This window comes from Plecotus auritus (assembly GCF_963455305.1).
Source record: "Plecotus auritus genome assembly, chromosome: 1".
Taxonomy (NCBI): domain Eukaryota; kingdom Metazoa; phylum Chordata; class Mammalia; order Chiroptera; family Vespertilionidae; genus Plecotus; species Plecotus auritus.
The window spans coordinates 45,057,880-45,129,968 of NC_137770.1; the positions used below are offsets into that span (position 1 = coordinate 45,057,880).

The following is a 72,089-nucleotide window of genomic DNA, read 5'->3' on the forward strand; positions in this document are numbered from 1 at the left end:
ATATCATTTTGAGTAGTCTTAAACAGTATTTGCTGGTCATTTCTAAATCATATTTTGTCACTTCCCTGATTAAAATCCTCTAATAGTTTCCTGCGGCACTTAGAATAAAACTCAAACTCCTTACAAGCCAACAAGGTCTTAGCAAACACCAGCTTGTAAGGAGTTGGAGTTTTATTCTAAGTGCTATAGGAAGCCATTAGAGGATTTTAGTCAGCACAGGAACCATGTCTCTGTTATGCATCTTGCCAAACTCATTCCAACCTCAGAGACTTTGCACCAGCTGCTCCCTGTGCCAGATCTTTTCATGTCTACCTCTGTTCATTCAGGTCTCTGTTCAGAAGCCTCTCACCTCCCCCCATTCATTCTCTAACACAATCCCCTGCTTTAGTTCATCATGACGCGTGTTTTCACCTGATCCATTCTTGTTTGTATATAGTCTGTCTCCCGAGTCAAAATGTCAGTACGATGAGGGCAGGGACCTCCACAGCTTGTGTTGTTCAAGCTACCTCTCCCACGCACATAACAGTGCACAACAAATAAAAACATGCAATAAGTATTTACTGAATGATGAATCCGTTAATCTAAAAATCCCTGAAAATATGGTTTAAAGAAAACACTATGAAACCAAGCTGTTATTGGTAGCAATTGGTATGCCAATGTGTAACTAAACTTAAAAACTTTTTTTTTAACCAGAACAGGAGGAAAAAATCACTAGATGCATTAAAATTAAACTACATAAACACAGAATATCTCTTCAGAGTTCCCTCCTAAATTGCATCTTCCTGTTTTCCAGAGATAGTTATATTATACCTATTTCTGTTCTTCCAATTCTCATATTTTGTAGGATTTTTTGTGGTATTCCTAAGGTTTGCTATTCCCAGTGATTCTCAATGATCAAAGATGGGGCTACAGATACCACTCTGGCTTCCTGGTAAATGCAGGGCATGGGAACACCTACACCTTTTGCCAGCCTGCTCTGCTGCAGTCCAAGCTTAGGTCTAGAAACATGAATTGAGGAGCCTCTTCGCTGACCCCGGAGGGAGGATGTGGCCTTCAGCCAAACTTGGGTGTGGGCTGCTGCAGGCTCCATGGCACCAAGTGAAGGGAGTTGGCTCCAGAAAGAAGGCCTGCATCCTGCCCATGTGCCATGACATAAGCCCCAAATGGCAGTCAGCAAATAGCTCTAGGGAACATCTGGGATGGAGCCCAAAGTAGGTAAAGCCAGATAATTCTACAAGAGGCAGCATCTCTTTATGTCATGGAAAGCACCATTCAATCCAGATTGTCATCCTTTGTTAGACATGTGGGTGTTTTGTGTGTGTGTGTGTGTGTGTGTGTGTGTGTGTGTGTGTGTGTGTGTGTGTGTGTTCTGTACTGAAATGCTCCCTATTCTCTGGTCTCTAAAACTTCCAACTCCTTTGAAAAATGGCGAGTGCTGAGGTTCCCATCACCATATTGTTTGCCTTCTGGTACACACAGGGGAAAGTGCAATTATAAGTCATGATTTAAACAAACAAAATAAAACATAATGCAAATTAGGGCCAGTTCCTGGCAAAATAAAAGGGCCTTTCCTGCATATGTCCTCATCTCTGTTACTGATTTATTGGCTGAATGGCCCACTCCAGAAAGCATTTGGAGGAGCCCACATGCCAGAAAGCACTCAATGCTTCCAGTTTTTAGTCAAGTGACTGGGCATTTTCCTTTGACAGCACCCACTTATGGTAAGCTGGCCACTTCACAGGACCTAGGACATAACTTGCCTGCAATGTAAGAGCTATAATTAAAGCCAACTTGAGCAATCACAAAACATGATCTAAGCGAGCTCAACCTGGAATCCAAAAATGATATTAACAATGATATGAATGAGGTGTCTGCTTATATTTTTACAAGCAGTAGGCACCTAGTATTTTCACTCTTAACTTTCAAGTGCTGAATCTATAAGAATGCCATGTGCACAGCATTGCCTTAATTAAATGATCATTGCATAAAGATGAACCAAGGTTCATGAAACCTAATAGATACCTTCCCAGATAACTTTACTTTTAGTATTTGTACTTTTGGTTGCATAGGAATTGCCTTTGGCAACTATGCTTTCAACAGATTGGTTTGAGAGCCATTTTCTGAGCAATGGATCACAATGTTTACATTCACTAAGGTAAAGTGATCTACTACCCTCACCACTATACCATGACCCACTACCATTAACTATTACAACTCTCCCTATAAGATCGGGCACTCACCAAGCACTGCTCTGAGCACATAGCATGTATTACTTTTCCTAATCCTCACCATATCATTGTGAGGTAGATACTATTATTATTCCACTTTAGTCATGTGGGAGCTAAAGCATAAAGAGATTCAACAACTCACTCAGGGGCATCCAGCTAGGCTGGTGGTGTCAGGATCTAAACCTGGCACAACCACAAACAATACACATAAACATGATGCAATCTTACCCTCAAGCACCACATTAGACCAGTGGTGGATAACACATGTGCAAATAGATTGTTACAGTCCTGGATTTTAAACCCAATGTTTGCTTCCTAGATCTTACTTTTCTACACAGACACATAATAGTATGGATAAGCTCAAAGAACATTGAGAGGATACCAGATTTTTCCCCAATTTATTATTAGTCTTTGTTCTTTGCCTGCCCATGCTCTTATGGTCTTCACAGTCTCATTTTCAGCGACCTCCTCAATTATTAGGCCTCAATCCTAATATATAAAAAGCCAGAGGCTGTCACAACCTAAACAACCAGATGGATGACCAAGCTGGCAGGGGGGTTAGTGAGAGATGACCAAATGACTGAACAGCAGGCTGCGTGGGGCAACCAGGCCGGCAGGGGAGTTAGTGAGGGATGACCAAACGACTGAACAGCAGTCTGCATGGGGCGACCAGGCCGGCAGAGGGGGGGCAGTGAGGGGTGACCAGGCTGGTGGGAGGGGCAGTTAGGGGTGACCAGACTGGCAGAGGGGGATAGTTGGGGGTGACCAGGCTGGCGGGGGGGGGCAGTTGGGGGCAAGCAGGCTGGCAGGGGGGGCAGTTGGGGGTGACCAGACCAGCAGGGAGGGAAGTTAGGGGTGATCAGGCCGGCGGGGGGGGGGGGACAGTTGGGGGCGATCAGACCAGCAAGGGGGGAAGTTAGGGGCGATCAGGCTGGCAGGCAGAGGCAGTTAGGGGTGATCAGGCAGGCAGACAGGAGAGCAGTTAGGAGCCAGCGGTCCCAGATTGTGAGAGGGATGTCCCAGATTGGAGAGGGTGCAGGCTGGGCTGAGGGGACCCCCTCACCCCATGCACGAATTTTGTGCACCAGGCCTCTAGTTGTTCTATAAACACATGTATGTGTCAAGCTCCTGGTGCTGGACTCAGAAAATGTAGCACCAGATTTCAAAACACAGCCCTATCTTTCATTGCTCTGCTATTTCTCCCCACGTGTCACTTCTTTCACAGCTCCTTGGCTCTGTCCCAGGCTCTGTTTCACCAGCCAAGCCCTGATTACAGCTCCACTGAGCTGTTGTAACAGCCTTTTCTCTGGCCCCCCTGACTTCAGTGATCTGCTCCTTCCAACCATCCGGCCTCCTGCTACCAAACTGTTTTTGTCATATTACTCCTTTCACCTAAGTATAGACAATTCATTGCTGATCATATCAAAATCCAAACTCCTTTGCCTGACTTGTAAAGTCTTCATAATCTCACCCCACCCTATCTATTGAATTTTCTATCCCACAAAGTGCAACACACACCCACTGAACCAGTTAGGCTGTTATCTTAACTGTAGAGGCAGCAACCCACATGCCTCTACAACTATTCTTTTCCTACCTCCCATGACCTCCCCATTGCTTAGGTCACAAGCTAGCTAAAATGTCACCATCATTCAAAGGCCCAGCTCAGATCTCAAATATTTAATTAACCTTTCTTAATTGCTGCAGGACATATATTGGTCATTTCTTTCTCCTACCTTCTATTACATTTACATAGTAAAATTTTAATTTAAATAACAGTAATGATGGGCTAACCTCTATTGAGCACTTACTATGTACCAGGCCGTATTGGGATGAGCAGTTCTAATATTCCTGGTTTACAGATGAAAAAAACACTGGCACTGGAAGACAACCCAATCAGCTTACCATCATTCCATTTGTGTTGCACTGGTCTCTCTAACTAGCTTTCCACTGCAGAGACCAAGAGTCATAATTATTCTGTGTCTTCAACACCAGCAATGAGGTCTGCATGCACTGGGAGGTTATCAGTTCTACTGGCTGGCTGTTTGTACATGCAGATGTTTACATGTTTTAAAATTCCTACCCTGCAAGAGTGGTGCCATCTTTGTACAATGTGCAAATCAATGCTAAGTAAACCCTTTACAGCACAACGATGAATGGTTTTGGAGAATTCATAGTCTACAAATGGCCCTAAGTGTTCTACATTACCCTCACTGCATCCATCCCTTCCAAACTTAAACATAGCAAAGATGGAAAAACAGGTGAGCTGTCAACAATCAATGACAAACTTAATTAGGGTTTTTGGAGGATTATAGGGCAGGGAGGTTGTTAATTCTTTCCTGGCCAAGAACTGGGTCTTTTCTTTTTATTAAAACTCAAATAGCAGCAAGATTTCCCCAAGTAACCAAATATGTGCACCAAATACAGATTTTTTTTCCAAATCTCTTCCAGTGCTTCTTTTTTCTCTTTTAATAATTATGGTTAGTACAGACATACATTCAGCAAAGATAAATATCACAGGAAGGATGGGGAGAGATTACAATTTAGACTAAAGCTTTAATATTTTTTAAAAGTCACAACTATTTCTTATATTCATCATAGGCATAATTTCCAGTTTCTCATTCCCACACCCATTTTATGAAGAACAAACATCACATGTAAAAATTCATAAGATTCCTCTTCCTTCTCACTTCTATCAAAACTTTAACAAAGGCCAAAACTCTAGAGAAACACATTTATTTCAAAATTCTTACATTGGCTCAACTACAACTTATGAATTCCTAAGAAAACTCTCATAAGCAAAAACAACCAATTTTTTTTTAACAACATATCAAATGAGAAAAACCGAATCTGAGTTTCCACTGACTACTCTCGATGTTAGCATTTTTCTTCACTTGAAAAAAAATTACATGAAAAGAAAGAAAATCATTTATATACCTTGTCTCTTTGTGTAGTTTCTTAAAGCCTCAGCTTATCAGGATTTCCTTCCTTGCCAATGGAAGCCAGATACATGGCCCATCTGATCCTCTAATAATTTCAGTGTTAGAGGTAAGTAAGCTGCCTTGAAAAGCATTCTCTTGAAGAAGTCACTTCTCAAACTAAAACTATTTGGTCAGAGAAAACATTGTTTTATGCTAAATGATAACATTTTATAACTTTCCCCCTAAATATTAAAACACACCAACTCACTGTGGAAAACTTAGAATATGCTCTTCCTTCCTCTTTCATCAGTCTTTGCTCATAGAATTTAAAGTCTGTAGACCTAAGTGAATCTTTTTCAACACAGGCATTAGCTTTGCATACAATTTTGTAATAATATTCAAAACTATTCTTTCTTTTATATTTTTAATAGTCTCCAATGCTCACTGCAAGTCATATGGTACATGTGTGTGTCCCCTCAGGCAATGCACCTGTTAATCAATTAGACTGCAAATTCAGATACTTTCTTTTCAAGAAGGGAACATGTAGGATACATTTTCTGCATCCCTATAAATCTGAAAATGAATTCCTAGAGCCTTTGCACGTAAGCATCACATTAGGTGATTATGGAATTCTTGAGACACAGTTCTTGTCTTCTAGAACAGTCCTCTAGCCTTCGGGGCTGAGCTCAGGCCAGCTTGAAATCTGTTGCGTTAGTAACCTGTTCATTTTCATCTAAATGCCTGAATGATTCTTTAATGTGGAAACTCAAACATCTTTTTAAAATACGTCTCTAAATGAGTCTGGTAATTTTATGCATGCATATAAACATAACCAATGGATGCAAGACACTGGGGAGGGGGGGTGAAGGCATATGCCAGGGGGTGGGGTGGGTAGGGGAGGCCGGGGGAAGGTCAGTGGGGAAAAAAAAGAGACATATGTACTACTATTTGTATTACTTTAAACAATAAAAAAAAAATTTAAAATAAAAAGAGTCTGGTAATTTTAATTTTATGTCAGATCTTCTCCAGCTAAGAAAAAAGTTTTCTTCAGACATATGGTTGACCATTGTTTCCCATGTTTGGTTCCCCTTCCTCATTGGGAATACCATAATTCTGGGATTAGATCTGTGTCCTTTCAAGATATTCGTCTCGGTCCATTTGCTCCTTACTTAGTCTTCTCCTTTACTGCTTTGATTTCTGCAGACTTCTATGTATTTACTCACTTCAGTACCAGTTTTAATTATGCTGTTATATTTTTGGAATACCTGCCCTCATTTTTTGTTTCAGCCTTTGCAAATCTTCCATCATCCTGTTTTTTCTTGATGGCCCCTGACTCCTATCTCACAGTGGCTATGCCTTTTTGCAACTTTTGGAGAATACCAAAAATATGACTCCTAAAATGTTTTTCTCTCTCCTGGAGAGTTTTTTAAAAAGATATACAGTATATATATCTTACATATGAAAAAGCTTCCTTTCTCTCATCTTGCAGCATTCTTTTTTTAGGCCCCCTTTGGCATTGTTCTGTTTATTCATACTGGAAAAGAGAACAATATGTTCAAATCTGGCACTTTCCAACAGAGAGTATTGGTGAAGAGTCTTCATATCTCCTGCTTTCCTCTTGGGCCCAAGCAAAGCAGATCTGAAGGGCAGACTGACTTACACAGTGCCTACCTTAATTCCTAGGCTCTCCCAGATATTTAGCTATCACAGGTTTCTTGGCATTAGGTTTCCTGCTCTAACTGCTGAAATTTCTGACTAGGAGGTGAGAGACTGAGAGGCAATCTACTGCTCTGTTTTAAAGAACAGCAAACAAAAAATCATATGCCCTCCCAACATGCATTACCCGTGCTCCTTCTTGCCTCTCCCCCTATTACAGTATTTTTTATTACACGAGTAGGCATTCCAGGACACAACACTCCTCTGCTTATCGCCATCTACCTTCTGCCTGACTGTGGTGTGGGAGCCACGTTCTCTGAATGGATGTGGAAAGAGAGAAAATGATGAGTTGGATGGGAGGCATGAGTCTGGATTTGACTCTGGCTGCCTCAGTAGACAGTTTCTTTTCAGTTGGGCCATTTGTTTTCCAGCCAGTACAGTTCCAAGGTCCTGGAATAACTGAGGGCAAATGGTGGAGCAGGATACATTTTCTTTCTACTGTCTTTCTGAATCAGCTGGGCTTCTGTGGTTCAGTGTGTGGGGCTTTTAGTTTGTAAGCTTAAGAATATGCTTCTCAATCCATCCCACTGACAAGTGTATTAGTAGACATTCCCGGTGAACCTCAGCATATGGCCTTTCTCTATCCTAAATTTACAGTTAATTGTCGTTCCTTTTTTCACTGTTTCATGTAGTTCCATGGGTATTCTGGTGAAAAGTTTGGAAAGAGACCTCTCAGATATTACCTGTCTCCTCCTATGATGACCTGGGAAGTTTATAAATATGAATGTTAAATATTGATAGCTATAATGATATAGGTAATCCATAATATCACAAATATATCAGGTTTTGAATGCAACAGGGAAAAGCATATATTTTTCTCATGCCACTCACCGATTCAAAGGACAGAGAAATCATGAATTATGCAAAAGCACCATAATGGCTCATGTTTTATGTAGGGAGACAAAGAGAGCTATGATTCAAAGTGGCCACACCCCTCCCATAACTTAGAACATTCTCTGAAGTTGAAAGTATTATCAATTTAGAATGGGAGAAATCAGCCCCCAACAACAATTTCTCCTGAGATTATAGTATTTCCTAACTCTACAGCAAGGGGGACAGCTTGTTCATCCAACTGAATCAAGAAAAACAAAGTGTTTCTAGTATCAAAGGAAGAGGCAGGGTGACCTGTATGCATCCTCAGGATTGCAAGGTTGTTAATATAAATCAACTTATAAATGAATTAATCTGCATGGTCTCCTGACTGGGGAAATAATAAAAAAAAGTCGTCTGCTTAGAATCTAGGAAAATGAGAAGCAGAGAGGAGGAATTTGTCAGTGAGTCTCTCTCGCACTGTCTAAGGGAGACAGCATGTTCTGGCTAGCTGAGATAAGCACTGTCATTCTCTTGGCAGGTGCATGCCTATATTGGAAGTGGGATGATTTTAACAGATGACTCTATTACTATGTCATCTAGCTCCTTTACTCTGAGCGAGTGAGCAAGCTCTCACTTTCTACATAAGGCTTTCCTTCAGTTTAGAGAAAAATTTGGAAAGGAAGAATGTGGCTCTAATATTGAATGGATAACAGAACCTAATTTTGGAGTTCAGGGTTAGCATCTTGACTCTAGCCACAGTCATTTGATATTTGTATGGCGAAATGACTCACACTGTGAAAAAAGTTCTATATGAATTATTATTTTTTTGCCTATCTTTCCTATATCCAAATGCCTTCTTTAATTCCCCATTGCTTTCAGACTTAATTCAAAACTCTTGACTATGACTCTCAAGATCCTTCTCCGATTTATCCTCCACCATTCCCCAACCCGGGCTGCTCTCCAGTCTGGCCCATCTTGATGCCTTCCCAGGTGTCCACACTCATATTCTCCTCCTTGCCTTTAACTGTGCTTTCTCTTACCTGGAATGCCATCCCTCTTCCTTTCCACAAACCAAAATCTCATTGGTTTAAAAACAAGTTCAGTCCCACCACTCTCGATGAAAGCTTCTCCAACTAGACCCACTGATTTCTGCATTTCAGAGGTACTGCCTAGCATTTTGAGGTTTAACTCGTCCCTGCCAGCCCTAAATTGCCACTGTAGATCCTGTTTACTTTGTCACTCCTCCATCCTCTTCTGTTATCTAAACCTAATGAAATTTTATTATGTACTATTTAACGGTTCGTTAAATTTGTAGGAGCAGAGAAATTTCTCGACTCCCCTCTCTGTCTTCACTGTGCTAATCACAGTGATGATGACAAATGAGCACCCACACATTTTCCTGAACTGAAATGAAATTTAAATCAGTCCACACTGTTAACATCCAGAACTGGACGTGGTTTGCTATGGGTCTCGTTGCAGTGAGGTGGCTGGAATTCAATGGTTTAACATGGGCTCCAGGTTCAGAGAGGCCTAGATTCAAATCTCTGCTTAGCTTTTTTCTCCACAAACTTAGGGCATATTTCTGAGATTCTCTAAGCCAGGGATTTCTCATCTGTAAAATGGGGAGTTCATAGGGTTTGGGTGAAGATTAAATGAGATCCGGTTAAGTGACATGATTAGCACAGTGCCTCACACATGTTAGGGGCTGAGTAAATGTTAACTATGATTGCTAAGAAGAGTTCCAAGAGAGGCCTTCACTGAATCACTCCCTTGACAACTCTGGGATAGCTCTGGGACAAGAGAAATCTTATTGCATAAGACCATAGGCTCGCTGGGATTAAAAAAGAAGTTAATGAAAGCATCACAATTAGTTACAAGACCAGGACCATCAGGCCTTAGTAATAAGTGGGAGACAGAGATGCTCCTGCCTCCGATGTGTGTGGTTGGGAGCAAGAGAAAGGGGTAAGGGAAGGAGTACTGCTCTAGGAAGGCAGAAAACTCCCTGAGAGAGAGCCAAAATCTATGCCCTAACCTGGGGCATCAGCCCAAAATCAGCAAGGAAGGTGCTTGATGAAACTCCAGATAGTATCATCAAATGAAATGTGTGCTGGTCCCAGCCTCTTCTGATTTCCTCAGCTGAGGGTGTGTGAGATAGAAAGAACAGACTACCTCTGGAATTGGGAGGAGTTGTGCCCATTTATTGGCCAGAACACCAGGTGGGCAGAAGCTGTGATCAATGGAGAAGCCCTCCATCTTGTTCAGAGTCAGCTGGGAGAGCAGGGGAACAGCAATGGTGGTGGCCATGTGGGGTTAGCATTGGAAACTGCAGCAGAAACTAACCACTAGATGGGTCAAGACATCCCTTTTAAAATGAGCTGGGATATGGATTCAAACCAAAGTAAAACTGGAAGGTGGCTGAGAGCCACAAAAAGCATGATTTAAGGCCAAGTCTTGATGGTCCCTAAGGGTATGGCCCCAGAAAACTGGTTGTAAATAATTATTCTAGAGCTGGGGGGCATAGCAGCAAGAACATAATCCCTGGCCCTCACTTCTTTCCCAGTACCTGGATGATCTCCAAAATAATTGAACTCATTATACCTAATTTGAAAATTATTTCCCAAACTGCTCAAGGGTATCAACTAATAAGTGTTCTAAGTGTAACCATTAGGTCTTATCACATGTAGGGGCAAATATTCTAATGAAGCGTACAGTACATTATTCTTCATTAAATCTGGTAATGGACTTAAAGCACAACCTGGGGATTAACTTGCTAAAGTGTTTAAACAAAGATTCTTGGCGCCTAAGAGTTTCACTACTAAGGACATTTCAAAAATTCACAGGACTCAGGTCAAACCAGAAACCTGGGTGAGGAGGATAGGGCTATCCTGCGTTCTTGGCAGGACTGCTTCAGCTGTGAGCCTAAGTTCAGGCCAGCTGAGGACAAGACTCAGGAAGAAGCAAGAGGAGGGACTCTGTTCTCCTCGCACGAGGATTTCTCTTATGGCTGAAGTAATTGCTTCGGTAGTTGAGCAAAAGAAAGGGGTCCTTAGAACACTCAGGTATTCAGAAATTTCACAGTATACCTTGGTGTAGCATTTCAACCTACACTATGCTGGAGCCTACCTAAATTCTTTGAATTTGGTAAATTGTGTCCTCTGCTTAAGGGGAAACATTATTATATTCTTTGTTGGGTAATTTCCACCTCTACTTTTTTTGCTTTGTTTTTTAAACTTTTACTATTTGAATGCTGGACCTCTTACAGTGATTCTTTCAGTTTCTTTTTTTAAAAATATTTTTTTATCGATTTAAGGGAAGAAGGGAGAGGGGAAGGGAGATAGAAATATCAATGATGAGAGAGAATCATTGATCTGCTGCCTCCTGCACATCCCCTACTGGGTATTGAGTCCGCAACCTGGGCATGTGCCCTGGAACTGTGACCTCCTGGTTCATAAGTCGATGCTCAACCACTGAGGCACACCAGCTGAGCAATTCTCTCAGGTTCTTATTATTTACCTACCAGTTTCCATCGTGGTTGTTTTCTTAATTGTTGTTCCACTTGCGTAAAAATTTCAATTTTATATTCTGAACCTTCTTTTAACATATATACAGGGTGTCCAGAAAATGTATAAGCACCTTGAATAATTATAAAAGCAGTGTTTATTAACAAACAGTTCATTTTCAAAATTTAAAAGAATCTACAGAAATGAATACTTTTTTTTATCAATGCCTGTTTTCAAGTTGATGATCCCTCTGGTCCAGACACTGCTGATAATGCAAAGCAATGGAATCATAAACATCAAGAATCATTTTGTTCGGTATTTGTGTGCCCTCAACCGTAAACTTTATCTTTTATGTATCTCCATATAAAAAAGTCCAGTGGTACTTTAGGATAAAATTTATTTGTTCAAAGCTTAGTCTGGCTTCACCCATTGTTTCAAATCAGTGAAAATTAAGGAGTTATCAGCTATTGAAGTGTGTATACATTTTAGGGGGACATCCCATATTCTAATATTTTGGTTATCATATAACTCTCCAAGAGCTTTGCATGTTTCTTTTTAAAAAGCAATAAGAATATTATAATGATAAAAGGGATAATTCATCAGGAGAAACTGAACAATTATAAATGTGTATGCATTTCATAACAGAGCCTCAAAATACATGAAAAAAATGAACAGAATTAAGGGGAGAAACAGATAGTTTCACAATTATATCAAGAGACTTGAACATCCAACAGTAAGCAATTCAGAGAAAAACTAGATTAGACATCTGCATAGACACAGAAAATGTGGACTATACTATCAATCACCATCTACTGACACTTACGGAACATCTCATCCAACAACTTCAGAATATGTAGTCTCTTCAAGTGCACATAGCACATTCACAAAGACAGGCCATAAGATGGACAATGAAACAGGTCAATACATTTTAGGATTGAAACATACCAATTTATTTCTTGGCCACGATAGAATTAAGTAAAAAAATCAATGATAATATGCTATCTAGGAAACGCCCAAATATCTGGAAATTCAACACTCTCCTAAATAATTCATGAGTCAAAGATAAAATCACTAGGGAAACCAGAAAATATTCTGAGCTGAATGAAAATGAATTCAGCTAAAATCGCTTTAAAATACATCCTATATAATAAAAGCCTAATATGCTAAGTGTCCGGCTGTTAGACAGTTCGACCAGTTGCTGTGATACACACTGACCACCAGGGGACAGACGCTCCAACTGGTAGGTTAGCTCTGCTGCTGAGATCCGGCCAATCAGAACTGGGCGAGGCAGGCCAGACACACCCTGGAGCCCTTTCGTGGTCCCTCCCTGGCTCCGATCATGCACTGCTGGGGTCCCTCAGCCTGGCCTTCACCCTCTCACAATCCAGGACCCCTTGGGGGATGTCAGACTGCTGGTTTCGGCCCAATCCCTGCAGGCCAAGCCAAGGGACCCCACTGGTGCATGAATCCACCAGGCCTCTAGTATGCATGTAAGATCTTTGGTTAATCTCTTCCCACCCTCCCCCCTTCCCTCTGAGATTCATCAGTCTGTTCCATGTTTCCATGCCTGTGTGTTGAGCATCTGCCTCTTGGTGGTCAGTGCGTGTCATAGGTACTGGTCGAATGGTCAAAGGGTCGTTTAGGCTTTTATATATATAGATACCCACCATGTCCCTACCAACCTAGATTCTGTCTGAGGCCCTGGTTTATGAACCCCTTAACTACACTCTTGAAGTGGGATCCCTGCCTTTGGCTATGATGCAGAAGGCCAGTTGCACAGGCAAAAGGAAGGGTTAGTTTTGCTAATTCAGTTCTCCCATTCTCAGTTCTATTCTCACCTCTACCTTCAGAAAAACCGACTCTTCAGTTCTCCAGGGTTTCTGGGGTTCTCTAGCACAAATTAGCTGGCTTTTAGCACACATCCTGCTTTCTCTGTTCCAAGTCAGATTTGACTTCATCTGTTTTCTATCTTCCAAAATTTTATCTTTTTCCTCTGCTGTTGTTCCTTCTCCTGTTCTCATCATGCTGGGTTTATAAATATTTATTCCTTCACTGTCATTAAAGTTGAAGTTTTGTTGGAGCAGATATAAACATGAGTATAATTGTTCTCTATTAAAAACCCAGGGGAAAATAATGACTATTTTAATATTGAAGTACAAAAGGCTATTGTGGGCAATGAATCAATATGCCTTCCATGAATGCCTACGATGTGTCCCATGGAGTGGAAGGTGTTGGAAGCCCCGAAACCTGTCCACATGTGCTGTGCTTTCCAGGACTTCTCACTAATATCTGTTTTAAGGCCATTCTTAAAAGTTTCTGCTATTGACAACATCAGGTCCTATTTTGGTATTCCTCTAGAGCAGCCGTGGGCAAACTACGGCCCGCGGGCCGGATCCGGCTGTTCTATCCAGTTCTCTTGCTCTCCCCTCCGCTCCTTTACTTTGAATTTATATTAGTTCACACAAACACTCTATCCATGCTTTTGTTCCGGCCCTCCAGTCCAGTTTAAGAACCCATTGTGGCCCTCGAGTCAAAAAGTTTGCCCACCCCTGCTCTAGAGCCTCCCAGGACCTTTCCTATGAATTCATGCTGGGCATTTATTTTTAATGTGGAAACAACAAAGCCTTTAGGGGCAGAGAAAACAAGTACTTTCAGTCAATAGGGTAGTTATTTAGTAAACAGTTAACAGAATGGAATTCAGAAAATTCATGGAGAAAAGAGCAAAATATTCTAGTGAATCTGGTCAAAATACAGCAGGAAATGTTGCCCTTTTCATGTTTCCAACTTGCCTTTAACCATCCGGTCCTGGGAGAAGTGTAGAATTGTATATACACATGGCAAATATTACTTTTATTTTTATAACAATCGAGTAAGGTATGTCGGTACTGTCATACCACATTTTATGGATAAGGAAATGAAGCCACCAAGTGATTAAGGTACTTGCCCAATGTCACATAACAAGTCATGGCACAAATGGGATTGGAACTCTGGGACTCTGGGTTTTTAGCTTGTTTCTCTATCTGTGAATCACTATTTTTGCTTTTTTTTTTTTTTTTTAAGAAATTTGACTTAGGGGTCCTCAGAATTCCATTTCCAAAGAAAGTTACTGGTCAACCAAATTCAGAATGACCCAAGACCATTGGCACATTGTTCTGATGAAGCAATTCAGAAAACACACACACTGACAGCCAGCAGCAACCCTCATTCATCCCTCAATCACAGGATCAGGTAGGTGGGACCCACACATTTAGTCTCAATGAACAATTATGCCCAGAAGCCCAGAGGAACGGGAACGCCCCAAACTCAGGAAGGAGCCACCTCTTCAGGAGCTAGTTCAGGCAGGCACACGCTGAAGGAAAGCCACACTAAAGGAAAAGCCAGAATGAGATAACCTATGTTCATACCATTCTTCCCATTTACAAGGCTCTTACCCATACAGTATATAAGCTCCCATGCACTCACAACCCCATGAGGCAGGAATTACTGACATCGTCCCATTTACAGAAGAGAGGAGGACCCTGAGGCTCAGTGATGTTACATGACTTTTTGGCTCACATACTTAGTGACTGGCACAGCCAGGCCCAGAGCCCAAGTCATCGGATCCCATGCCTTCTTCTTCAACATCCCGCGTAAAGAGGTCTGTGAAACAGTTCCACTGCTTTGCAACCCTCTCCTCTTCCCTCCCTTCCTCTCTTCCTAGCAGAGTTTCTTCTGATGAGTATTGTTATAAGGATAAGAACAGCTAACATTTATGGAGTGCCTGTTGTGTTCAGGAACTGTGTCTGTTAGGTACCTAACATGGATTTTTCTCTTTACTATTATCTCTGATACGTAGATGAGAAAACTGGGGCACTGAGAGGGAAGTAACTCAAACCCTTAGGTCACCATATAGTAAAATGTAGAGTCTAGTATTTAAACCCAGGCAGTCCGACTTCAGAGTCAACACTCTTCAACTCATCATTACCTTGCTATCCTTTGATGCAAAATCAGCACACACACACACACACACACACACACACACACAGCTTGATTTTTATATTCACCAGCAAATTGGTGGTAGGCAGAGTTTTTAGGAAAATGAAATTCTCACTTGTTGGGGACCTCACCAAGAGTATGCATGAGTCCTTTCTCTGAGCCAGGTCTGGTTTTAATTTTTAAAGACAAATCAGCCAAAGATCACCTTGTAGTTCCTTTCTTTATCCTCCAGGACAGTGCTAAATGACATGCAGATATTATCCACACTGGTTTCAGCCCTTGACTGGTGAGATTTCCTCATACTATCAAATGTCAGAGCAGTTCTATTCTCTGTTATTGGGGATATGAAAACAAAGGAAGTAGCCTTTATCCCACAGCTAAACTCTGGCTATGCTGGCAAAAAGTTTCAGAGGTGGAAAGTGTTTTTTTTGTTTTTGTTTTTTTTTGAGACCGTGTATTACTTCCTTTGGGAAGAAATAATGGGCACTGCGGCATCTAACCATAATTCATCTAATCATAATTCCATTGTCTCAATACAGGCAGGTTCAATGGTCAAGTATCTTGCTATATTCTAACAGCCAAAATAAAACAGCAAGCAATTGAAATTCCTGAACCAAGAAATTTCTCAGAGAAATTCTTTAAACAATACATGGCCCAATTGTTGCAATAGATGTGCTTTATCTTTCTGGGAAAGGTACACACAGATCTGTGTGGACCTAACAAGTACACAGGTTTGTTGTCAAAATTTGCTAGTCCCATTGGTTTCCCCTGAGAAAGGGGGAAATATCACTACATAGGACTGGGGCTTTCAGTCTAAAAGGAAATTTGACCAAGGGGATTCCACTAGTTTTTACACAAACTATGTGTGGAAAAGGACTTGTTGTGTGTTTTTTCTCTCTCTCTTAATCTATCATGAACAAAAAATTTTATTATAAAAAATAAAATTAATGAAGTAGTAGAAAAAAATAAAGTAACATACAATATACATACCCAAATTTTAACATAAAAATCACTTTATACATTGCCATAGAGGTTTTTTAATGTTTCATTCTCAATTTCTCTACTTATCGCAGACCACTAATCAGCAACTCCAGGACCTGCACCCACTCAGAACCCGTACAGGAAACATACCACTTGCTCTTACTACTAACTATTGACTTCTTGAAATTAGCTTCTTGTTTCCATGAAGGTAGTTGGATATGTGATGGTTCAAGATCCTCCACCAGCTTTAAAACTGCGTTGCATTTTCCAGAAGCTTTTTAATAGTATGTATCAAGAACTATAAATATTCACATGTTTGACCCAGTAATTACACGTCTATGAATCTACCCTAAGGAAATATCAATTCTGCACAGAGGTGTTAACTGTAAGTTTATTGAAAATAGCCAAGGTTGACAATAGCATAAAATCTCCAAATGGAGGAATTGTGGAGCATCTTATGTTCCATGCTGCCCAGAGAAACAGCTCCTACATGCTGGACTAGGTTAAGTCCCCCCGTCTCATGATACACATGTGCTTCCTTTGTGGCACTTACTATTGTGATTAGGTAAACATCTGTGTGATTATTTAGTAACTTCTAACACTAAGCCCTGTTTCTCCATCACATCCCCAACACTTATGGTACTTTCTGGCACATAACAGCTGCTCAATAAATGCTTATTGAATGAATGAGTGAACACAGTACGTATGAATGAATTATGATGACTTGGAGAGTTCTTGATATAGTATCAAATGAAAAAATTGTACTAAGAGAAACACAAGAGTATTTAAGCTATTCCTAACTATTATTTTATGCTGTTTAGCAAGAATTTACTAGAATAGTGTCAAAGAGGCTAAAGATCAGCATTAGCTGAGACTTGTAAAAAATATTAGAGTCAGCAATTGTTTTTTAAAGGTATGTTTGAAACAAGGAGAAAGGCAAAGACCTTTATGGAGTGCCTGCTGTGTTCAGGAACTTGGGAAAGTTGGTATAGTGATAATAATGGGGAAACAGAAAGCAGAGTAAATGCCCAATAACTATTTTTCTCCTCTGCTATTGAACAGGAAGGCCCATGTTCAACATAAAGAGGGCAGAACAAACCATGCAAAAAACTCAGTTCCAGATAAGCAAGGAGCTAGAGCGAGAGTCGGGGGGGGGGGAGGGGTGGCAAATCACTTCAAGTGCACTCAAGAACCCAGGCCTGTAGGAATTTGATTCCAAAGCCTAAAGGGATTTCAGAGTCACTGATAGTCATTTCTGAGAGGTTATAATAAGCAGAAAAATAACAGAAGACTGAACAGGGTGAGGGATAGTCAGAGAAAGTAATGTTTGCTCTTCGGTGCTACAGAGAACCAAAGCAAAACCAATGGATTTCAGTTATAGGTAAAAAGATACACGGATCAATGTAAGGGGGGAAACTACTTAGTTACTAGCACCATCCATACTTCCTTTATGCTGCCTGTGTGCCTTAGATGCTCTGTGAACTGACAGAGATGATGGAGGAGGGTCGGGCTAGAGTGACAATCCAGAATATTTCTCCATCCCTGCTAATTCAAGGAAGCTCTCTTATTCTCTCTGGCAGCCTCAGCCACAGTCACAGCTATGATCTCAGAATCATTGAGCTTGAGTGTTTCAGTAACACATTTCTTCATTTTCATCACCAGCCCTCTGTGCAGCTTAGAACAACTGCAGACACCTCATGAAAAAGACCAAGGGTACATCAAAATCCATACCAGGGATGGTTGCTCTGGGAACAACTAGTCACGATGTGAGTTACCCTGTGCTCACCGCAACACACCAGTCCAACTGGAAAAATCAGCATGCAGACTGGAACACAGTCCAGGTTCCCTTTCAATTCTTTTTTTCACCTTGCTTATCTTCTAGTTCCCTGATGATAAATACCCAATCATCCAATTGGTTGTGGAATTGCATCACTAATGGTCTGGGAAGATAGTATTGTGGTACTGACTGAGTTTTTAAAGACCCAGGACAAACCATCTCCCAAACTTCAAAGGACTGGCCCCTTTAAAACACACCAAAAAACCCTGGAGATAACATGCAGCTTAGACTAAAGACACCAAACACCTTGAAGATAAGATACATAATCTCAGAACCTTCCATGGAAGCGGCAAAAAAACGCTATCAGGATCATCTCCAAAAAAACTGCAATTTACTATGAAAGCCTAATCAGTCATTTGGTAAACATTTCCCTGGACAGATAAGAGATCGGGGTAGGGGGGTGAGAAGAGATGGAAAGGGTCAGTGCCAGAAAAATGGTCAATTAATTATGGGTATTAATCTCATATCATGCCAACATAACTCTCTTCCACGCTTCAAAAATTATCAAAAATCACAACATAGCAAGCAAATATAGGTCAAAAGTAAGCTGCTGAATTTTGGAAACCAAGGATTCCAGTTATTCCTATGGAATGTAAGTCTGCTTTTTACCCACTTTATCTGGCCCACATTCCAAGGCACTTCAGACAGGTTAGTCAACAAACAACCACTTCAGACCCCAAATCTCAGAGCAAGCACAGACTGAGCTCTCAGGGTCCTCCTAGGTTTACTAAATATTCATGACTCCACTCGTTTGTTCCACATTAATAAACATCTGTTCTATGTTAAAGCACTCATGCTTTTTATAAATCAGACATTTTGCCCTATTGAAAGCTCCCATAAGGGATATTCCTTTACCCACTGATTAGGCCCTGCATCCAATGATAGCGAGGGGCCACGGTGTGACCAGCCCAATTCCTACCACCTGGAACTACTGTATGACCAGGATGTCATGAAGCACAACTCAGCTGTGATATGTAAGAATGATGGATGTTCAGGAAGCCCATCTGCAGGGTGGAAAGTGGGGGACATTTCTTTGACTCCTTGCCACATCATTAGCTTCAAATGGAAAATAATAAGGTTCTCAAAGTACTTTAATGCAGTACAAAGCCAGAACCTAAAGTCTCAGGGACGGCTAGCTTCTCCTTCTCAAACCTGTTTTCCATAAAAATCAACTATAGCACCCACCCTTCTGTCATCCACACATGATGATTTACAGCCTTTTTAAAAAATGCATCCATAGATTTTAAATTATGATTATAGCAAAAACTCTTAAACATGGCATCAGCACTTCACTATGTGTGAAGGGTCCAAAGGGGTTTAGTTAGTTCATTTTTGAAGGCAACTGATACTATAAAGTGGAGGAACATTATGCATGGTCTGAGCAAATCTTTTCATTGCAGAGAGAACTGGAGAAATGCCATCCACAGAGGTAACGTGACTTGCCTCAGATCACAAGCTTGTCAGAGGCAGAGTGGGCCCAGGAATCAGCTCTCTGGATCCCTTCTCCAGATTGTTCCCTATTTCTACTGTATTTTTAGTATTTTGTATTCTGTCATTTATTAAATATGAATTATGTTTATATACATAAAGTTTACTTATAATTGAGATGTTTTGATACTTCAGACATTTTTCTCATAAATTGGAATTAGCTAAGCTTTCTGTACATTCATATCTGAATTCATGGGCCCCTGGCAAGTGACTTCCTATGAGAGTCACTGTGCTCCTCTGCAGAGTGGAGCCGAGAGTATGATGGACTCCCCTTCAGCAGACAGTCCCCCTCCCTGCCAGGAGTGAGGCCCAGGCACAAGCCCTAATGCAGCAGGACAGGTGGGATTAGAGAGGCCCAGCTGGGCCAGGGAGAGCAGGATGGGCTGGAGCTCCCCAACTGTTAGCCTGGAGAAAGGCGAGGTGAGAGCAGGCAGGAAGCAGAGGAGAGCCCACGGAGGAGGGAGGGAGGACCCTGGTGGGGAGGAAAAGAAGTAGCAGGTGCCCTAAGGCAGATGATATAGTCAGGAGACAGAAGGAAGGGAGGACAGGACACTGGCTGAATCAAGGTAGATAGGAAGGCCAGAGTCCAGGGGGCTGGGCCACCTGAGACACATCTCAGGATCCCGGGAGCCTGTAGAACCAAGAGTCAGAGTGTCTGTGACTGAAGTCAGGGACTATGTCTGCCCCACTGGCCCTGTGCCCATAGCCCAGCTCACTGCAGGCCTTCAGGTATTCAGGGAAGGATAAAAGGGATGGTTGGGGTTTAGGAGCCCAAACCAGAGAATCTAGTTATTTAAGGGCTAAGATCAATCAAAAAGCCTGGGTGATAACAAAAATAATAGCAAACTGAGTCAAGATCCCTGGGAAACAGCACACACTTATTCCCAGAATTAGAAAAGTAGGAGATGAGTTCATGGCCAAAGATAGAAAGAAGACAACAGGACAGAAAGAGGGATTAGAGGATAGGGAGGGAGAGTAAAGAATAAGTTTTATTTTTACCAACTAGTGGCCCGGTGCACAAAATTCATGCACATTAAAAGGGAATTAATTAGAGGAAATATTTTAATATTGCTATTTGCCCTTTCTCTATAATAGACAGTGTCAGAGATGAAAGAAAATTAGTAAAATGTATATGAAGATCTCCCTCCTGTCAGAGTCTGGGGTGCACCACGGGACCCAGAGTCAAGTCCCCGCCCACCTGTGCGTGCCTCAAAATCGCATGAGGCCTGGCTGGCCCCACTCCTGTCAAGTCCTGCAGGGCAGGGGCGCAGCCTCAGGTCCCCTAGCCCAGCCTCAGGTCCCCCAGCCCTGGCGCGAAGGTGCGAGGGTGTGATGACAATTTGCATATTAGCTCTTTATTATTATATAGGATTATCCACAGAAGCCTTCTTTTCTACCACCTACATCCCAAGACTCTTGATAAAGAAACTTTTGATAAAAACTATATGTTGTTGTTAAGCATGTCACATTAATAGTATTATTATTCCACTCCAGCTGGGCTCAGGCCTTGTCTAAAAATGGCGAATGCAATCTGTAAAGAAATATTCCCATGGGATAATAAGATAGGCAGAAATAAACACCCACCAGAACCCTCTCCAACTCAGTGCTTCCAAAAACTTTTTATCAAGGAACTCTTTTCCCCACCTTGGATCCGTCATCCACATGTCTGCAGGCACAGCCCACCCTCTGCACCTGTCTGTTTCCTGCTATTCTGGAAATTACAGGTAGATCAGGCCCTGAATTTTGATCACCAATCTTCTCCCTAGAGACCAGGCCTCTGCAGATCCTGAACTTTACCTTTCCCCATCTCTGCACTGACCTGGCTGAGAAAGAGGCCCGACCTTGGCAATGGAAAGCTCAGATTCCTGTACCTCTCCCTTTACATCCTCCTCTCCCACCAGGACTCCCAGATCTTTGGTTTTCCTCCAATTCCCCCAAATGTTGTGAATCTTAATGCTGAGCTTGCTAGATCTTGAAACAATTTCTGCCCAGTGTTTCCTGTTCCTGGACCTCACCTCAGTCATCTGACCCTAAAGAAGTTAAATGTCTCATCCAAGACCCGCAGATTAGGAGAGGCAAAATTCAGAGCTAAGGATGCTGGTATAGTATCCGGAACAGGCTAATACTCAGTTGGTAAATATATGCTTGAGAAAATTAAAATGGTCCCTGCAAATGAAATGATTTCTAAAACTTAAAAAATATAGTGTAAAAGGTCAGAAAGTTTATGGGTTTTAGAAACTCAGCTCAGGACATCCCACAATGGCCAAGCAGTCAGGTATAATTATTGGAAGATCCAGAATGGTGCCTTAAAAAGGCACTTCTTTGGGCCCGGCTGGCATAGCTCAGTGGTTGAGCATCAACCTATGAACAGATGATCACGGTTCAATTCCCAGTCAGGGCACATGCCCAGGTTGCAGGCTCGATCCCCAGTGTGGGGCATGCAGGAGGCAGCTGATCAATGATTTTCTCTCATCATTGAGGTTTCTATCTCTCTCTCCCTCTCCCTTCCTCTCTGAAATCAATATTTTTTTTTAAAAAAAAGGGGGCACTTCTTTGGGAACTGGTAGAAGGAGCTAAAACAGTATTGAGCCAATGGAAAAGTAATCTTCCTGGACCGGAATTACTGTGCCTTGATAACGTGGTTCCCTGGTCAGGTCAGCTTCGGATGCATGCTCCACAGTCCCCCTCGGTATTTCAATACACTGAATCCTATATCAAGTTCTAAGAAGTTCTATTGTAAAGAAACCCATTAAATTTGATTTAATTTACTCTTTTCAAAACATACTCGACCACTGCTCTTTTCTTAGAGAATACCTATTTGTTCAGAGAACACAGTTTGGGAAGTTTTGAGCCAGATTTAGTTAATAGGTTTATTTAACTCCGGATTTTTTAATTCATGCAAGCAGGCTACTTGCATGAGTAGATTCTCTGACATATGCCCTACATTAAAATGCATCCTCATTCAATTTTTTAAAAAATTTCCAGGATTTAACAATAAGCTAGGAGAGTAGTCATATCATTAAAAAAGCCGTCCTTTGAAATCTGTCAGTCACAGCTTCACAACACTGGGATTCTGTGAGGGAGCTATAACCTCTCAAGAATTTGTGCCCGAAAGCACATCTTTCTGGGGAGTCAGAACATCACAGGACTATAACATCTGAGAGCTGGAAAAAGCCCTAGACGTTGGCCAATCAATGCCGTCATCTCATAACCAGACAGCAGCCTCAGGAGGGTTGGCAGCTGCCAAGACCACAAGCTACCCAGTGGTGGAGCTGGGATTAGAACCTGGATCTTTTGGTCCCTCAGCCAGGGATTTTTTCCTGTCCTGGAACTACTAGTATCTGCTTTTCTCAGAAAGCAAGAGCTCAGTCCTCTTCATCCTTAAAACCACAGTGGAAAGATGAGAAGGAAATGCGCCCAAATGCTAACACTGCTTGACAGAGAGGTGATATTTGGTCTTAGTTCTGTTTTCCTGCATTGACCAAAATACCTACCAAGGGCATATATTGTTTTTATTCCAGAGAAAAAAAACACATATTCTAAAAATGGAAAACAAACACAGAAGGCAAAGCACATAGTACATACCCCAGAAGGCATCATCTGTGTGGCTCCCAGTTGTTGAACACATAAGCAGAACTAATGAAATGCCGTGGCATTTCCCTGTGCCAGGGGAGGCATTAGACTGTGAGCAGGATGACTCACTGAGGCAGCGCCGAGACCTCCCTGCTGGCTGCTGGCGGGCATGGGCTCTCTGATAAGCTTCATGCTACTGTGGCTGCTCCCACAGACTGGCAAGGAGCAAAGCCCTGCTTCATTGCTTTTGGTAATTTCCTCTTAAAGCCTGTTTCAAGATTGGCTTTGAATGGCTCCTCCATTTCTAAACTCAACCTAATTGAATACACAAGTTTAATTGGGATTTTTTTTTTACTTTGCTTTTCTGTACTTATGTACTGGCCTCCCACCTAGAAAAAACTTCCTCTCAGCCTAACTGTGCTTATAAACAATCCTTTTAGAGAGTATTACTCTTGTTTTGGAGTCTGAGCAAGGCAAATTGTTTATGTACTAGGGGTGTGCATGCCTGCGTGTATGTGCGTGTGCGTATGTCCCAATCTGTTTAGACTGCAATAACAAAACTGGGTGGCTTATAAACAACAGAAATTTATTTCTCACAATTTCTGGAGTCTGAGAAGTCCAAGATCATGGGTCTAGAAGGTTTTGTGTCTTCTGAGGGCCCGCTTCCTAGACAGGTGTCTGTTTCCTATGACCTCACCTGGTGGAAGGGGCAGGGAGCTCCCTGGGGTTTCTTTTATAAGGGCACTAATTCCATTCAAGAGGGCTCCACCCTCATGTCCTAAGAACCTCCCAAAGGCCTCACCTCCTAACACCATCACATTGGGGATTAGGTTTCAACATATGAATTTGGGAGGGAAACAGACATTCAGTCTTTAGCAGTGTGCATGTGTGACAGAGCCAACTGCTTATTCGAATCTGACTCATCCTTAAATCCTAATGGGAATAATTTGGTAATCCTTTTAATTAAATAGTGTACATTCAGTCACTTCTGGAATATCTATGTACTGAAGTTTTCAAAAAGCTATGTCCACTGTTATCTGAAAATACTGAACCTTTAGACTATTATCATTACTCTTAAAAGTAGTGGCTAAGGTATATCTTCAACATGCCCATGATTTTCTTCAGTACTTCTTTATTTTTCACTGTCTTCTCGCTAACATTAACAACAACTCATTGTTTTATGCCTTTCCATTTCTAGGCTGCGGTTGCTCCTTTCCGGTAGCATCACCCGAACCTGCCCTCCCTCCCACAGTCCCAGGGTGTGTCATGTTCCACCCTCCCCTGTTTAAGGCAATGCTTTCTCTGTGGCTTTCAGCCCACCCCATAGTATGTCGTCTCCCCAAGGGCCCTGATCCATGAACTACTTCTCTTGACTGACTGTATCTTTAATTTCCCCCTTTTTACTCAACTTTCCCTCTGAGTTTATGTTTGTTCATTTCCCATCCTTCTTAAAAAAAAATAACTCCCCCTTGACCATACATGATCTTCTAGCTATTGCTTTACCTCTCTTGTTCCCTTGTTCTCAAGTTCGTCGGATGATGAGATTGTACTCACTGTCTCCATTTCCTCAACTCACATCTACTCCTCCCCAGGAGCAACCTGGTTTCTCCCTGTCCAACCACTGAGAGGGTTTCAGCTAAGATCACTAATGATTGTTAGTCTCTTTCATGGGCTCTTCTTTCTCTGTATGCTCCTTAAACATTAGCATTTCCAATGTTTCATCCTCCAGAGTTTCATTCTACATCCACTTCCCTTTTTACTCTACAGTCTCTCCCTGGTGATTTAACCCACTTTCATAGTCTTAAACATCTCCCACTTATGTGAATGGCCTCTAAATCCACTCTCTCCAAGTCAAAAGTCTCCCTAGATCCCTATTCCAAGTACCTGCTGGAATATGGCACTTCTAGCGGTCCACTAGCACTTCAAATTCAATATGCTCCAAATCAAACTCATCATCTCCTCAACCTCCCAAACGTATAGCTACTTCTACTACTCCCTATGTTAGTTGATGAACCATCACTATAGTGACTAATTATCCACATTTGCCTTGGGCTGAGGGCCTTTCCTGCATCTGGGAATCTCAGTCTTAATAGGATATTCCCAGCTAATCAGAGTGAATAACCCTAATGGTCACCACCAAACATTGGGTCTAGATCCTAGGAGTCATCTTGGACTGTCTGCTTCATCTCCTCCCTTCAATATCCTTGTCTTTCCTACTTAACTTCCTAAATAGTTATCAAATTCCTGCTCTCCTCTCTACCCTAGCACATGCCCTTACCATCTTTTATCTGTTTACCATCCTCACTTCCTGAGGGTTCTCCCTGATGCCAGGCTTCTTCCCTTTTAAAGGACACTCGCTCATCATCACCACAGTTCACGCTCAGACTACATCGCTCCTGGACCCTGGAGGAAGCTGTCCCCCGAGGGGCAGGTCCCTCATGTCTGCTCTGCTCTGTGCTCAGAGAGATGTTTGGGGAATTTTTTATTAGACTTCACTTGGGGGAGCTGCCACTGTCCAAAACAGGTGAGTGACTGCTTTTCCTCAAAAAGTGAAGAAATGAGCAGAGACCACCTCAGTGGTCCTAGAACATTTAGTACAATCAAGAACTCCACCCTGGGGTGCTCCAACAGCGGAAAATGCAGCCCCTGACTAGAGAGGAGACCCATGTCATGTTTGAAAAGATAGCAAAATACATCAAGGAGGATCTTCAGCTGTTGGTTGACAGGCCTGACAGCACCTTAACTATTTCAGGTTTCACAGCGACTGGGTGTACTACGTGCGTAAAAAGATCTTGACGTTAGCCACTAACATATCCAGTGACAAGCTGGTGTCGCTGGGGACCTGCTTCAGAAAATTCACTGGGACCCACACATTATGGTTGCACATCACAGCTCTGGATTAGCTTGCACTCTATGCCAAGTACAAAGTGCGGATAAAGCTTAGAGCAGAGCAGTCCTTCCTGTATGGGAACCATGTGTTAAAATCTGGACTGGGTAGAATCACTGAAAATACGTCTCAATGCCAGGGAGTGGTGGTGTGCTCCATGGCAGACATCCCTTTGGGTTTTAGGGTGGCAGCAAAGTCTACACAAGACTGCAGGAAAATAGACCCCATGGCGATTATGGAATTTCACTAAGCAGGCATTGGGGAATATGAGCAACGTGAAGAGACATTGACTTAAAATGAAATCATTGCAAGGACTCATGGCTGAGTGGAAGGCCCTAGCTTTGATTCCTGTGTCTGTATAGGCTCCACCACCACGTTGAATTCTGGCAACCCTGTGATCTCTCCAGGGACTTCTTAGCTTAATATATTCTCTCTTATGAACAAATGCAGGTTGGATTCTTATTAAGCAGTAATAGGTCAAAAATGGTGTTTCAGGTGTTTGCGTTTGTTACTAAATAGAATATTGTGTTTTATATTTCAATCAGAGGGTTTCTCATTTTCAGTAAAAGGTTCTAAATCATTGGATTTGAGGACAAAAGTAGTTTATTGTTATCTGTGGTAACTCTGTTTTCCAAATGTATGGTAAGAACACAGTAGATTTTCTTATTATTTATTAATACTATGAAGATAGATATTGCTGTATGAGAATAGTAGGCCACATCTGAGATTTTACAAAAGAAATTTGGATAAAATACTAAGAATAATTTATTCTGCTACTTTCCCTTATGACAGGTGCTGTGTGGTATGGAAGAAAACTTGGATTCTAAACATATTTCTAAAACCTACCAGCTCTATGATGCTTTAGTTGAGTCATTAAACTTTAATGAACTTCATTTTCTTCTGTTTCAAAAAAACAGCTTTAACTATCTATCTAAGAATGGCTTTTAGAATTAGAAATCATGATTGTAAAGTACCTAGCACAGTGCCTGGCAAATGACAGGTGCTGGATAAACAGTAAGATTTATTTTTATGTTGCATATACTGTTTCTACTACTAAGAGTAGGATCGAACGGGTATAATTTGATTATAATATTTTGGTTTTCACAAGCTTTTTCTGAATCTTTCCTTTCCTGAAATGGTGTGATTTCAGGTTGAATGTTATTTTCATCTCCTTCGTTTCCTAAAACATTTCCCTTGTGAGCCTTTACTCGCCTTACTGGACTGGATAAAAAGCACTAATCAGAGACCCTGAAATCATTGACCAGCTCCTTCCTTCTTCCCCATGCTTCCAGAAATTGTTTTTAGAATTATTAAAATATTTTTAAATAAAAATCATTTCACAGAGAAATATTTTACCTGTATTGTAAAACAATTTTTCTAATGAAAATACTGTTTATCTTAAATTCCAAAGGTGATATCTCTAAAAATAAAACATTTTTTAACTACCAAAAAAAGAAAAATAATAAGAAGAAGAAGTCCACTCTGGCCAATGACTTCTGCTCTGGTTTTCTGTCTTTCTAGATTTTTATCTAAAGTCAAAAATCATTATACTGCAATCCCTAGCTCAATTTTTGAAACTCAAATAACTTTATGTCAAATTCCTTTCCACATCTTTCCCCTAGAGAGGTATAAGAGAAGACTTTGCTGCCACCCTAAAACCCAAAGGGATGTCTGCCATGGAGCACACCACCACTCCCTGGCATTGAGACGTATTTTCAGTGATTCTACCCAGTCCAGATTTTAACACATGGTTCCCATACAGGAAGGACTGCTCTGCTCTAAGCTTTATCCGCACTTTGTACTTGGCATAGAGTGCAAGCTAATCCAGAGCTGTGATGTGCAACTATAATGTGTGGGTCCCAGTGACATTATTGTCTTGAAACGAGCATTTTCACCATTGCTCTCTCATTTAATTCTTACCTCACCTCTGGGACCGTAAGTAACAGGGTTTTGGCATGAGAGATTCAATTTTATAAGTATATTGAATTTTCACCACAGGTATGATTGTTTTCATACAAAACGGCAAAACAATCACACACAAAAAGACATCTCAAGAGCTTTGTACATCTTAACTGTTAACAGCTTTATGAATTTTAATGGTTCGGAAAAAAGTTTATTTTCCCCACAGGTCCAGGTGGAAATCTCTGCCATCAGGAATAGCTGAAATCCCCGGCTGAGATGAAGCTGAAGATTTCCAGGCAGAGGAAATCAGAATGTGATCTCCTGATGGTGCCACCTGATCCTCCATGCTGACCTGAGAGGAGGGGCTCCTGTGGACCCCGGGAATCATCCAGTGGTGGGTTTATGTTTTACTTGGATTGAACTCAGTTGATGTCCCCAACTTTTAGGTTTTGACTGTCCCCCTTTACTGTTCACCTCTCAGATACCTCTGCTATATGATCTTAAATACATATTTATTATTAATAATAATCAAGTGAATTCAACTTAATCTAATTGTGATAACTTGATGGCATTCTTTGGGATCACTGTGATGCCACTGCTTTTGGATCAGAGACTACCGTCTCCTGTTTCAGATGGTCTGCCGTGGAACCGTGGCCAGCTCTTCCTTTGTGACTTCGGAACTGGTCTGTGGCAGCACTGACAGACAGAAGATGCAGCTTAGCCTGATAATCACATAAGCTGTTTGGGGGGGGGGGGCGGGGGGGAGAAAGTCATTGTACTCTGGGATTCCTTTTCCATTGGGTGGAATGACAAAATCAGCAGCAGACATCACATGCCCTTTTGTAGAACTGCCCTGAAGACTGATTTTTGTGCTTCTTCCCAAGAACCTCCCACTGAAGAATGGCCAAATGCCAGACACGGCCCCAGGGAGAAACTCATGCTTCCCACCATCCCTGGCCCAGAAACACTCTGGGGAACTCCCTCTGAAGTCATGCATGTCTTTTCTGGACTGCGACCCTGCCTGTGCATTACTGCGGCCACCAGCAGCTGAGGACAGCATCTGAGGGCCAGACATCTGCTCCACAATGACAGCAAGGACACATATTCATTTTAATGAGACTGAAAAGATCAACTGCCACGATTAACAGCAGCAGCCGGTATTTCCACGGGTGGACTGCACACGCTGTTTGCCTACCCTTGTCCCATTTACCTGGTGCCTGGGATGAGATACCACGGCTAGTCTGAACAGGCCTTCTGAGACTGACTGAACTCCTTTTTCTTGATGGTAACCTTCCTTCATGTTTTTCTAAATGAGAGGGAATGTCGAGATCAGACCTACATCGAACTGGTGCAGTAACCCAGTTCAAAAGTGGCTTTTCCCTAAGTTTGTAGCATGGCATTCTGTCTCATTTCCTGCCCCAATTTTACTACATACGCAGGAGCATACTTGGGAGTTTCGTTTAAAAAAGAGAGCCTGGTTTGGCTATGGTTTTCAAGTCTGCCACATGTTCCTTCCTGGCAGAGCCTGCCCTTTCACTAGAACAATATGGTCCAACCAGTTCTGCATGTCATTGTCATAGCAGTAAGCCCCTATGGTATCACTTTCTTTGTCAACAGATGACCAATTTGTATTCCAGCCTGTATTTATAACTTAGATTGAACAGGAAGATCGGGTCAACAATTGCCTGCCAGACATGCTAATCAATCCACTTCAGCAAACACTTATTGATCACTGGCTATGTCCCAGACACTAAACTAAGATGAAATATATGCAGTTCCTTCAAGGTACTCAAGGAGTTTACAACTTAGTGTGTGGAGTTAGACATATACATACCTCTGTGTAGATTAGTGAACGAGAGTATGGAGGCAAATATTTCAAATGCAATTCAGAGATACAAAGCAATGGAAAGGTTTTTTAAATGGTTATAGACACATAGAGAATAAAGTAAAAATGTCCACCATATATCTATTGGAAATATAGAAGGAGATAATAGAAGGAATGATAAAGGAACAATATACAAAGAGAAACTAGCTGAAGATTTCCCATACATTAGGAATCCCAAAAATTTACAAATAGAATAAATTTTAAAAATCTGCAAATAATCCCATCATAATAAAACCATGAACACTAAAATGGAGAGATAATCTAAAAAGCATCTAATGAGAAAAGACAAAGAATTAGCAATTCAAATGATGCTAGCTTCTCCACAATATTGGAAGCCAGAAGAAATAAGGGAATAATATCTTTAAGAAGTACATAACTTTCAACCTACCATTCTATGCCCTCAAAGCAATAATAAAACATTTGAGGCTGTGGTAAGATTGTAATGGAGTTAAAAATAAGGTGATTCTTAGCTAGGGAAGGAACAATTAATTCTGTATGTTGGTAGTGTTGAGGAGGGGTGAATGGAACAAGAGAAGATTTAACTAGATTGGATCCTGACAGATGAGTGGGATTTAGACAGCTAGGGTGTGAGGAGGCAGGGCTGCAGGTAGCTATAGGATCCATTGTTCAAACGGGGAAAAGGCCCTACCTCGAAGTCAATGCAGCTCCATTCAAGGTATGCAAAGTGTATGCTATAAGCAGACACCAGCCCTCCCTTGATTCTTTGGTTTGGTGCCCTTACACAGAGCACATAATCTGTACACCAGTATCTTGTTGCCCTGGGGAGAGGAGCTCAGAGAAGTGTGAGCAAAGGCCTAGAGGAAGTTCTGGCATCTTCAGGCAATCAGAAACAAGGGAGAGTCTCTAGTACCTGCATCCAGTAAGCATGCCTTCTCCCTGGTGTTGAAGCTTGTGCACGGGACTATGTTGAGAACTCATTTCTGTGGTCAGGCGAGTTAGCAAAATGGGATGGCTAATTAGGAGCTTCCAGGTTGATAATCTCCAAGGACATCAGGAATCTATTAGGATCCCGAACCTAAGGAGGTCCACCACAGTCCCACCAGTCCCTCCACTTCTGCCCAGGCTCCAGAGTGACCCTGCCATTGTTCCCTATTGCCCCTGTGAGTCCATACGTCTCCACTCCACACCATGGGCAACACAACAAGTTAGAAGCTTCAAAGGATTCTTTCCCACCCTCCTTGTGAGTCCTGGATCTCTGACCCCATTTGCCTACTCATATGAGGACAGAGTATTATAAAATAGTGGAAGAACCAACAACCTTCTTCAGTATGTTCTCACAGCCAGTGTGGGATTTCCTGTTCAACTTCAATGACCAGTGCCCATTCCCCATCTACCCAAGCTCTCCCAGGAACCACAGGCTCAGGGTTTATTTCCCAATGCTCCATAATCATCCTAACATTGTCAGGATTTGGCACAGTGTCTGCACTCATCCTAGCCACAGGTCTCACCTGCTGCACTGTAATCCCCATCAGCAGAGCCTCCGTGTGAGCATGAGGACCCTTGTTTGTTGACCACTGACAATACCCTCAGGGTCTGGGGTACCACTGGATATATGGTAGATACTTGTTAGTTATTTCTGAAAGAATAAGTAAAGTTATAACCATATTGCATGGCTTCCAGACCACCCAATTCACTTTTCTTCAGATGTGCTGCAGACTCAGAAAAATAGGAAATCCAGACCCCAATACAAGTAACCCCAACTTCCATATATACATACACAGAGAAGCGCTGTCCCACTCTGTGGTCATAGCAGTTCCATTCTTTGCTTCTTTAGATTCTCCCTTTGGACATCAGCAGCTTCTTGTCAATCTTCAAGCCTCTGAGGATTAAATGCAACAATACAATACAATAAAAATACTTGGCATGCAGCAAATGTAAGAACTGTTGACTGTCCTCATAATCATTATTTAATAAATCTCTATTGAGTTAATTATGGGTGAATGCAAAATCACAGCAATGGGCAATCCTTGGCTAGGTGCATACTTTCCCACATCAATTCAAAGCATTTAGAGAGCTTCTCTCTCTGTAAGGTGCTAAGGGCACAAAGATGAATAACACCTTCAGTGGTGATGATACCTGGGAAGATATTCTCTTCTTTTTCCCTATTATATTTGATGTTTGTAAGGTGTCTCTAATGAGGTGATGGTTAGGAAGTAAGTCCCTTAATCCTTCTGGGTCTCAGTGTCCTCCACTTTAAAGCCAGATGGTTTCGCTCATTGATTTTTAAGGCTCCTTCTAGCTCTAGCAGTGTATGATTTTATTCTCATGGGATACTGGTTGTTTGTAAAATCTCTCACTTCTGTTTCAGTCCCCCTACCCCACCCCTCAGCACTCTTCTTCTCATAGACTAGGAAAGCCCAGGGGGACTCATTTCTGAGGTCACAAAAGAGGGAGAGCCCGGACTCCTCAACCCAGACCCAACAACTGGCAGGGAGAGGCTGGTCCATGACACCCCAGGAGGCTGGTTGACCTGAGGTCTCTGTGGGGGCCCAGCTGCAGCCCCACAGGAATCTGGCTGGCTGTGGGGAGACAAGATCAGATCCGATGTTTTCAGGCTGGATCTAAGAAAGAAACTGTTCAGTCCCTTGCTGTCTTATGCAATAGTCCAGCCTCTCCCTGCAGGAAGCTACTCTATGCAGAGATTCACTGAGGCTTTGATTGTCAGTGGGATGGCCACAGACCCTCACTGTCTTCCCGGGTCCATTAAACAAACAGAAGAATAAACAGTCAATCAGCATCGAGCCATCTCCAGGATCCTAAGGCACTTTCAAGATCATTAATTATCTCTGGAGTTTTCAAGCACAGTGCATTAGGAGGGGGTCAAAAATACTTCAAAGAAACATCTCTAAGGAGACTGCTTCATCTCAGCTTCAATGGGAATGGACTGGGATGGGGGTTCCCTAGAAGCCAACATTGACAACCAAGAGCCCTCAAGCATGCAGATGCACCCACATCCCAACAAGGGTTGCTTGCTAAAGAAACTTAGAAAACCTTTTAGAAATCTGGAGAGCAAGACTGTGAGGCAGAGCAGGGCTCGGTGACTGCTTGCCAGGCCGAGAAAAAGCTGGTTCTCCTCACCTGTGCCGTCACCACCCGAGGCAGAACGGGCCTCTGCTGTGCTTACCAACGGTGGGCTATGAGTCCACATTTCCTTGCTCTCTTCCATCTTTCATCAGCGCCACGAGTGTGGGCTGGCATTTTACGAAATGACTGACTACATCTATTGCTAAAATGGAATTGAGACAGATTGTCCAGGGAAAACAGGAGAGGAAAACTGAAATGAAGCAGAATCCCAGTTTCGTGTTATGACAACCCTGTGCAAATGACTCTTGGTGTGTCAATGTGGGAGCACATTTCTCTCCTTTCCAGTCTCAGGCAGTCTTCTAGAGCAACGGTCGCCAAACTTTCGGACCTCACGGACCACTGGTGGTCCACGGACCACCAGTTGGCGACCACTGCTCCAAAGGTTTCCTTTTAGAGGACCTTTGGGAGGGTCTGACGGCCACCAAATTAGCATTAAGTCTTTGGATCGGGGAGCCGGCACTGACTGTCAAAAAACTCCGAACTTAAAAACACAGCAACTCCTAGCTTGAAGGAGATAATGCATTGCTCACCCCAAACATTCACCCACAACATTTTCTCCATGAAAGCAGCCATCTTTGCTGCTTCTCTGCTAGTGGGAGATAGGAAGGCAGGCTCTGGCATTCCTGGTGAATGCTGTTTATTTTGTAAGGGGGACACGGCTTCAAAGAGACTTGGGGAGACAGAGCTTTTGTTCTGTTTCTCTTAAAAGATGGGGGCAGAGGCTGGAGCAAGGTGGGCTTTTAGAGAAAAGGGTGTGTCATGAAGCCCACATAGGACAACCAGCTACTGCCTGGGAAGGCATTTGGAACTTCAGCCTGATCAGGGCCAGAGGACCAGCGTCACAGTGCCAGCTGGTGGAGGTGCGGCCCCTGGTTTCATGAAGCACAGGGACTTTTTGTGCATACATATTTGGAGGCAAGAGTGCGTCGTTGTTGGCAGCCAGGAACCTTGCCATATGCTGAGAGAGTGCCGTTGAGTTACATGCTGCCTAATCTTGCGGTGTGCTGCAGCTGAGTCACAGCCATCTTGACACTTGGAGAATATAAATAGAAAGATTTGGAGAGAAAAAAAATAAGAAATCTAGATCTTGGACTTCGCAAGTTCTTCTTGCTAATATGTGCTGCTTCCTTAGTCCTGGTTGTGGTAAAACCAAGTCAGAGGACAAAGAGTCCTTGCTGAAACTTTCAAATGTCTCTGACGCATTAGATTGGGAGAGCTAGGTTGGAAGATGAAGTAAACGTGCTTTATTTCTTAAAGCTAAGTGGAATGTGTGTCTCCTAGGTCAGGGCGGGGGAGAAGGGAGAGAAGCTTATGGGCAAAGGGCATCCGATTGAAGACCTATGGGACTAATCCCGATCTGGTGCTTTCATGACCTCATTAAACATGGTGATTCCTGCTCCAGGAATCTGAGCCCAGAAAGCATCAGGGCACAAGGCCAGACATGGTTGAATTCTTCTATTTTGTTCTCCATGGCTCCCTGACAAAATGATTCATTAGTTTGTTGGCATTTTTGCTGTTCTTCTGAGGTGAAACATAAAGTTTCAACATGTTTTATACCAAAATGATTACACTGAAGAAGCCTGGCCTAGAGTTCCCTTGAAGGAAGATGCCCCGGAGAAGGGAGAACTGACCAGCGATGGTTAGTTACCACCTATGTTTTTCAAAATTTGAAGGTCTAAACTATGACATTTTATTGTCTGGGGTTGAGTCCTGGTCCTATTACTTGGTCTCTGAATTTAACCAAGTTACTTAACCTTTCTGGACCTTCATTTCCTCACCTGGAGACTGGGAGTAATTAACACCTACTCTATTGAGTTATTGTGCTGGCTAAATCCAACATATGTAATATTAGCACAATGCTTGATACATTGTATGCAGGTGATTTATGCTGGCAACTGACTGTTGCTTTATTTTTTTATTATGGTAAAATATACATGTCATAAACTTACCATGCTAAGCACGTTTAAGTATGCAGTTCAGTGGCATTAAGCACATTCACATTGTTGTGCATCCATCACCACTGTCCATCTCCAAAACTTTTTCATCTTCCCGAAGTGAAACTCTGCACCCATTAAACAGTAACTCCCATTTTCCCCTGGAAACCACCACTTTACTTTCTGTCTCTCTGAAGTTTGACTATTCTGGGTAGTTCACATAAGTGAAATCATACAGTAATTGTCCTATTTTATCTGGATTTTCTTACAAGTAGGAGGCTGCATGGCCTATAGTCTCTCTTTGACACTATTCTGCCACCACAAAGCATCTTCAGCAGAAATCTTAGTTCTCCAGGGCTTTCTAAGAACAGCCTATCTTACTCACAACTCTTCTATGAGAAAAGTGCTAAAAATGCATACAGGAATGACACAGGTCACAACCATGGCAAATCTGATCCAACTGATTTGTCTAACACGCTACTCTGATTTTCAGAATAAGGATCATAACCCACCCTTCCAGCTTTACCTAACCAACTTAGAGCGAAACCCAGGCCATCTAAATCCTCAGATAAACACTTGTTTTGGGGTACGCCTTTTGAGTCACTGGAGATTTAGATGCATAAGGATCAACATTTTAATTTTAAATATTTAAAAAGGAAATCTTCCTTAAATGAATTGCATATTTCTCTGTAGTTTTTACCAGAACATATTCAACATTAATTCCCCATTAAGCTTTACTTCATGACTCAGGATCATTACTATGAACATCAATTATCATAAATGCTTCAATACAATGATGGCCTTAGGATCTGCTTAAGTTGTTGGATCTTAATCTATACCCTCAATGTCCCAGAGCACTATGGCTTTTTGATCTTCTGCTTACATTAATTAATAGGGATTTCCCCCCTACTTAGTTCTTTGTTATAACATTTTTAGCTAACTTTGCCCTCACACATTAGCATCATTGCCAAGGGTGGATTCAAGTTGCAGGAGGCCTGAAGCTCAGACTATTGAGCAAGGAGAAGGGAAGAGGTCTTTAAGAAAAAGAATACAGCCCAGATGGTGTGGCTCAGTAGTTGAGCATCAACCTATGAACCAGGGGGTCTTGGTTCGATTCCTGGTCAGGGCACATGCCTGAGTTGTGAGCGATTCCCAGTATGGGGTGTGCAGGAGGCAGCTGATTGATGATTCCCTTTCATCGCTGATGTTTCTCTCTCTCCCTCTACCTTTCTCTCTGAAATCATATATTTAAAAAAAAGGAAAAGAATACAAAGCTGATAAATATAAAATTAGATGCCAAATTGGACAGTGGGAGTATTCCTGGAAGACACTCCTACTCTGGGTCAGCTAGTACAACAATTCACAGAAGCGACTGCAAAATATACAAATATCTGATACTAGAGGGCCGGTGCACAAAATTCGTGCACAAAATGGGGGGGGGGGGGCATTCCTCAGCCCAGCCTGCACCCTCTCCAATATGGGACCTCTAGGGGGATGTCTGACTGCAAGTTTGAATGTCTAAACCTGCAGTCGGACATCCCTCTCACAATCCAGGACTGCTGGCTCCTAACCACTCACCTTCATGCCTGCCTGATTGCCCCAACCTCTCTGCCTGCTGGTCTGATTGCCCCTACCTTACCCCTCCTGCCGGCCTAATCAATCCTAACTGCCTCTGCTTCGGCCGCCAGTCTGGCCTCCCTCTGTGGGAGGCGACCTGGCGGATCAGGGGAAGGCACTGCCCCCATTACCCCGCTGCTGCTGCCACTGCCAGCCTCAGCCTCAGCCCTTCGCAGCCACCCATGGCTGCCCGAGCCTCGACCCTTGTAGCTGCTGCAGCTTTGTCTGGAAGGACATCTGGAAGACATCCACTCTAATTAGCATATTACCCTTTTATTAGTATAGATAATAAAAGGCTAATATGCAAATTTTCCCCTCAACCAGGAGTTCAACCAAGATTTCAACCAGGAGGCAGAGTGGGCCCGCCAACTGCCTGTGGTCCCTCCTCCCGGCCAGCCCAGCCCAATCAACCCTGATCGGGGCAAACCGGCCAGACCCCACCTGTGCATGAATTCATGCACCAGGACTCTAGTATTTCAATAAGCCCTAACTGACTTCACTTAGCTGGAACTCACAAATGCCTGCAGCCACTGTACTGTTACCTGACAGGAGGTGAAGTGCGCTGGAGGGCAATAGGCTGTCCTAACCAGTTGTGGTTAAAATAGCTTACCTTTATAAATTTTACAAAACCTTAAGACCTGGTGAACACATTATTGGGGTCACTTTTATTATATGATGTATAATGTTTTACTATTATTATTTTATTGCTCAAATTTCCCAATTTCCACCATGTAGAGCTCTTTCAAATTGGTCTCTGTATCCTTTCAACATGTTCCCATCAGTTTTTGAATAATTCCTTACTGTCTGACCCCATAAAATGTTCCAGACTAATCTTATATTTCTCCTGGCTTAAGCATGGAGTCAACCAATTCTATCAAAAGTCCTGGTTTCTTTTTTTTTTTTTTCAAAGAATGGTATTTAGGAAACAAGATATAAGTACTAGGTGTACTCCTTGCTCCTGGGATGTTGTGTATAGGAATTGTAAGCTAGAAAGTATGTGCATGTATATTACACATGCATATATAATCTACTTACTTCTTTTTCTCATCTGTTTATATGTTAATGCTAATACCAGTTTATGCTGATACTTCCTATTCTAACACCACAACATTCATTCTAATTTCCCACTTCCTTATTTGCAACTTCTTTCTTCTATTGTGAAAAATGTGGCTCTCATTATTCACAAGGTATTCACTTATTACCTCAATCCTAGTAGACACATTAAGTAGTTTCAGAATTCCCCATGAAAAGCATGTTTTTCAATTAGATAACAATATTTGTGTAGAGTTCTTTTTGTCTTTAGTGTTCTAGTATATAGTCAAATACTGTTTTCCTAAGTTACTTAGGTTAGTTCTTGTCTTACTGTTGTGTTCTATTTTGGGTTTCCCCCAACATCATCGTCGTTGAATTTAATTAATTATTGGGTAAGAGATATATGAAATGTTCCCATAGTTCTAAAAATCAGAACTTACAGGAAGGTATATTCCAAGAGGTCCTGCTCACACCTTGTCCCTGCTACTCTTCCCATTCCCCATTCTTTCCACCCCATTATTATTCCCCTTATTATTTCTGTATTACCCATGCAGAAATGAGCAGGTACATGTATATGCTCTTAATACCCCTTTTTCTTATATGAAGAGAACTATAGATAGTTTTTGCACTTTGGTTTTTTTCACTTAACAATATATCCTGGAATCACTCCCTATGATTTCATAAGGATTCTCTTTATTCCTTTTCATGGATACACAGTACTCCATGAGTGGATGTATCATAGTTTATTCAATCATTCTGCTATGTATAGCCACTGAGATTGTTTCAAATTTTGTCAAATTATAAATGATGCTTCAATGAATGACCTTGTACACATATATTTTCATATCATTGGAGGTGTATTTTGGATTAGATTTCTAAAGGTGAAAGTGCTGGGTCAAACAGTAAGTAACATGTAGTTTGCAAGATATTGCCAAATTCCACTCTAGAAAGGTTTGTGCCAGTTTGATTTTCTACCAGCAATATATGTAAATGTTTATTTCCCCACAGCTTTGCCAATAGAAAATGTTGTCAAATTTATTTATTTTAGCTAATAAGCGAGAAACAGCAGTATTTTTTCATTGTGTTCCTCTAATTATGAGTGTGAATATTTTTCATGTTTAAAGGCCATTTTTATAGCTTTGTGTGTATGTGAATTGTCTGTTTATGAATGCAAAAGCCAGCAGCAGAAATGACTGTCAGACTTTATATCTGGCTCCTGGGATTGGCCTGCCCTCTCTGGGTTGAGCTCCAGACATAGAGACCTTGGACTTGCCTGCTTTCTCAGGACTATTCATATACCCAGCACACTGGGCAAAGAGAATCCAGTTCCTCCCAGAGACTGAGTCTTGATCCAACAGTTTGGTTAGTGCCATGACCAGGCTCAGTGATTTGAATAGTCAAGGCTATGGCTATTTTCAGGTTTCCTGTGTCAATAAAAACTGTTTTCAAAGATGCTTAAGAGCCAAGTCCCATGTTTGGTGTGGAAATCAAAAAGTTAATAATTAACACGGGCCCTAGGTGTCTATAAGCTTGAGTTTCAGGCTTTAGTCCTCATGTCTCATCCTGGGAAAGTTCATTCAACTTGTCATCTGCAAAGGTCAAAGCAGGGGAATGACCTCATGACTGATGATTCTGTGCTCCAGATCACTGTGAATTCCTCTACCTTTCTGTTTGCAAAAGGAAAAGGGACTTTCCTGAGTTTCACTTGAATTAATCACATGTAATAACTGTTCAGAAAAAAAATCAATTTTATAAATTGCATATTTCCTTTAACTGCCCGAGGATCCCACCTGAGGGATTATCTATGGGTATGTGGTCAAGCCAGAAAGAGGGCTGGGATTCACCCCTTGAGGCTATATTTTCACCAAAGGCAGCATTTTGCCCCTCTCTGTCTTCTCAGTACCAGATCAGTAAGAACTGGGTCAGTTTGAATAACTGTTGCCATTACTATGTCTTCATTTCAATATTTCCTACTATAGCTTGTCTTCTTTTGATTCTCTAAATCAAAAGAATTGTTGTTATTGTTTTATGTTGTTGTATTAATTTGGCACCATTATCAAAAAAAGAAAACATTGTTCTTTGCTAATAGCATCCAGGGCTGGAAGGGGAGAAATGCAGGACAAGTCTTATTCAGATCACATAGCTTCTTGGCACCTGCATAAAGTGGATGCGTTTAAAAGGTGTGTTTCCTCGCCACGTGAGCAATCTCACCAGGATCTTTACCCTGACACCCAAAAATCATTCTACTTACATATGACCTTTATTTTTTAATTAGGTGATATTGAGAAAATTTAATCTGTTCATTAAAGTGATCACAAATCCATCTATAATTTGGAAAAAATAGATGAGGAAAAATAGCCAACAGAGTCTATCACTGACTTCAGGTGAAATTCCAGTTCATATTTGTGGTATAGCTATGTTTCTGTACACGTAAATCTATGTTTCAGTTAAGAACCATGAACTATAAACTCCAGTTCACTTTTCACCACAACCTTGGTTAAGAAAGAGAGGCTATGAATGCAGACTTTCGTCATCTCAAAGGCCGTTGGCATGTGTGATGGTTTTTCTGAGTTTGATGTAAACAATAATGTTTCCAACCCTTCACTTTCTGTACCACATGGTATTACTAGTGACTTTTTTGCAGCCCTTTGAGGAGAGAGAGAATGAGTTGAAAGCATATAAATTTGAATGTTTCATAGAAAATAACTTCTGTTAGAACCCCTGGCATGCCAACATTGCTCAATATTGAGTAAAACAGGGAGTCTATTTTGGAAGGATTTCCAGCTTGAGTGACCATTTTCCTATTTGTAAACTTTGAAAATTTCTTATCATGGCAATGGCTTAACCATTAATAATAAAAACAGAGGCTCCTTCTCTACTTCTGCAATTCCTTTGTTGACCTTAGCCAACCACAGGTATAATGGCCCAGTGCCCACTGAGCAATCCCAGCACTCTTCTGGGTTAAATTATTAAAAATATAACCTCAGTTGTTTAAAAAATACACTTAAAAGTCAGCATATATATCCTCATAAACACATACATGAGCTGTCTTCTGCATGCACACATACTTTATGCATGAACAGCAATATCCTCACTAGCACAATAAGTCTCTTTCAGGTTTTCTCTCTTTAGTGGTTCCTATTTCAGGGCCACACCACAGATTCTTTGTGTCCTGAGTTCACAGGAAGCATCCCAAGCATTCTTGCAAGTCCTGTGGCTTGGCTCGCGCAGCTGGGAATAAAAGGCCCCTTGAATACAAATGGCAATGTTGCATTCTGGCAGCTGCCACTCAAGGGGAACAAACACCCCGCAGTCCATGTTTTGTACTGCTGCTTTCTGTGCCGAAGGAAAGATGAGAAAAATGTTCTTATGGGAGGATCCTTTTGCTCTGATGTCTAAGGGAAAAGAACAGTTCTTTTGATGATTCCCTATGGCATGTAAAGACTTTGATTTTTAACTACCAGGAGTATGTGAACTTCTACACAGAGTTATGTCCGATTTTTAAAAACAAGAGAATTGAAGAAACAATTCCAGTTTGCATGGAGCTACCACTTTTCAGCTTTCAAGACACTGTAATGTGAATTGTTAGCAGATCCTTTGCTATTAATGGAGGCTAGAAAAGAACACTTGGGGAAAGGTCAGCAGGGCTCAACTGGAGCTGGAGGATGTGCGTGACTATAATTACAGTCCAAGGATGGAACATATTTCAGCTTTCCACACAAAGAATGCTTTCTTTCTGCTTTTTTACATGTCACTAAGGCGAGGTGGATAAGTTCTGAAGAGTCACAGAGGGATTTGTTGCCAAACTGTAAACCCAAACTTCCATGTCATGAATTTCATTATTGTCTCCCTCATGCCACCGGAACAGCCCGTGGCATGGAACATCTTTTGCCTGGCATAATCACATTGAGCACAAAGTGTCTATAGAGTCTTATGGGAGGAAGGAGCGGATCTTGAGCTTTATTTTATTTTTTTTCTTTCTTTTTCAACTCTGTGCATTTAAAATAGGCACACATGCTCAGGAAGCTAAGTGCTTGAAAAATTACTAGTGATGTGAACATAAAGCTTTCCCCTTCTGGGTTGTGGGTATAAATCTGGACTGAATCAGTGGTGATCAAGAGTTGATTGATGAGCCCTGGCCCAGTGGTTCAGTTGGTTGGGGCATTGTCCAATGCACCAAAAGGTAGCAGGTTTGATTCCCAGTCAGGACACATACCCAGGTTGCAGGTTTGATCTCTAGTCAGGGCATGTGTGGGAGACAAACAATCGATGTTTCTCTCTCAGATCAACGTGTGTTTTTTTCTCTCTCTCTAAAATTAATGAAAAAGAGTAGGCTGATGAGTTGCGTGTTTTTTTTTGTAAAAATAACCTCTCCCCATTTATAGTTACTATTCCACACATCAGTACATGCTCAAAAAATCCCACAAGTGAAAGGGAACTTGGAGATAATGTAGTCTAACTTCCTCACTTCACAAACATCAAAAATATGACTGGGGAAAAAATATATGACTTGTCGAAGATCATAAAATCTAGTGATGTCAAAGACAAGACTAACACCAAGGTTTCCTGACACATATTCCAGTGTTTGGTGTCTTTAAATATTCATGACACTTTTTTTATAAAACTCTAACTATATTTTATTAATTGATTTGTAGGGTATGCCAATTTCAATGGTGTAAAAACTCCCACACTGGCTGATTTCAAGCTCAACATGACATCAAAAACTTGCAAAGTTCTTAAAAATATACAATCACCTCTCATGAGACAGCACATGCTGACTCTAGCATACCACTCCCCACAGTTCATATGAAGTGAAAAATCACAGTAACAACACAAGAACAGGAGCTTTGAAGTGAGAATATCTTGGGTAAAAGTTCTAATTCTGTGATTTATTAGTTGTGTGATCCTGGACAAGTTAGTTTTCATAAGTAAAATCCTATATAATAAAAAGCTAATATGCAAATCGACCGAACAGTGGAACAACCAGTCGCTATGACACACACTGATCACCAGAGAGCAGACGCTCAATGCAGGAGCTGCCCCCTGGTGGTCAGTGCACTCCCATAGGGGGAGCACCACTCAGCCAGAAGCAGGGTTCATGGCTGGCGAATGCAGCAGCGGTGGCAGGAGCCTCCCCCGCCTCTGCAGCAGAGCTAAGGATGTCCAACTGCTGGCATAGGCCTGCTTCCCATGGGGAGTGGGCCTAAGCCATCAGCCAGACATCCCCTGAGGGCTCTTGGACTGTGAGAGGGCACAGGCCAGGCTGAGGGCCCCCCCCACCCCCCACTCCGAGTGCACAAATTTTGTGCACTGGGCCTCTAGTGGAGATAATAAAAGTAATACCACTTCATAGGGTTTAGTTTCTTTTCAATCACAAACTCCCGAAGCACCATGTATTTCTACCATAAGACTCTTCACACCTGCATAACTTAATGATCTGCCTTTCTCACAAACCTGTGAGCTATATGATGCTGAATCATTTTTTTTCTCTTTTGTCCCCATATTTCCAGTGACCACAAAGTGTCTGGCACAAAAGGGCTCAATTATCACATGTTGACCAAATTTAAAAAAAAGCAACACACAAAAACATGTGCCCCATTCTCTCCTCCTGTCCATGGCAGACATTAATAATAAATCCTGATACTTGGATACTAGATGATAAGTCATTTGATAGAATGGCACTCTAGGGAACCTCTAACAAACAACTGGTAGCATATGAGATAAACCTATTTTCAACCCTGCTGTAAGCTCTGCTAATAAAAGATCCTGAGCCTCATGAAAAAAATAATTAGAGAAACCATGTCTCAGAAACCAACTATTTTCACTCTTCTGATGAAAAATAAAGTCATGTTTTATCATTTGAATAGGACTTAGACCCTCATGTCTGAGAAGAGAGGAAGAGGAAGATAAAGGGAAATTGATAACTCTTCCGTTCTTTATTAGGCTAATTCCAATCCAGATCTAATTTTCTTGTGGCTACTTTGGTCTCAGCCAAATTTTGCTCTGTCAGCTCTAAGCTAAGATAGTGGGGGTGAAACAAGAGGACATGAAGCCAGGCATCAGATCTCATCCCTGACACCAGCCTCCGAGCTAGGGCCTCACTGCCAGTTCAAAGTCCAGCGAAGGTAATGGGGAAGCCTTGGACCTCAAGGAGAAAGTCTCCACAGTAGTTGAGCCCGCTTTGAGAGGAGAGCTATGAGGGTGCTCAACCACAGAAACTCATTTGTTCACACTCACATTTCACAGTACCTGGCGTCTCTTATCCTACTTAGTGTAGTTTATCTGTCTTAGAGATTATATATCACTTGTGCATTTACCCAGCAAATACTTGTTGAATTCAAATTTTCTAGGCACTGAGTAAATAAAGAACAAAAATGTATACAGCCCTTTCTGCTGAGGAGTTTGCAATCTACTTAGGAAAACAGCTTGTGTATTAACAACCACAGTACAAGGTAGAAAGTGATGTGACATTAAAGAACACAGATAAGAATCTTTGGAGAATTCTGCAAGAACAGCACCTAATTCTAGCTGGGGTAGAGGTGGGGGCTTTTAGATAAACAGGGAAAGGTGGAGGGGGTACCAGTAACGAAAACACATGGGCACAGGCATGTTGACAGGGTGTGAATGGTGTAGCTGAGATGCAACTTGACTAGATAGAGGGTAAGGGAGGAGATCTGGTGGAGGAAAAAATCAGAATATCATAAGTGCCTGGGTAAGGTAAAGAGCAGTCGAATATTTTGAATATGAAGAGTAACAGTTATAATAAATGCTTCAAGAAAAGCCACCAGGCAGTAATGGGCAACAAAGACAAGCAGAGGAACAGACTAAATGGGCCACTAAATGGGAGACTATTATAATAATCCAGAAAGAAGGACTTGGTTTTGAACAAGGGAGTTAACAGGCTTGAGACTGAAATTGGTGAGCAAGGGAGAGGAGACAGTCAGTATGACTCTAAAGCTCAGGGACTGGGTGGCAGGAAAATCCATTCATGATGCTCTTGCTATGTATTTAATGCTGAATAAAATAGACTTAGGTCCTGCCTCATGGAGCATATAATCTAGTCAGGAAGTCAGACCACAGACAAATACAAGATAAAACAAACAATCACAAGTGGTGATAAGTGCTATGATGGACATTAACAGGGTGATGAGAGAGGTCAAGAGGAGGGACCTACTCAGAGAGGGTGGTCTGGGATAGATTCTGTGTGGGTGACATTATGCTGAGCCCAGAAGAATGAGGACTGTGCATAGAATGTGGCTGGGGTGGTGCCCTGGCTGGTGTGGCTCAGTTGGTTGAGCATTGTCCTGTGCACTGCAGGGTTACCAGGTCAATAACCAGTCAGGGCACATGCCTAGTTGTGGGCTCAATTCCCCCATCAGGGTGCATGAGGGAGGTGGACGGTCAATGTTTCTCTCTCACATCAATGTTTCTTGTTCTCCCTCTCTCCCCTCTGTCCCTATATCTCTCTTTAAAATCAATGAAAATATATTTTTTAAAATGTCAAACTGTCATTTAAAAAATAAAAAGAATGTGGCTGGGGTGGGGAATGCACCCTAGAAAGAGAAAGCTAAGCAGAAAGGCCCCGAGATCTGAAAGAGGGGCCATGCTGGAATGGAACATGGGGGTTAGAATAGGGAAGGTGAGTTTGGGGAATATTGCAGATGAGGGGCCAGTGGGCACCCAGAAGAAGATATTACAGGAGTTGCTGGCAACACAAGACTTGAGCTCAAAAGAGAGGATCACTTGCATGGAGGCAATAAGGGAAGCAATGCACTTATTTGGTGATCACTAAGGGGAAGGTTAGAAGACACACAGGTATGTTAGACATGGAAACTGGACAAAAAGAATCCTGAGGTGTGCAGAGTCAGTCCTGGGAACCCTCAGGGGTCACAGGTCCAGCCTGTGAATTGAGGAGCAGAATTGAGGTGGTGGTGGATGGAGAGCTGAATGGAAATTCACATGGGAATTTCAAGGGCAAAGATCATCAGAGAGGGAGCAAGACTATGGCAGGGAACAAGATCAGGGAGCAGCACCCAGTTCACCCAAAATCACATCCATTGCACAAGGGCATGGGCAGTCCTGCCTGGTGCCAGTGAGAGCAAAGGAAGGAGCCTCAGGAAACAAAGGGAAGATTCCCCAGGCTGAAGCCAATCCAGATGGCTCTGGTGAAGAATAGGAACTGGAATTCCCTGTTTCAGTGGCTTTGTATGGAAGCCAGTCTTGCTCAAGTCAAAATGTCTATGTGTTCTCAGAAAATGCTGACCTTTTGTTCTCCCAGGAGTGAGAAGAGCAGGGCTAGACAAGGGAGTTGTTCTGGAGAAATCTACAACTAAATTAATGGCTCAGAAAGGATTGGAGTGCAGTGACAGCTGCTTTTTCTCACTTTTCTTTGCTGTTCTTGGAGACACTTTCTCATCCCATAAGTTCTGCTGATTGTTGCTAAAGAACAACACAAGCAAACTTTTAACTTTGCAAGAATGAGAAATAGAAATTCCTCTTTGGAACACTGCTTTAGACTACAACAAATCCATGAGAAGATTAGCTGTGGTTCTCCCTGAACAGGAGGGTGTACCAAAAGTCATGTATCCTTAGAATAGAGACCATATTCTGTCTGGAGTATATTTGGGCATCCACGGGAGGCTAGCAAGAGTGGCTGACTTTAGCCTTTCAATTGAAGCTCCCTGAGGCACAGCCTATAATAAGATCCGAACTTAGTTGATTTTGCCACATTTTCCACATTCACTATTCTCATAGTAATTCTTATAGAGAGTGGAGGAAATAATTTCACTAAGTGCTTGGTTTGTCTGTATCCACATGAGGACTCAGAAGGTCCATCTCAGCACAAATCCTATCACACAGTGAAGCAATCATGTTTCATTTCCATATTTTCCCCTGAAATCTAATCAGTAGCTTTATTGTTCTTTCATATTTCAACAGTCTTTTCCTTCAACACCCCATCAAGGCTTATTTACCTTATTAATGAAACTGGCACTATGCAGTTCATACCTAATCAACTCCTACCCTATTTTTCAACTATCTGAACAACAGGACATAGAACTTACTGATTTTTACATAATGCTAAAATGTAATGCTCTTTTCTTCACACTGAATATATATATATATATATATATATATATATATATATATATATATATATATATTCTTTCTCTAACTAGGTTTAACCATTTTGCACTCAAGGATTATGCATTTTACTTTTAAAAATTTCCTATATCAAGACAAACGGGAACGCTATATACGTTTTTACATAGAGTAACAAGCCCAGTTCTCCAGAATTTCTATTTCTCCAGATGTAAGTAACCTCATCACTAAACCCTAAGAAGTGGCTAGTGAGAACAGGAAGGGAAGACAGAAGTTAGATAAACAGGTGAAATTGGTGAAGCACACCCCGCCACACACACTCTGCTACTTCTGATACAGAAGAAGAAATGGTATGCCCAGAACCCTCCTCGGTTCATGAGATGGCGGGGACTGGTTTATGTTGATGTTATAAAGTGACCACCATATCCTAAGACTCACATGCTGAATCAGTCAGAATAAGCTAAACAACTCCAGAATCTCTGTCACCTAACACAGCAGAGGTTTCTAGCTCACTCACACTGCAGGTCTGACGCAGGTTAGCAGAGGGCTCCGTTTGCCACACTCACCAGGGAGCCAGGCTGACAAAGGCTTCACCTCCACAGGGGCTTCCACGCTCACCCGCAGTGGTGGAAAGTGAGCTATGGCAATTGTGTGCTGGTTCCTAAGCTTCTTCCAGGAAGTGACGGTGCATCATGTCTGCTCAACTCTCATTGGTCTGGACAAATCACGTGGCCACACCTAACTTTCAAAAGTGCAGTGAAGTACAATCCCACCATGTCCCTAGAGGGCGATAGGTGTGAACAGCGCTAACGCCTACCACCTGCAGCACTGGAAGACCCAGAGGGCAGCCATCTACCTAACTCAGCATGGAGAAAATCTTTTCTCCGGGAGTGCAGACCTGGTGGAAGACATCACCATTGAAGTATTGCCCAAATATTAAATGAAAAGTTTCAGATTTAGAACATTTTTAAATCTTTAAAAATGTTATTGCTATGCATGGTTAAGTGGTAAGTTCTCCTAAGATAATTCTTCCCACAAAACTCTAAGATCCTCCCTCTTGTCCGGTCTCACTTTACCATATTAATTCCCTTCAGAGAATTTGTCATTGTTCATTTTTCTATGTAATTTCTTATCTAAACATTTTCAATAGATTATATTGGTTTAGTTTCTGTTCTAATTATAGCACAGAAGATTTAAAACACACCAGTATTATTCTTTGAAGACCATTTGCCTTCCCTGGCTCATTGCATACTGAATGCTCAATAAATCATTACTGTTGTGCTGCTTATAATGAAACAGGGAAATTAGTTTTCGAAGTCCATTTCCACAAAAAAAGCAAACAAAATTCTGTATACGGGTATACCATGAATTAATTCAGTAAATAAGTCAGGTTTATGATGAACTTGGGCCATTAAAAAAAAAAAAGCAGTTAACTTATATTCAGTATCCTCTTTTTAAGGATATAAAAATAGATTTCAGTGATATAGGCACTTAGAACAAAGCCAGCAAAATCTTTCTTTTCAGATCATGACAAAAAATTACCAAGAGGATATTAAAATAGGGAAAACCCCCATCAGCTCTGAAAACCAGGGAAGAGCACCACCAGTCAGCACAACAGAGCTTCAAGGACTACCTGGTGGATTGCAAGTGGAAGCAAATGAAAGAAAAGCGCTAGGTGGTAACTTAGAGCCTTCCTTCTGGAAAAGAACAGGGTTTTGAAAGAAATAAACAAGGGGAATTTGTACCCAAATGTTCATAGAAGAATTATTCATAACAGCCAAGAAGTGGAAACAACCCAAATGCCCATTAGTGGACAAATGGATAAACAAAATGTGGTATATTCCTAGGATGGAATACTATCCTATATAATAAAGAGCTAATATGCAAATGGTCATCACGCCCTCTCGCCCTCGTACCCTGGCACCGGGACCGGGGGACCTGAGGCCGGGCTGGATGACCTGAGGCCGTGTCCCCCACCCTAGTGCCAGGGCCAGGGAACCTCAGGCCAGGCTAGGGGACCTGAGGCCACACTCCCCGCCCCAGCACTGGGGCCAGGGGACCTGAGGCTGCGCCCCCTGCCCTGGGCCGGGGGACTTGAGGCCATGCCTCCTGCCTGGCAGGGCTTGACGGGGGATCTGAGGCTGGGCTGGGGGACCTGAGGCTCTGCCCCCTGCCTGGCGGTGCTTGATGGGGGACCTGTGGCTGCACCCCCTACGCCGGTGCTGGGCCAGGGGACCTGAGGCTGCGCTGGGGGACCTGAAGCTGCAACCCCCACCTGGCAGGGTTTGACGGGGGGACCTGAGGCTGACCCACCCTGTGGGGCTTGATGAGGGTGGGGCCAGCCGGGTCTGGGTCTCGCATGATTTCGAGGTGCAAGCGGGTGGGTAGGGACTTGACTCTGGGTCCCACAGCGTGCCCCAGACTCTGACAGGAGGGAGATTTTCATATATATTTTACTAAGTTTCGTTCATCTATGACACTTCTATTATAGAGAAAGGGCAAATAGCAATATTAAAATTTTTCCTCTAATTAATTCCCTTTTAATGTGCACAAATTTTGTGCACCAGGCCACTAGTTTGTTCATAAAAGGAACAAAGTATTGATACATGCTAAGCCTGGATGAAATCTAAAAATATGCTAAGTGAAAGAAGCCACATACTATATGATTATTTTCATACGAAAGACAAAAATAGGGAAATCTACAGACAGAAAGTAGATTAGTGGTAGCTTAGAGGTTGGGGAGGAGTGAGGGGCAGTACACAATGATAGCTAAAGGGTACTTGCTTCTTTTAGAGGTGATGGCTGCACATATCTGGGTATATACTAAACATCATTAAATAGAATACTTTAAATAGGTGAATTGTATGGTGTGTAAATAAGATCTCAATAAAGCTGTTAAGTTTTTAAAAAAGAAATGTAAGAAAGAAAAAGAAGTAAAGAGAGCTCAGAAAACCTTGATACACTCCTAAGTTTGGCAAGGGGCGAAAGACAGCTGTGGGAGACTATGAGGCCAGCTCCCAGGAGGCTGGCCAGGAGGCAGGTAGCAGGCTGGGCAGGAGGCAGTCAGGAGGCTGGGCAGGAGGCAGGTAGGATGCAGGGCAGGAGGCTGGGCAGGAGGCAGGTAGGAGGCTGGACAGGAGGCTGGGCAGGAGGCAGGCAGGCATGAGGCTGGGCACGAGGCAGGCAGGAGGCAGGTAGGAGGTAGGCAGGTAGGAGGCTGGGCAGGAGGCAGGTAGGAGGCAGGCAGGAGGCTGGGCAAGAGGCAGGTAGGAGGCAGGTAGGAGGCTGGGCAGGAGCCTGGGAAGGAGGTTAGGCAGGAGGCAGGTAGAAGGATGGGCAGAAGGCAGGTAGGAGGCTGGGCAGGAGGCAGGTAGGAGGCAGGCAGGAGGCAGGCAGGAGGCAGGTAGGAGGCAGGTAGGAGGCTGGGCAGGAAGCAGGTAGGAGGCTGGGCAGAAGGCAGGTAGGAGGCAGGTAGGAGGCTGGGCAGGAGGCAGGTAGGAGGCAGGTAGGAGGCTGGGCAGGAGGCAGGCAGGAGACTGGGCAGGAGGCAGGCAGGAGGCTGGACAGGAGGCAGGTAGGAGGCAGGTAGGAGGCAGGTAGGAGGCTGGGCAGGAGGCAGGCAGGAGGCTGGACAGGAGGCAGGCAGGAGGCTGGGCAGGAGGCAGGTAGAAGGCAGGTAGGAGGCAGGGCAGGAGGCAGGTAGGAGGCTGGGCAGGAGGCAGGTAGGAGGCAGGTAGGAGGCAGGTAGGAGGCTGGGCAGGAGGCAGGCAGGAGACTGGGCAGGAGGCAGGCAGGAGGCTGTGCAGGAGGCAGGTAGGAGGCAGGGCAGGAGGCAGGTAGGAGGCTGGGCAGGAGGCAGGTAGGAGGCAGGCATGAGGCAGGGCAGGAGGCAGGTAGGAGGCTGTGCAGGAGGCAGGTAGGAGGCAGGCAGGGGGCAGGGCAGAGGCAGGTAGGAGGCTGGGCAGGATGCAGGCAGGCAGGAGGCAGGCAGGAGGCTGGGCAGGAGGCAGGTAGGAGGATGGGCAGGAGGCAGGCAGGCAGGAGGCAGGCAGGAGGCTGGCCAGGAGGCAGGTAGGAGGCAGGTGGGAGGCAGGCAGGAGGCAGGGCAGGAGGCAGGCAGGAGGCTGGACAGGAGACTGAGCAGGAGGCAGGCAGGAGGCTGGATAGAAGAGCAAACAATGTTCAGAACTTGGCCTCTTGCACGGCAGCTTTATGAAACAGAGTAGAGACTCTCTGGAAAGGGTCTGGGCTGGGAATGACCCCTTTGGCCACTGTACAGCAGTCTTTGGCTGCTATAGCCTGACATGGGTGTGTCACCTCCATCCACCATCCACTCTAGTTTAAGGTCAGAGAGGAGGTTTCTAATGCTGTCCAGGCTCTTATGATTGTTTGACTATACAATTCTCTCCAAACCCTTAATAGCTTCTGATTTATTTGCTTCCAGGAAGTTCTGTCAGTAAATACACCTAAATTTCTTTCCTAATTTATTTATTTTTCTCACTCAACTCCTTTCCACTCTTTCTCAATCGAATGGTGGCTCTTTGGAGAGGCTTGGAGTGACCATGACATCTTTAATGTGTTCTTTGCTTTGGGATTAAGTCTTGAAGAGCTTTAACTCCTCAAAATCATCTTTCAATATAGTTTCCTGCCCACTGAGCTCTAGCAGCAGTCATCTTTTCCTACTTGAAAAGGCCCACATTTCTGGACTCTATTTTCTTTCTTTTCTGCTTTTGAGTCAGGCAGTTCTTGCTTGAGCTCTTGCTCCTAAAATTTTGCAAAATGTAGCCACTGTCCATTAGTATACAACACTAACATTCTTTTATTCAATTTCTTCCCATGAAACAATGGGCTCATTAGCCATTTTACCCATCTTACAAGTTATCACTGACGAAACTTTTCAAACGTTTTGCCTTTGCAAGTCATGGTTCTCCATCCCTTAGCCTAACTGCCCTACGCTCCAGCTATAAAGAAAGTACTATGTATTTTAGTGTTTTTGTTATGGTAATACTCACTTTCCTTACCATTTCTTGCATTAGTTCACACTGGCTGCTGCGGCATTTGTAGTGGAGTGGCTTTTTGTAATAGAAGCTCATTTCCTTCTTATACATAATACATAGTTTAATTGGCCGAAGAGAGGCTCTGCTCCACGCAGTTATTCAGGGACTCAGAATGGTAGAGGCTCTACCATTTCACCTGTGGTTTACAAGGTTGCCTTGGGTATTGCCATGCAAACCATGAAGCACAAAGGAATCATGCCTGAGAAGTGACTTTTCAATTCTGTTCCTGCTGCTGTCTCTTCCTCTGAGTGTTTCTGAATTCAAGTTCTTAGGAAATGGAATCTCCTTAGCTAGCTCATCCTTTGCTTATGAGACTGAACCTTAGGTCTCAGGCCAGCCTGTGGATTGTTTGGGACCTCTCATCCAATAGGCAAAGACTGAGAAGAGGAAACAAACGGTATAAAACATGGGCACCTAGCCCTGGCTGGTGTGGCTCACTTGGTTGGGCATTGTCCAGTACACGGAAAGGTTGCTGGTTCAATTCCCCATAGTGGGGTGCGGGAGGCAGCTGATTGATGTTTTGCTCTCACCTCTCTCTCTCTCTCTCTCCCTCTCTCTCTCTCTCTCTCTCTCTCTCCCCCCCCCCCCGCCCCCGCCAGTCTCTCTCTCTCTAAAGAATATCATATGGGAGCATGCAACAGACTGACAAATCTCAGAGGGAAGGGTGAGATTTAAACATCCCCCAAGGGGTGAGATTAACCAAAGAATTTATATACATATATGCATAACCCATGGACACAGACAATAGTTTGTGAAGGCCTGGGGAAGGAGCAGGAGTGGAATGGAGGAAGTCAATGGGAAAAAAGGGGACGTCTGTAATACTTTCAACAATAATGATTTTAAAAAATGGGCATCCAATGGCTGACTTTTCTGCAAGGACAGTGATTGACACCTAGGAGGGGTTACAGGTATGGCAAGCTGGCTAATAAATATTTGTTAAATGAACAAATGAAGAACTTGATGGTATCAGGTATTCTGCTAGATGCTAAGCACATTGTATATGACAGGACACCTATATGCAGTTTTCCAAAATTCACTTTTACAGACATTTTTTATAAGAAAGTTCAAAGATATTTTCTCCCTCTGTCTAGAAGGAGTAGCTCTTTAACCTTTCTGAGACTCCATGGTTTCTCTATGAATGTGACTGAAAATGAGCCTCCTTCACATTTCCTTTGACAGTCTCAAGAAAACCCAGTGAACAAGTTAAGCTCTGATTTTGATATTAAATAATCTATAGACAAGGGTGAGAATGGTCGGCAGTACCCCCACTGCAGTGGTCAGGAAAATGGAATCAGTGAATGCTGGATGCCTTACAGAGAAAAAGCCCTTATTTATTTATTTTACTGTAAACATCAGGAAGCCTTTTCCCTCCAGCTATCAAATATTCCTAAGCCTTTTTGCTATGAAAATTTGTTTTTGAAAAGGATCTGAAACTAATCCGTATAAAATCACAAAAGGCAGACAACAGCTTAACAACATGGTTCTCTGTGGGAACACTTAATAAAAATTATTCCTTCTTCTACCCCAAGATTTGTATTGGGAAGTTGGAGATGTGAACCATGATCAGCATTGTAACAAGCATGCCAGATCATTATTATGGAAGTGATTTTTAGATGACATTGTGAGAACTACTGCCTTAACATGCTGTGGCAAGCATGGGCATTTACATTTTAGCAAGGACCAAAGCCTCAAATTAAAAGTGATAACTATCCAGAGTGCTAGGTGGGCACTAGAATTAATGGAGGGAACACTTTGTAACCTATTTGAATGTCTGTCTGCTGTGCTGTATGCCTGAAACCAATACAGAATAGTGTAGAATGCAAACTGTAATCTCTATCTATATATATAAAAGCCTAAGCGACCATTCAACTGTTCGACTGTTTGACCACTTGACCAGTAGCTGGGACACACACTGACCACCAGGGGGCAGACGCTCAATGCACAGGCATGGAAACATGGAACAGACTGATGAATCTCAGAGGGAAGGGGGTGGGGCGAGGGCAGGAAGAGATTAACCAAGATCTTATATGCACCGGTGGGGTCCCTCGGCCTGGCCTGTGAGGATCAGGCTGAAACCAGCAGTGCGACATCCCCCAAGGGGTCCCGGATTGTGAGAGGACCTCTAGTAGAAGAATACAATACAATACAATACAATACAATACAATACAATACAATACATAAAATAAAATAAGTAAAGGAGTGAAATTGGTGTCCATTTCCAGCAGCATGGTGGGCTAGAAACCATGATCAACTTTACTGCTGGAAACAACCAGAAATCCTGGATGAAATGTCTTTAAGTATCTTTTAAAATGTGTTGATGAGCTGTCCAGAAGGCAAGATATTCTCTGAAACCAAATAATCTAAACTTAAAGCAAGCCGCTAAGAGGATGAGCAGAGCACATAGGTTGGCTTTTGGCCTGAGGGACTTGTCAAACCCAGGTAAACTGAGTGTCAGTTTTCATACTGCAAAGGGTTCAGGTAAAAAGAGACAACGCTCTGTACACAAGATAGTAGGGAGGCGAATAAGAGATCCCTATTGAAGCTGAGGTGCACCAGGGCTACATGCTCAGTTAAGGGATGGACTAGAAATAAACCTGCTCTTGTCCCAGAGACATGTCAGGAAACCCTGGGATGGTGGGAGGGAGAAAAAGTCTCCCTTGATTATTCTTAACCACAAGCCAAGTTGTATGTGGCTTCGGGCTACCTAGGTCATCCCCAAATTCTCAGGATGAATGTTTAAAGTATTTGGGGCTTGGTATTGTCCAGGAGCCTGGCAAAAGCAAGATAAAATCCTCTCTGACAGAGACCATTTTCAACCAGGTGCAAACATGACAAAAATAGTGTTTTCAATATATGAGTGCCTCAAAAATAATCCCCCCCACATATGAAAAATAGATGTCAGTATCACACCATATGACTGTATCAACAAATCCTGATGGTTTGATCTTTAACATATATGCACAATTTCACCCCGCCCATGTTTATCTCTCCCACCCTAGTTCAATCACCAGCATCTCTCATCCGTACAGGACTTCAAAGCTAATGAACTCCTTTTTTTTCATCAACCAGGTACATGCTATCACTTTGTATTTTACCTTATACATATTTTCTATATCTATATTTGTAGCTTTCATTTTTAAACTACTTTCAGATATTATACATTTCTCAAAACACTGCAATTCTGTTAGGGTATTTTAAACTTCCATAACCAACTGAGAGAGAGATTTAAGAGGGATTCAGATAGCCTTCCAGTCCCCCTACTTACAGGATGAGGAATGGCTGCCTTGCTAGAGACAGATCCCTCTGACTCTCCTCTTCTCTCTCTCTTTAAAAACCTGGAGTTCAAATAAATGCCCCAACTCTTCTACTGCCATTTGCAGGCATTCTTTTTCAGGCCACCACATTCCATTTCACCCCAGCCATTTAAAGGATCACAATTTACCTAAGCAGTGTTTGCCAAACACATATAAAAAGTCCTCAATGGGCAGTGCCATCTATCTCAGCAGAATTTTTGCAGACCTCATCCCACTGGCCCGCTGACTTTCCGGGTTATTCAAACACCCTTGTTTTGCTTCAGTTCCTTGATTCTGCCATCTGCATGGCTCTTGTGATGGGTGACTTAGTTGAGGCACACGTTTCAGCTTCATCTTCAGCACTCCCCCAGAGCCTGTTCTCCAACATCCATCCTCAAGTCTCCTGGGCCTATGATCTCCACTGACAACCACCTTGGAAGAAACAAGTCTGGCCTCTCAGACATCCATCTCCCCATCTCAAACACTGTTGGGGAAATCTCAGAGGAGAATGGACACTTCAAATTCACCATAATAGAGCCCGTCCAGCATGGCTCAGTGGTTGAGCGTCAATCTATAAACCAGGAGGTCACGGTTGGATTCCCAGTCAGGGCACATGCCTGGGTTATGGGCTCAATCCCTGAGTTGCAGTAGGCAGCCGATCCATTATTCTCTCTCATCATTAATGTTTCTATCTCTTTCTCCCTCTCCCTTCTTCTCTGAAATACATATATACATACAAACAAATTCACCATAATAGAGTATTAGTCTGTATTAGTCTGAATCATACACCCCTACATCTCTGCCAGGGTCCCCCATTCCAGCCCTGGTGACATTAACAAGTTGAATACTACCGACAGGAAGGGCCAAACAATAGAAAACTCTAGAGAAACTGATGACTTTCCATTTTGGCATGAGCTTGGGGAAGGATGGGCATCCAAGACACCACCTGATCTGATCTTCACTCTCAGAACTCAAAATGTTCCTCGCAGAGGGATCTCACATTTTATAAACTACTGCCCAAGGAACTTGTTGCTACAACAAAAACTCCCAAGCCATGGAAACTGTTTGTATCAGCCAAACCCAAAGCTCAACTATACACACAGCCTAAAAATCAAGTTGCCTTAATCTTGCATTTTTGGCTCATTTTGCCTGGCCACATCCTAAAACCAAATGGGTTGAATTACTAGATGAAAAATAAAATTCATCCATGGGAACTGTTGCTATTGTCACAGAAAACAAAGGGAAGGCGTTTTTCTGCCAGGCCTTAGAAGGGGTGAAGTCGTTAGTTTAGGATAAAGAATCAGACTTAAATTCCTGCCACATGCAGAAAAATGAAGTTGATTCTTGATTAGACTCCCTGCTAAAAAGTCTCTTATTCTTTTAAACTGTATTTTAAAATATCATGCCCAGGGAAACCTTTCTTGAGAACAATTTAAAAATGTCTATTTAAAGTCTTTAAAAATGTGTATAATTTTACCCAGTGGTTCCAATTCTGGGAGTAATTATAAAAGTGCCCAGAAGAATTATCTTCAAAGATATTTAATGCTGCATTACTTTTAACAGTGAGAAAAAATAATAACAACCTTTAAATGTCCAACATGGGAAATTGGTTAAATAAATTGGATAGTAGAAATGTTCTTTAAAATCTAAATAGCCCTCGGATTAACTGTAACTCTTTATTCTTTACTTACTGTCTAATGCCCCAGCATGCAGAATGCTCACACTAGGAGGCTCTCTTTAGTTAACCCACATATTTATACTCCCACATGAGTTGTATGCTCACCAGGAATCAGTTATGTTTGTTGCCAACCTGTGTATGCCAGTAAAGTTTTGTTATGCTATAGCTGCTATAGTTTGAATTATGTGGTTTAATTAAATAATATGTTCACCAATAAAATGACAGAGATTTTTCTTTCTCCAAAAACTGTATTGAATGTTTTAGAAAGACTAGATAAAGCTGACCTGTACCCCCAAAAATGCTGCTGAATTAGATGATAGTAGACAACTGTAAAATATGAAGGGAGAAAACTGTAATGATGCCAAAGTCTTTTCTCTAGATTGGTAAATATATTTCAATCTAAAAATACATAGCTTGGGGTTTAAGTTACTTTGATTAAATCAGATTCTACTGGGCACCCATATGATAGATACTAGTCCACTATTAAAAATGAGTATGTAGAAAAATAGATGAAATAGATATTTGTGGTACATTTGTTAATAGGTACAAAAATCAGTCAAATAATAATTATATAATATATGATCCTGATTTTGTTTCAAAGTGTACATTAATGCATAAGAAAACCCAAAAGGGACATATTCTAACATGTTATCAGGGATTATGTGTGAGTGATCATTATGGGAACCTATGGCTTGGCTATGGAATATCATGTGAACCATAACTGGCAGTCCACAAAGGGACAGAGGGAGATGAATAAAACAGAGAAGTCTGGAAGACAAGAGATGCCAAGGAATTACTATCACTCTTCTGCTTCAATTTTCATGGCCTGGTAACTGGTTTCAGTGGGGTTTTTTTTTTTTCTGAGGCCTGGGAACATTCCTGCCTGTGGTTCTCTAAGATACCCATGTTATTAATTCCTCATTTTTGCTGAAGCTAGGTTTCCTAAACTTGCTTTCTGTTACAGCAACAGAAAATTTTACTAATGCAAGCAACTAGTAAGTAGACACACTTTTAAAAACAAACAAGTGCACACACTCACCTAAAATTCAGGTTATCTTGATACACACACACAAACAAATGTCTCCAGGGTGAATTACATTGGACTCAGGTGCCACCAGAGCTGTTATGAGTAACTGGAAAGATCCTTTCCCTCTTGGTTGTGCATCTTGAACCTGAGAAGGAACAGACCTAAGAAGTGTGAGAGCCTATCTCAGGGTCTGGAAGAACCATCAAGGATGTCCCCCGCAACTAGAGAATGGGCCTATGGCTTACCAAGGCTGGATGAAGGCACTGGCCAATGTCATGGGTCCTTATTTGGCACCAATGGTTCATTCTCATTACAGAGGATGGACATGTTGCCCCTTGCCTATGGTCGGGGCCCACTGTGGTCAGCACCAGTTGACTTAACCGGCCTGTTTGAACGTTACTAAGTAAGGACATTTGTTATATGTTAGTTGAATTTAATCTTTTTCTTGAAAGTTGCCCTTGGGGCTCCTCCATCAGAATGAACTGGGAAGATGGTTAAATGCTGATTCCTGGACCTTGCCCCAGGCCTACTGAATCAACACTCTGGGTAGAGGGTGAAGAAGCTGCCTTTTCCAAGCACCTTGTGGGATTCTGGCATACACTAAGGTCTGAGGAATGCCGCCCCACCATGTCTAAGCAGGAAGTGAATGCTGCCTAATCGCCTGAGGGATGACTCTCAGGCATCTATCATTGAACTGATTTCTCCTCCTGGTTCTGACTTTGATTTGCTCTGCGATCTTAAGCAGAACATTTCACCTCCCCAGACTTCAGTTTCCTCATCTGTCACCTAGATGGGGTTGGAGAATAGACCATCTCTAAAATCCCCTCCAGCATGTCAGGAGTGATTCTCTGTTATTTGAGATGTGCCTCGAGTCATTTCGGGCTTAGTGTGGGCTTTAAATAATTGTTAGCTGTATAAATGGATGTAGTACGTAGCCGACTTAGAAAATAACAAAGACTTACTTATGCAGAATTTCAGTTTTTTTCTCTGTACTAAAATAGCAGGCTCCTTTAAATCTATCATAAAACCTTAAATCGTTAGGACAAGAGAGATTTGGCAACTTCCTACCAGAGGATATGGCAGAGATGTAAGAAGGATATGAGGCTTTTTCTCTTGATGTGGAAGCCGCTTCCTTGGTGAGCCACCACTAGGACCAGGGTGGCGGTGGCAAGGGATTGTATGATTTATTCTCCAGGTATTATGATTCCAGTCCAACCTCGAAATTATAAGGGGAGAAATAGATGCCCAGAGAAGCAAGTGACTGACCCAAGGTCACCCCTTTGATTGGGAGCAGAGAGGCAGTGCCAGAGCTCTCTCCTCCAGACTCCTTGTCCAGGGCCCTTCCTATCACCCCACCCAAGGCCTAAGATGAAGGCCACCAGACTTTCCCAAGGGACTCAGGGCCTCCCGGCCTCAGAGGTTTTACTTTAAAATCTCTGCTGTTCCAGAGGGTAAACAATGTCCAAGGAGGGAGCTTGTTAACTTTTCCTTCCTGGGGATGTAGAGAAGAATTTACAACATTTCCCACCCCCCTTCCCCGCCAACCCCCCCTCCCCAGGTCTTCTTCGGAGACTGAGACTCCCGAGGCAGCTATGTTGGGAAAGGGCTTGTTATGTTAACCCCTTCCCGTTATCTCTTTCCACACACAGTGGTTTATGCAGCACGAGGTGGGCCTCCAACTCTGCCACAAAATACCATCAAGGCTCATACAAACTGTGGCCCAGCCGGGTGCAGAGGCCATGCACAGGGGCCTGCAGAGCTGTGCTTCTGGCTGGGAACGCCCCCTAACTGCCCTCCTCACAGGGGTTAAACATTGCCCCTGTATAGGTGACTCCCGGATAATAAATCGTTATTCCTTTATACCTTATTTCTAAAATAGCACACTTTGTATTTTACTTAAAGTACTTTTATCACTATTATCTAAAACTAGCATAAACTCTTACCATGTTGCAAAATCCCTTCAAATGACTGTGTGTGTGTTAAGTGCCACTGAGTCAGCTCCAACTCCTGGCGACCCTGTACATGAGTGATGTCCACAGTATCTGTCCTCAGTAGCCCTGCTCGGTCCCTGCAGACTCATGGTCATGGATTCCTTTATGGAGTCAGTCATCTCATATTTGGTCTTCCTCGTTTCCTGCCGCCTTCTATTTTCCCCAGCATTCGGGTTCTTTCCAAAGAGCCCTGCCTGCCTTCGCATGACACGCCCGAAGTAGGACAGCACCATTTTGTCATTTAGGCCTCTAGTGACCCTTGTTCCTCTTTCTGGTGGTCCAGGATAGCATAGCGCTCTCTGCCAACACCATATTTCAAACGAATCCATTTTCAAAATACTGCTTACAGATTAATAATAGTCTACAACCAAGGAATAATGGCTAATTTAACAAACCAACATTCCTGCACATTTGAAGCGTAAAAAAAAAAAAAAAAAAAATTCAAACTTTTTCACTTTCTTATTCTCTTGTTTTTTGCCTTAAACAATAAAACTTCTCATTTCTGCCTTAAGTTGATTCAACAATTTCACTAATTTTGACAACAAAAGGGCTAAATTTTATTCAATAATATAAATAAAATTAGAATAAAAATCCTTCCCCCAAAAGCCACCCAGTTCTCATAGCTAAACACTTTAGAAGCATCTACTTAGGTATCAATAATTTGACTAAATTTGAAGCACAGGCAGGGACTGTTCAGGCTATTATGATATCATAATTTCAAATTGTTCACCAGGGTCAATTCAAAAAGAAACAATGCTTTAACGCCTAACTCTGGTAAATGTAGTAATAAAGTTATATTTTGAAAACAATACTCTCATGATCAGATATTTTTCTAACTCAGATAGAATCTCAACTTTAACCTAGGTTAGTGAGGTTTCACTGGGCATACATGTACCTGTATTGAAAGTCAGTACATTCAGATGATGGCTAATGTCTACTGCAGAGGTAAGAAGCAGATGTAACATTTACTATTAGCACTTACTATTAACATTTATCACTTGCTATTTTCAAGTAACTATGAGGGATGAATGATTGGCTATAAATAGTCCCTCAAAGCAGTAGGCCAACAGTTTAGTGTGGGAGAAGCATGAAGATAGGTTGATATTAATACAAAGCAGAGGGAAGCCCTGCTGTCATGTCTGAGGAGGCCGAAGAGGGAGAGGTTAATTCTGACTCAGGGAATGATGAAAGGTTAAGGCTTCCAAGAGCTGAGCTGGGGCCAGGGCACCAGGGGAGGATAGCACCTGAGCAATGGCAGACACATGCGAGCAGGGAGCAGTTTGCTGGGAATCCAGGGTGTGCCCACGAGGGTGCAGACAAGCAAACGTGTGGGAAACAGAACTGGAGACCATTCCAGGGAGCTTGGGCTTGATTCTGTGAGGATCTGCAAACGTTTTTTGAGCCAAGGAGTGAGCAGACCTAGGTTTGGGGCATTCTCTTAGCCAGCCGTGGGAGGAGTGATTTAGAATCAGGAGACCTAGCGGTGGCCAGTGAGAAGATTATGGGGTCCATTGCCCCTGGTTGAGACTTATTCCCAATCTTCCAGTTTATTAGCTACCTGCAGAGAGGATTATTAGCATAGAGGATGCACATGTTTGAGCATAGAAACGTTATACATTAGCTTTATCATTATTACTTTGTTCCAAATGGGCTGGTTATGAGAGATATTTTTAGTGTCTTTTTCATAATCTAAGAACCTCTAGTGAGACAGTTAAATATGCAAAAATATTTATGCAATTTGCTCAGTTTAGAAATATTGACCCTTTTAATTGACATTGGTTGTGACATTGATGTTTTGGAGGCATAGATGATGAGAATGTTTTTGAAAAATTGTCTGTGAATATACACCTATCATGTTTGAGTAAATTACTAAGCACATTCCACCTTCAGGAACAGAACTAAAGAAGATTTGCTCTGCCTCATCTACAGATGATGGCTTCTATCTTGGGGCCCAGTGCAGCTTCCCCCAGCCTGCATGGGAGGGGATCAGCTTCCCCCAGCATACATGGGAGGGGATCAGCTTCCCCCACCATGCATGGGAGGGGATCAACTTCCCCTACCGTGCATGGGAGGGGATTAGCTTCCCCCACCAGGCATGGGAGAGGATCAGCTTCCCCCAGTGTGCATGGGAGGGGATGGCGGGCAGAGCGCAGATGTATTGTTCTTCTTATCTCAGGATACGTGCCAGGATCTCCATGTCGTAAGTAAGGAAATAGACCAAAGCTTTAAACAACTAGTGTCAAGTATGCACATAATCAGAAAAGCTGAGAGAAAAATCCTCATCTTTAGAATTCTTGTTATTTATCTAAGTATAAACATATAACGTTAATAGAGAACAACTTTCTCCTAAGGACATTTCACCTTTTTACCCTAGAAAAAAAATACGGTGTCCAAATGTTTCTAAACTTTTTCTCCGGACTTGACACTTTTAAATATATCAAACATAACCATTTACCAGCAAAGGAGTTACAAATACAACACAATTACAATCCTAACTTTTGAACAAAAACAAAAAATATTACTATGTAAAAGTTATTTTTCTCTCTCACAAATTGCCATCCCTACTCACACACATTTACTTTGCAAGTATCCCCAAATTTCTGAAAACTTCACACCTCTTGTCTCAGACTCTAAGTTAGAACCTGCTTCCCATACTGCCTGGTCAGAGGCGAGGCAATAAGTTCAGACCTTATTGTTCTGAACTCCCCCGTCCTGCCTAGGATAGCACACACAGCCTCTACAAAGGGGTCTGCAGCTGTGTCCTGTGATGGGGAGTTCTCTCCAGGATGTGTGCACACCCCATCTTCTGCTTGAAACTCTTCCTTTTGCCCTAGTTTCCTTCCTGACGTCATACACCTAGAATCTGCCCATGCCTTTGGGTTGACAGCTGAGTGGGCAGCCTGCCTGGATCGAGGCCCCAGCCTCCTCCTGCAGATAAGGTACTACTTCACAGACCCTTTTCAGCTCTTCACAACCCAAGGGCCAGATCTACCCTATCCAGGCCCCCAGTCCAGCTCCTTCTAGGAGGGAATTCACACCTGGTGAGTTAAGACCAGTCACAGCACAGGAGGAATCCTCCTAGCTCCTCCGGTGATGTGCCTTAACACTTAGCCTTAAGGATAGAAATACATAATAGCCCTTCAAGCATAACTATAACTGGATTTGCATATATTTAACATATCAAATCCAGTTATAGTTGTGCTTAAAGCTTCTGTGGCTTGCCAAGTTACACATTAGTGTCCGACCTGCCACATTGTCTGGCTGACTAACTTGGCCACCAGACTCCCCAGATGTGAGACTCTAATGACTCACCTGAAGTCTTAGTAGTCACAAGGCCGACCTTCTACCTGGGAAATTTTCTAATGAGCAGGGTGTTCGTGCGTGAGCCTGAGCACTGCCTTTCCCTCCAGACGTGTCTGGGTGGTGTCCGGAGAGACAGACCTCAGCACAGATGGCGGCCCTGCAGCACTCACTCCAGGCAGCTGTGTTCAGTGGCCATCAAGCTCCCTGGCGACACATGCCCGGAGAGCCCACGGATTATGACGATAAATAGAACAAGGCCTCTTCTAGGTCGTAGGCCATGGAACACATGTTTAACTTCTTCGGGAAAAAAAGAATCCCCTGGCAAAAAAAAAAAAAAAAGAATGAAAGAAAATTGCCAAAGACCTCATTTCCTGCTGTATAACCAGATGGTTATGAATCATGTAAAAATCCCTCCCGTCTCCATGAACAAATATTCTGTGTTATCTACAGACCAGTAGTACATTGGTGATGAGTAAGTGCATAAGAAACTTCTAGGCGGTAGAATATACTTCTCAAGTATATGGAAAAATATATAACATTAAAATCTTTATCTTCCCAGGAAGAAAGGAAGAGAGGTGGGAGGGAAAGAGGGAGAAGGACTGGATGGTCCTTTGCTGGCCAAGGTGCCTAAGAGCTACGGACAGAACCAGAAATGCGACCAGAATTGCAGGGGCTTTCTGCACATCTGCCTCTCCCTGGAGCAGAGATCAGGCCTCGAGGCTCCCGGCCTCTGAGAGGAAGTGTCACCAGTTGGCAAAATCTGGCCCAGGGAGGTTCTGGTATTGTCCTCTTTGGCCTCCTGACAAGAATGTTCACTTACAAATCCCAAGTTATCCTGAGTCCATCTGGTGTGTCCTGAGGATCAAAAGCAAAAGCGCCTATCCTCTCTCTCCAGCTCTGACCTGGTTTCACAGGCACTCGAGCTCTCAGGGCAAAGCCCAGACTTGCCCCAGGAGGGTGCTCTGAGAGGGAGGGAGATGCCAAGCACACAGAGAGTGGGCCCCCCGTCCCCTCACCCCACCCCAAGAGGCGGAGTGACTCAGCCAGAGGGCCCTGACAATCAGTGGCAGAAGACAGACTGCTGGGTCTCCTAGGTCCTTCAGCCACACACTGGTTTATTACAGACAAAGCTGTAAGGGAACTAAGAGGTGATTTTCCAGAAGGAAGAGAAATGGGCTTAGCAAGGTCAGGCAATGCACGTTGGTCACACTCTGAGTTACAGAAGGGTTAAGACTAGATCTCAAGGGTGGGACTATCACTTTAACGTTTGCCATTGTATGGGTTGGTTTGGTTTAGAAGTAATAACTTTAACCCAGCGACTCTTCAAGAGAAAATAAGCCACAACTTTGGGGGTGGTAAGGCTTGACATGTCCATTAAATAATATGCTACCTATCCCTGGCCAGGTGGCTCTGTTGGTTGGAGCATTATTCCAAAAAGTTGTGGGTTCAATTCTCAGTCAGGTCTCATATGGGAAGCAATGGATCAATGCTTCTCTCTCACATTGATGCTTTCTCTCTCTCTCTCTCTCTCTCTCTCTCTCTCTCTCTCTCTCTCTCTCTCCCCCCCCCTCTCTATCTAAAATCAATAAACATATCCCATGGTGAGTATTAAAAAATAATAATAATAATATGCCATCTATACCAACTTGCTTGACCTGAACAACAAGTTCAAACACCAAGGGGGCTGGAGAAGAGAGAGGGCATAGAAACAGAAGAGAGTGGGGGAGAAGTTTCCACTCTTTCTCAGGATGGGAGCTTGGCACCTCATTCTTTTGTGAACAATAGAGCCACTGTGTAAGCCCCACATCACTCAGAGAAGGAGGAACCAACCCAGGAGGCCTTACACTTTGTAACCTGTAGTGCCTCTTCCTCATTTCCTCATTGACTATTGATTCTCAGGCTCCAGGTGGGCAGCGTTGAAGTCCAGTTACATTAACTGTCCACACATCCTGCCCTTGATTTACTTCATTATAGAAAGTAGCCAGAGTGCAGCTAAAGGCTCTTTGCGTCTGGATTTTATGACAAAAAGGATATATAAACAGAACTTCAGGGCCTTCCTGAGAAAGAGAAATCGGCCTCTCTTCAGTCAGGAGCCAGGGAATTATTTGCACGCCAAGCACATAGTTCCCAAGCTAAAAGTAAATGGCTCTAGGGGCATATCATTCATTGACCCCGGGAATTCCCCCAAGACACGTCTGGAATTTGAAAATTGCTGTTAATCACATTAAATTGTGAGGGTTACAGATTCTTCCAGAAGGGATGATCACAGGAATGTGTGGTGTCATTTGAGGTTCTGATGAACAGGCACTATTAGTTCCAATTGTTTTTCTTACAATCCAAGTCCATGTATGAATTCTCATACATGCAAGCTAACTGTGAGTCAGGACTGGCCAATATTGTGGGATGTGAAGTTAATGCCTGTATTCTTTCAACCTCCCCTTGAACACAGTGCCTACTCTGCATTGATCGGTCTGGTGTTTGAAACACCTACCCCGGGTTTAAGCATTTTTGTATCTACAAGACTTCCTTAGAAATGAAAATACTCTGAGAAGGGATAACACATAAGGATGTTATGGGCTGACTTGTGTCCCCCAAAATTCATATGTTGAATTCCTAGCTCCTGATAGCTCAGAATGTGACTGTTTTGGGAGACTGGGTCTTTAAAGAGGTACTTCTGTTAAAATGAAGTCATTATGAGTGGAGCCATTATAAGAGGAGATGAGAACACAGACATGTGCAGAGGGAAGACCTTGGGAAGATACTGAAAGAAGACAGCCATCCACAAGAAAGAAGAGAGACCTCAGAAGAAACCCACCCTGCTGACACCTTCATCTCAGATTTCTAGCCTCCAGAAGTGTGAGAAAATAAATTTTTTACTTAAGCTGCCCACTGTGTGGTACTTTGTTATGGTAGCTCTAGAAAATTAATACACGGGCTATTTACACTCAAATATGAATCACTGATAGTAGAGAAAAAGTGAGCCCTGTCTCTTCCATGGGAATGGGGACTATGAACCAATCAAGCCCTTGCAGGGATGCCGGGGCATAGTGCTTACAACCATGAGCTCCGGAATCAACACTGGCTATGGAACCCCAGGTAAGTTACTCAGCCTCTCTAACTTCAGCTGGCTCATCTGTGATGCAGGGTGCATAGTTGTGCTGACCTTATAAAGTTGTTAGGATGAAATAAAATGCATGGAGAACACACAGTGTCTGGGACACAGTGAGTTCTCCATTTATAGTAGTTATGATCATGGTGAGAGGGGCCAGGAGAGGAGGTTCTGAGAGTGGGACCAGAGGAAGATAGAGTGGGAAGTCGACAGACACTATGGTGGTCTAGAGAGTCAAGAGCCCTGTAGCTGATGAGATAACTTTGGGAGGTCACTTTGCCACTCCTCGGTTTCCTCATCTAGAAGATGAGAGGGATAGACTCCAGGCGTCCTCAAACTACGGCCCGGGGGCCACATGAGGCCCGCCGAGGACATTTGTCTGGCCCGCCGGGTGCCGCTGCCTGTCCTGCTTAACAGCCGACTCGTCCCGGGCCCGCAGTGCGCATAGGAATTTGTTCATAGTTTTTTTTTTAAAACTATAGTCTGGCCCTCCAACGGTCTGAGGGACAGTGAACTGGCCCCCTGTTTAAAAAGTTTGAGGACCCCTGGACTACACACTGAAGAGAGTAGGGGCAGAGGGAACTGAAAACCACCTTGATACTTTCTCAAAGTGATTCTGGAAGGAGGAGGTTCTTTGCTTTTCCTCTCCACCAATGTCAATTATGGATCAACTTCAGAGTCACATAGGGGGCATAAGCATAAGTCTCTCCTCTTTTCTTCCTCCTCCACTAAATTCCCAGTCCTGGAGTAGGTACTATGATTGGTAGGAGAAACATTTTCCTGGGCCACCTTTAGCAGTGATCTCAGGACTCTGGAGTGGCCCCTTTGAACCTCCTTCTCCAATGATCTTCATTCGAGTCTCCCCTCAAAACTTTCCTATATCCAGGAAACCTAGATTTCCACATCCCAGGGCAACATCTGTCAGGCTCATAGGAGAGCAGAAGAGCACAGGTGGGTTAGACTTTGTTATTTATGAAGGGACCCTTAGAGATTTACCATGGCAATGCATCTCTGCCAACATCGGAACTGAAGAGCCTTAATCTCTCAAATGATAACATTTATTAGATGGTAACTCATGAAGCTTTGAACAGAGCATGCATTCATTCAGGTGCTCAGCACGTGCTCTGTGTCTACTTGCTGCCATGACACGGTGCTGAGTGCTGGGGCTGCACCTGGGGAGAAATAAGACATTTAAATCCTGAGAGTAAACTGTTAGAATATAAGATTTTTTTTTTTTAAGTCCATTTTCTTGCCAGGTCCCTTACATTGCATCAACTGCTGTTAAGTATTGATATAAACCATCATGAAAATAACTAAACTTCCTCACCTTCCAGAGCCATTGATTAGCCATTTCTGATCTGTTCACGAAAGGCACACAGCATTTTTCCAGATTCCAAGACTCAGACTAATTGATAATGACAGGATACTTCTCAAGCCCGAGAAGCCAGAAGGATCCAAGGCATTTGCTGACTGCTCGGTCATCCCCTGTGACTAAACAGGAAGATTTGTGCCTTTAGGTTTCTCTGGTCAAAACAAATAATTGAAATTCTGACTCTATTATCTAGCACCCAAGCCCAGCCCATTCCTGGAAGTTATGGAACTGAAAGCATCAAGATCAGGGAACTAACAGGCAAATCCCTACTGAGTGGATATGGAAGTAACTAAAATGGGAACACAGTTTTCTAATTACGGAGTCCATGGGTCTCACAAGCATGTGTATGGACTTCTAAGGCATACTTCGCATGCCTCAATTACCATAGGAAAAGGGGGATTGAACACCAGCAAGTTCCGCCCCAGTCTATACCACAGTTTGAATGGATAGTAGAAAGGGGCAAGTTCCTATTTTATAGGGTACTTTAAAGATTACATGGTTGACTTCATTGCCTCTTGTTCTATGAGTACAACCCCCCTCTGGAAGCCCCAGGTATATCAGAAGGAAAATATTGCGAGGCTTAACATGACAGAGTAAGAGGAAGGTAGGGAGGGAGGAAGGAAAAGGGGGAGAATGAAAAAGGAAAAGAAAGGAAATGGGAAATGCAGTATTTGTTCAGCTCTGTCAATAAACCGACCTGCATGCGTATAGATGCACTTGGCTGGTTTGACACTAAAAATGTTAACATAGAACTTCTTTGAAGATTCACCACATAAAAATTATCCCAGCAGTCCCTCGCGAGTGGACTTTTTCTAGAAAGGGATACATGATCAAACTCTTCCCAAAGCCAGAGACAACTCAAAGTCGCCTCACAAATCTTACTTAAATATTGTAATGATTGTAAATAATATGCTTAATTTTAAATTTTCGACTAGACAGATCCTTTAAGTGCTTATAAAACAAAACACTCATGAGATGTGGCTTTTAAATATGTTTTTAGATTACATAAAAGTTCTCTGAAGCTAGTTTTCAAACTTGCAACTAGAAGGTTTCTAAAGTTTGGCTTTAGTTATTTGTTTGTTTGGGGTTTTTGTTGTTGTTAATCCTTACCCAATGATATTTTTTTCCATTGATTTTTAGAGAGAGTATAAGGGAGGGGCAGAGACAGGGAGAGAAAAATATCAATTTGAGAGAGACACATCAATTGGTTGCCTCCCGCAGGTACCCAGACTGGGGGTGGGGATTGAACCTACAGCCCAGGTACCTGCCCTTGACCAGAATCAAACCTGCGACCCTTCGGTCCGCGGGCTGACACTCTAAACCAACTGAGCAAAACCAGCTAGGGCTTAGCTTTAGTTTTAAAACTAAAACAGAACACATCCCAAAGAAGCTTGTAGAAGAGTTAAAATGATCCTGATTTGCAGAGTTAAGAATACGTTCCATCACTAGAAGGAAAATGCTAAGCTTTTGAAAAAAGAATGAACAGCTAATACTAATAGGTAATGTTTATTGAGCATTTACTATGCACATTTGCTCTTTCCCAACAACTCTGAGGTAGGTATTATTTTCCCCGTTATAGACTGAGGGGATTGCGGTTCAGTGATACGAAACAACCTGCCCAGGTCATGGTATTTGTAAGTGGTGAAAGCTAACTAAGAACCTGCGCCGTCCGACCCCAGCACATATTCTTGCAACGACTACATTGCACTGTCTCCCTGCAGATGGAAAAGGAAAACATCTTAATCTGCAATTGATTGATGAAACAATTAAGGATTCCTCTGCTTTGGAGTCAAGTATTTATATTGCAATAAACTCTCTTCCACATTTTCTTTCTTCTCTTGGATTTTCAAAGCTTGCCTTCTTGCCAGCCGCTGGGCACAGGAGGAACCTGGAACCCCCACCCATTTCATTTTCTCACTAGCTGGAGCCAAAAGCCACTTCACCCCCTCGGGCCAGCCCCGGCTACTAAAATCCACCTACTTTCCCAGACACCAAGGAGTGAGCAGTATCTGGACAGGCATCGCAAATCTGATGAGGACTGGTGAGAACCGTGCCCTCCAGCAAGGCGGCCAGGAAGCGCTCCACAGGGAAGTCTGGAGTCACGGAACCGGTTCAGAGACACACCGCCTGCTGAGAAAAAGGGGGTGCAGAGCTTTCTGCCCTCTAATCATACATGTGTGGAAGAACCATCTGCTCAGTATGAATGGAGCACATGTAAGCTCTCAATTCTTCTGTCCTGTGTGTTGGTCATTGTCTTTAAAGATGGGCTAATGTCCCACTTGCTCAGCCATCTTGTGGTCACTTGACAACAATTTCATACTGTGTAGAGGATGAGAAAGACAGTCAGATTTCAACATATCAAGGTTATGACATCCTGGTAAAGAACTGAAGTCACGGGAGGGTCACGAGCTTCGTCAGAGCAGGGACTGCCTTGCTGACTGTCGGTGCTCCGTGAATATGTGTCCAAAAGGCAGGAGGAGGGGGAGGGGAGGAAATGATTTCTCCCACTAGAAGAGTGACATTTGGTGTTCACCTGAGCCTCAGCTCCTCCTTGTTCACAGGATCTAATTATACCTTAGGTGGGAGAGATTTACGTTTGTCTAGCATCACAGAATTGACTCAATCTGCCGCCAGTTTCTCTTGATCTTAGTTAAGGTCAGGAGTGAGAATGATTTCATGTTTCAATTATCTGCTGCTACATACAAACCATCCTGAGACATAGCAGCTTAAAACAACAGCAGTCACAGTGGATAGAGCATCAGCCTGCAGACCAAAGGATCCTAGGTTCGATTCTGGTCAAGGGCACATGCCAGGGGTTGTGGGCTCAATCCCCAGTAGGGGGCATGCAGGAGGCAGCCAATCAATGATTCTCTCTCATCATTTATGTTTCTATCTCTCTCTCCCTCTCCCTTCCTCTCTGAAATCATAAAGATATATTTTAAAAATCCTATCTAATAAAAGAGTGATATGCAAATTGACCGTACCTCTGCTATACCCACAAGCCACGCCCACCAGCCAATGAGGAGCGAGTAAGCAAATTAACCCAACCAAGATGGCTGTGGCCACGGAGTGAGCAGGAGGCTTGAGTTGCCCCCGATGATGGAGGAAGCCAAGCTTTCCGCCCGCTCTGGCCTGCCTTGGCCTCCACTCAAGGCTACCAAAGTTTCAATTATAGAAGATAAATAAATCCCAGATACCAGGGCCTCCACTTGGGTTGCCAGGGGGTGTGGCCAGCCTGCAAACCACCACAGGCCACTCACCCAGGCCACCATACACCCCAAGGGAACCCCCACCCTGATCCAGGACACCCTTCAGGGCAAACCAGCTGGCTCCAACCCATGTACCAGGCCTCTATCCTATCTAATAAAAGAATAATATGCAAATTGACCATCACTCCAACACACAATATGGCTGCCCCCATGTGGACACAAGATGGCCACCACAAGATGGCCAGCAGGGGAGGGCAGTTGGGAGGGACCAGGTCTGCAAGGGAGGGCAGTTGTGGGTGATCAGGCCAGCAGGGGAGAGCAGTTGGGAGGGACCAGGCCTGCAAGGGAGGGCAGTTGGGGGTGATCAAGCCTGCAGGGGAGGGCAGTTAGGGGTGACCAGGCCTGCAGGGGAGGGCAGTTAGGGGCAAACAGGCTGGCAGGGGAGGAATTAGGCATCAATCAGGCTGGCAGGGGAGTGGTTAGGGGGTGATCAGGCTGGTAGGCAGAAGCGGTTAGGGGCAATCAGGAAGCCAGGCAGGCAAGCAGTTGGGAGCCAGCAGTCCTGGATTGTGAGAGGGATGTCCGACTGTCCAAGTAGGATCAGGCCTAAACGGGCAGTCGGACATCCCTCGAGGGGTCCCAGATTGGAGAGGGTGCAGGCTGGGCTGAGAGACAACCCCCCGCCCCCAATATATGAATTTTGTGTACTGGGCCTCTAGTAAATAAATAAAACAACAGCAATCATTTCTTTGCCCACATTTCTGTAATCTGGCCAGGATCCAGAGGGGACAGTTTGTGGCGATATAGAGGCAACTCAACTGGGGCTGGATGGTCCACTTCCCAAGATGCCATGCTCATAAGGCTGTCAGGTTAGTGCTGGCCATCTACCGGGACCTCAGCTCTGGCTGCTGCCAGGGGCCCCCAGTCCTCCCCTCCCTGAGGCTGGCCATGAGGCCATGTGGCCTTTTGCTCAGTATGGCAGCGAGGTTCCAAGAGCAAGTATCCCACGAAAACAAGCCCCCATTTGCAATCACTTATCAAGCTTCCACGTGCACCATATTTGCTAATGTCCCATTGGCCACAGAAAGTTCCATGACCAAGTCCAGAGTCATTAGGGGAAAGGAGGGAGGGGAACACAAGGATGTAAATACCAGGGGTCATAGTTCACTGTTGGCTACCAAAGTAACAGCTTACCACAGAGCATGATTATTTTTGTCTCTATTGGGAAAAAAATTGAAAATCGGTGTTATTTTCCCACTTGTACATTTTTTATTAGCCAGAAATATGATACCAATGTTTCCTACATTTTCAGTTGGCTTAGAAAAACTGTTGGGGGGAAAAGTTCTGAGAGAAAAAACATTTATGGGTATATAAAATCAGGAAGATAGAAGTTCTTATAAAAAACAACAACAACACTATCCTGGAACCAAAGGGAAGGGCACATGTGATTGAGGGATGATTACGTTAAAAATGAAAGTCATGGCATACTGGTTAGCAAAAAACATATATAGACACAAAGCATACACAAATGTCATAAGGAGTGGAAATGTCACAAGTTAA

General features: G+C 43.0%; 1 pseudogene across 1 annotated transcript; it reads left to right on the forward strand.

The window, feature by feature from the left end:
- Positions 1-25,666: 25,666 nt before the first annotated feature.
- LOC308248116 (60S ribosome subunit biogenesis protein NIP7 homolog) lies at positions 25,667-26,211 on the forward strand (annotated as a pseudogene). Its single transcript has 2 exons — positions 25,667-25,991; positions 26,100-26,211. The product of its transcript is annotated as a 60S ribosome subunit biogenesis protein NIP7 homolog (transcript).
- Positions 26,212-72,089: the final 45,878 nt, after the last annotated feature.